Source organism: Pinus tabuliformis, chromosome 7 (genome assembly GCF_031772625.1).
Source record: "Pinus tabuliformis cultivar Carrire ecotype Pingquan chromosome 7, CPIR1, whole genome shotgun sequence".
Taxonomy (NCBI): domain Eukaryota; kingdom Viridiplantae; phylum Streptophyta; class Pinopsida; order Pinales; family Pinaceae; genus Pinus; species Pinus tabuliformis.
Genome location: NC_142293.1, coordinates 1,311,015,897 through 1,311,087,985, shown reverse-complemented (window position 1 = coordinate 1,311,087,985; position 72,089 = coordinate 1,311,015,897).

Below are 72,089 nucleotides of genomic sequence, written 5' to 3'. Positions count from 1 at the left end.
GGAATCAGAAGAGAAATGTTGGAGTCTTGAAGTAGAGGCTTCTTCTCTAAAAATTGATCTCGAGGGAATAAAGATCGAGAATGGTTTAAATGAAAATTTTGCAGAAGGCATAAGGAAACTAGATTAGATTCTAAATAGTCAGAGGCCCTCAGGAATCAAAACATGTATGGGATACTAAAAAACAAAGGAATATTCCATGGAGAAGAGAAGCCTTAGGCTTGCAAGAATCAAGGAACCATAGAGCTATGTGAAGAAGCATCAAGGGAGAATCAATGAAGACAAAAGAGCAGTAGGGCTAAGGGGAGACCACCAATTGAGAATAAATCAATCAGGTAGACAACCAAGATACCTTCATGCTGTTGAAGGAACTGTAACTAGGGTCAGTCTTCATAAATGTATTTTTCATACATGTACTTATTCAAGAAAAGAAATATTAAATGATATAGGTGAGTCAAATAGTCAAAAGGAAATGTTGAAGGCCTTAAGGGCATGTTAAACCATGTATAGGGTCAAGAGAATGCCTCCAATCAAAGTCAAGTCCCCTCCTATGCAATGGAACCATCAAAGAAGCTCCTTCAAGCATGTTACACCACCAAGGAAGATATCTGAAGTAAGAACAACAAGTCGGCCGGAAAACTGTCCTCAAGTCAACCTTCTAGTCAACATAAAAGGAGGGACAATCCTTTATATATAGAGGTTGTCCACTCCACCAAAATGCACTCACTTTTCTCTGAAATAAGCACAACAAATGAGAAAGTAAAAGGTGAAAAAGAGATGAGAAAGGGAGCCTCTAGTGCAGCATCAAAGGAAGGAAGACAACTGGATATTAAAGGATGATTTCTATGGAAATCTATAGACACACATACAAGGACAGGGAAGGCTGTCTGAAGTCATAACAACAGAAACCCACAGTTGGAATATATCTCTAACTAGGCTAGGAAACTAGACCTATAAGGTCTCCAAATGAAGTGAAGGAGAAGTACACTCAAGAGAAGGAAGAAAAAGCTTGTCATATCAAGGAAATCCTCAGATGTACAGAAATCTAGGGCAGCAGGATAGTCACATGAAATTTGTGCCTACACGTTTTAGAAAGAGCTCATTTGGTTGGGTAGAAGAGATGGATCATCAAAAGAAAAGGGACTTATCAAAAGGTGTCTCTTATAAAGCAAGTGAAACAAGGTCTATCAACAATTCAGTGAAGAACGAAGTGCCGAAAGAAGGAGGTCGAAGTGCTAGAAGGAGGAAGTGTCGAAGAAATAAAGTTTCAGAAGGACTTGGATTTTTCTTGGAGGATATTCAATCCAAGGTTCTATGGTTTGGCATTGATCAATAAGAATCTTCAATGAGAGAAACTTACTAAAGGATTTTCCTCTCAAGAGAAGAGAGGTTTTGGCTATGGCAGAGAGCCAACATCTTGGGTTCTTGTTCTTATCTTTTGATAGCAATTTGATGAAGTACAAACACATGCATTAATATGAAGAAGAGGAATAAGATTAACCTAACAAGAAAAAGTAAAAAAGACTCTACAAATTGTTATCAAGTAATTAAGAATTACATTACACTTGTTTTCCCTAGATTCTTCAACATGGTTTCAGAGCTAAGGTGACACATCAAGGAAAGGGAAACTCAACAATGCTCATCAAGGAAAGACATCTACAAGGTTGATGCATCAAGAAAAATCTACTCGAGGAAAATAAGGCCTCTCAGCTATCATTCAACAAGGAAGACTACATACTAAGAAGAACAACCTTACATAAAATCACCTACAAAGAAGAGCAGATCGAAGTAGAACCTACATCAAGCAATAAGTCATCAAGAAAATGACATCAGCAAGCAAGTCCACATGGAGAAGGCAACTTGAAGAACATCAAGATCCTAGGAAGGAAATCCATCAACTCTTCAAGGAGAAAGAAAATCCACTAAATCTCAAAATCTATCAAGTATATATCCCCTTCTAAATATACATCAATGTTCTTTTGCAAGGAAAGAAACAAATTGGTAGGTACTAATAGCTTTCTTGCATGGGAGAAGAGGATTGATTTACTTCTCAAGTAGAATGAACTCCTAGAACATGTCAAAGATAATATCATTATCCCTGCTAAGTAACAAACTCAAGCCTTAGCTATGTACAATAAGGATACGACAAGAGCTCAAAGGATTGTAATAGAATCAACCAAAGACTCTCTCATTCCTAATGTCTCCAAATTTGAAACATCAATTTTTTTTATGATAAGCTAGTAGAGCTATTCTCGGTATCCACAACCATAGAAGTAATATCTCTAAGGAACGAATTATACAAGATGAAGATAAAAAAGCAAGGAATAGCTCCCTACTTCATGAAAATATCTAAAATAAGAGATCAACTTCAAGATCTTGGGGAAGTCATGTCTGACAGAGAGATGACAACTGTAGTACTCAATTCTCTACCTAAGGATTGGCGCAACTTCACATCAAACATATATGACAAGAAGGAAGCATCCACACTTAGTGAAATGTGGTCTCTATGCAACATAAAGGAAGGAAGACTTAAGGAAAAGGAAGATGCGAGATCAAAGAAGCAAGAATTTTCTACTATGGCCAAGAGAAAGGGTAAATTTGGCAAATTTGGTCAACGAAGATCAAACAACAATGACATTTCCAAAATCCAATGCTATGGATGTCAAGGATATGGACACTACAAAAGGAATTTTCCTAAGCTTAAGAAGGAAAACAACAACAAAAGGAGGGAAGAAGCTCACATGACTTGAGAGGTGAAAGAAGATGAAAAGAAGAAAAAGAAGGAATATCCTCTGGATCTTTACTATGAATAATTCAAGCTCTTTACTTCAAGTCTTCTTTCGAGGATTTGAGTAGTATAGGAGCATGTAAGAATAAACCAAAATTGCATAGCCAAAAACATCTTGTATAATCTAGAAACATGGAGTACATATAATTCTAGATACTCATGTAGAAGTAACATTTATAATGAGAACAAAATGCATGGTTAGAAATATCTTCTAGAATATAGGAGCATGATATGTATAGCTCAAGATATTCATGTAGAAGGAGCATAGCTAAAATAGGACCTTATCCACTATGAAATAAAATTGATCATGAATAAGAATATTAGAAGACATCCATCATCAAAAGGAAAGAAACATTTGCAGGGTAATGTTCTTCAAGATCCTATGATGGAATCTTCAAAAGAAGATTCATGAATAAGAAGTAAAATGTCTCATTGTGAATCCCATTCATGGGATTCAAGAAAGGGATGATATGCAGGCAAGCTGAGATGAAGCAAGAAGGACCACACCAAAGACAACCAAATGAAGCCAAGACGATCAAAGGAGAATCAAGATAAGGTATGTATGCATCAAGGTTTAGTCATATTATAATTTGTATATTATTCAGTCATGGGAATAGTTCTATAACATGATCAAGTATGAAAGAATCTCGTTCACCAAGGACATGCTCCAAGGCATGTACTACAATGAAATGAAGGTCAACAAAAGAATAACATAGCTACCGATCAAATGGGAACTATTACCTCAAAACAGCTACTCGAGCCCAAAAATCCCAAAAAAAACATGAAAAAACAACCCAAAAATAAAAAGTGTTGATTTTGCATCACCATTTTTTTCAGAGTAAAGTTTCAATATTTTTTAAAAATAACAGTAAAAATAATAAAATCCATTTTGTTGGGTGCAAAAAACACCTTGAAATCAAAAAATGTTGATGCCGGAATAACACCTTTTTTTCACGGTACATTTTCAACATTTTTTAATAATGATGTTAAAAATAAAATATCGTGACTCTGAAGAAATTTAAATTTCCAATGATTTGTAAGCATGAATTTAACGATAAAATATCACTTCTTTGAAAAGCCTTAACATTCAATGATTATTAAGCATGACATTAAATTTAAAATATCACTTTCTTGAAAAACCTTAAAATTCCAACAAACCTTGCTAAGGAAAAATATTTATAAATGTTTTAAACCATAAAATTAAAGATAAAATATGACAACCTAGAAAACATTAAAATCTTGACAATTTTTCAACCGTGGAACTAAAACCAAATATTATGGCTACAAAACAATCTTAAAGTTTCAAAATATTTCAAGCATGACATTATGGAAAAATTTTATGACTGGAAAAACTTTAAAAATGAACTCCTGAATGAAAGAGTTGTTATACCAAGAGTAATTTTTTTTAAATGCTAAATGTATAGCAATTTTGAAATCTTGGCCTAAGACAACTTGATACATTGCAAAAAAAAATAGAAATCAACTATCAGATTGACACACAATGTAGTTGAGCTCAACCCATTGTAATGAAAACTTAAAGACCAACCATTAAATTAACACATTGTGGGGTAGACTTGATTCATTATAACGAAAAATTTAAAATCGAATATCAAATTGCACATAATGGGATCAGGTTGGTAGACAAGCATTGACACAGACCGTACAAAAGATATATAATGACAGATACATAAGAAATCAAAAACTCAAATATTGAAAAAAAATAAAGTAATAACAAGTAATAAAGCATAAAAACATGACAAAAAAATCAAATATATAAAATATATAAAAATGCAAAAATTAAAATATTGAAAAAAACAATAAAAAAAAATACAAAAGAAAATAAAAATTGAGATATTGAAAAAAAATAGCAATAAAAAATAATAACAAGTAATAAAACATCACAAAAAAAATCAAATATAAAAAATATATAGTAAAGAGAATAGAATATGTAAAATTTTAAAAAATAAAAAAAGAAAAAGAAAAAAAGAAACAAAAGAGAATAGAATAAAATAAAAACCAAATAAAAAATAAAAACTAAAAATTAAAAATAAAAATAAAATACAACATTAAAAAAAAAATTAAAACTTGAAAAAAATCCCCAGCCAGCCCAAAGCCCAACCGACCAGGGTGGCAAGGGGATGATTCATGACAAAAATTAAATTAAATTACATAAAATATATTAAAATAATAATAATAATTAGAAATCATAACTAAGAAATTAAAAATCAGAATTAACTTGTAAAAAGGAAATATTTAAATAAAAATAAAATAAATAAAACAAAAAATAAATATAAAAATATAAAAAATAAACAAAAAAAAATAAAAATATATATAATTTAAGAAAAATTAAAAAATAAAAATAAAATTTAAGTGAAAAAAAAAAAACAAAAAACAAAAAATCAAAACAAAACAGAAAAAAAAAAAAAAAAAAACCAAAAACAAAAACAAACAAACAAAAACAAAAAACAAAAAAAAAAACAATTAAAAAAAAGAAAAAAAAAACAAATTAAAGAAAATTAATAAAAAAGCAAATAACCATACCTGGCCCCCCTCCACCTCCCTCACCCCCTCCCCTCCCCTCTCCCCTTCCACCACATGACCCTCACCCCCCCTCCCTCCCTCACCGCCCTTGCTCCTCCCCTCCCCCCTACCCCCCTGTAGACCCCCGAGCCCCACTCAACCTCCTCCCCTCCCCGCACAGGCCCTCAATTAGTGACCAAGAGGTCGCAGGTCGATTTAAATCATCTTGCGACCTCTTCGTTGCTAGCTGGGGGACTGGGTCGGGACGCGGTGGGGGTTGGGGAGGGGAGGGGAGAGGGGAAGGCTGAGGGTTGGGAGGAGAGGGGAGGAGCGTGAGGGAGGGGATAGGGGCGAGCCCAGGGGAGGGTGGGTAGGGGCAGGTGGGGAGAGAGGGGAGAGGGGAGGGGGTGGGAGAGGGACCTGGAGGGATGAGCATTGGGAGGAGAGCAGGAGGGTTAGGCTAATTGATTTTTTTTTTTTTCAAATTTTTGGTTTTTTTTTTATTTTTTATTTTTTTTAATTTTTTTTTATGTTTTTTTTTAATGCTTTTTTTAGTTTCTTTGTAAATTTTTAATTTTTTTTTTTTTAATTATAATTTCTTTTTTGTTCTTTTGATTTTTTTTTTAAATTTGTTTTCATTTTTTTTTTGTAATATGTTTTTATTTTTTTTATTTAATTTTTATAATTTAAGTTTTTTTTAATTTATTTTGGATTTTTTTTTAATGTTTTTTTTTTTTGTTTTTTAATTTTTGTTATTTTTTTAAATTTTATTTTATGTTATTTCTTTATTTTTATAATTTTAATTTAATAAATGATTCTTAATTCTTATTTTATTTCATCTTTTATTTTTAATTTTGTTTTCTTAAATTATTTAATTCAAATATTTTTTTTATTATTTTTTATTTTTTATTTTTATTTTGATTTCCTTTGGTAATTATTTTAAGTTTTTTGATTTTTTTTTTCTTTTTTTTTCTAATGAAGTTCTTCTTTTTTATTTGTTCTTTAAAAAAGAAAAAAAATTGTGGTTCAATTTGTTTTTCTTTAAATTATATATATATACATATATACATATACTTATTTCTACTAGTTAATTTTGGTTTTTTTTACATTTTTAAAGGTTTTTTTTGTTTTTTCCTTTTTTATATACTTTTTGTATTTGATTTTTTTGTCATGTTTTTTTTTTATTCTTTATTACTAACATGTTTTTATTATTTTTATTTTTTCATGATTTATGTTTTATTTTTATATTTTATGTTTTTTTTACATTTTTATGGGTTTATATATATGTATATATGTTTTTGCATTTGATTTTTTTTGTTATGTTTTTTTATTTTTAATTTTATGTTTTATTTTTATTTTATTGTTTTATTTCTAACATGAAAATCCCCAACATTTAAAAAAATTATCCACACTTAATTCATTAGAAAATTTAAAGTGTAAAAATTAAGCCCTTTAAACAAAAGGGGTTGATGCTCATCAGCGCTTTTCAAAATCTAGATGAAAATCACTAACAAAAAAAATGTTCACACGATATATAAAAAAATAATTAAAGTGTAAAAAGTAAGCCCTCTAAAAAAATGTGTTGACGCTGCATCAACACTTTTCAAAATCAGCATGAAAATCACTAACATTTAAAAAAATTGTTCATACTTGATACATAAAAAAAAAAAAAAAAAAAAAAAATCAAAGTGTCAAAAATATGCTCCAAAAGAAAAAGGTGTATTCTAAATCACCATTTTTCAGAAACGAGTGATTTTTTGTTCCCTCAAAAAAATGGGTACTAGGTCATTTTCTCATTTGATTGGTAACTATGTTGAATATGCTCGCATAAGGAAGTATAAGAATGTTGATAGTCCAGGGAGCAAGCAATGAAGTTCTCTCACAAGAAGCATAAGATGGATGACCTATGTATCTGAGAAGAAGAAAATGAGGAAAGAGATCAAGCATGTGAAGAACACCATGATATCACCGAGAATCACTATCTGACAAGATACTTTGAAGATATCTCCTGAAAGAAGAGAGGACAACTCTGACAACGGAAGGAAGGACCCTTGACACTTATGAAGGCCTCGGAGATATGAAAGATGCAGATAGCTAATTCTACTCTACGAAAATGTCCTGATGAAGAAGCCACCTAGAAAAACCACCATTTAATGTTGAAGCAATATCAGGATGATGTCATGATGGGCTACTAAGTCGAAGAATTTAAACAAGCAGGTACAACATTGTATCCATGAGAAGTGTATTCCAAAGCACAGATGGATGAAAAAGGAGTAGCCAGATGGCAAGAAATACACTTTCTAGGAAGGAATAAAAGACATGACAAAGCAGGAAGGAAAGATGATCGATGGATGGTTCCCTACCTAGAATAAGTTCAAACAAAGAATTCATGACATCGAAGAAAGGAAAGAGGTCAAGTTGTTGAAGGACCCATGAAGAAGAAGTTGATGATGAATGAAGGAGTCCCTACTTAAGAGGGATCATTGATAAGTCCATGGTCAAGAGCGTGTTTTGGATCACCCATGATTAGAAATGAGTGAAATCATGTTGTTCCATTTCATGGGTCATGCACTAGACCAGGACTAACAAACATAAGTCTAGATGAAGGCCATGAATGGAAATAGAAACATAAGATAGACACAACATTCTTGTCTTCACTTAGGAAGAAAGTATGGGAACATTGGGTAATCATGTGGCATCTGATACTCTTTGAGGATTTGTAGGGCATCTAAGACAAGAGTAGATAAGAGGACCGATATTCTTTGAGGGCTGGGAACCCAAGATAAGAATAGCCCTAGAATGTCATAATCAGAGAACACCTATGTGGGTATGTACCTTGAGATACAATGATGAAGGTGTCTGTAAATCATTCATCTCACCAACATTGTAGCTCATGATCTCACGAAGAGATGGAGTTTTTAGTCAAGGGCTTGCACTATCACAATGCTAATGGATATGATGTTATAACAGATGGGTTCCAAATCCAGTTTCTCTTATGTCAATTCTTGAGAAATTGATAATAGCCAAACACCTTGTAATATTGTATGAATACCTCCCTAGTTAAGAGGGAGTGTTTAAGCAAATGTAACTAGGTTCAGTCTTCATAAATGTACTTTTGATATTTGTACATATCTAAGAAAAGAAATATTATTTTTATAATATATATGAATTCTTTCTCATTGAAATAGGTCTAGCACATGTTAAGTGCTATAGGTGAGTCAAATAGTCAAAAGGAAATGTTGAAGGCCTTAAGGGCATGTTACACCATGTATTAGTGTCAAGAGAATACCTCCAATCAAATTCAAGTCCCCTCCTATGCAAAGGCACCATCAAAGAAGCTCCTTCAAGCATGTTACACCACCAAAGAAGCCATTTGAGGTAAGCACAACAAGTCAGCCTGCAAACTGTCCTCAACAAGGCATTCTAGTCGGCCTAAAAGGAGGGATAATCCTCTATATCTAGAGGTTGTCCACTCCACCAAAACGCACTCACTTACCTTTGAAGTCAGTGTATAAAATGAGCAAGTAAAAGGTGAAAAAGAGACGAGAAAGGGAGCCTCTAGTGCACCATCGAACGAAGGAAAAACACACTGTCTTAAAGGATTGTTTCTAGTGCAATCTATAGTCACACATGTGAGGATAGGGAAGGCTTCCTACAGTCATAAAAAAAAAACCCATAGTTGGGATATATCTCTAACTGGGTTATGAAACTAGACCTATAAGGTCTCCCAATCAAGCAAAGGAGAAGGACACTCAAGCGAAGGAAGAAAATAGCTTTCCATATTAAGGAAATCATCACACGTGCAGAAATCTAGGGTAGTAGGATGGTCATCCTATACCTTGGAGAAAGAGGTAATTTGGTTCAGTAGAAGACATATATCATCACAAGAAAAGGGACTTATCAAAAGGTGTCTCTTCTAGAGCAAGTGCAACAAGGTCTATCGAAAATTGAGTGAAGAACGATGAGCCGAAAGAAGGAGGTCGAAGTGTCCGAAGAAGTGCCAAAGAAATAGTGTCGAAACGAATTGAATTATTCTTAAAGGATATTCAAATGAGGAGTCTAGGGTTTGGCATTGATCAATAAGAAGCTTCAATAATGGAAAAATACTAAAGGGTTTTCCTTCGAAGAGAAGAGAGGTTTTGGCCCTAGCAGAGAGCCAAGATCTTGTGCTCTTGTTCTTATGTTTCGGTAGCAGTTTGATGAGGTACACACACGTTCATTAATAATAAGAAGAAGAAGATTAAGCTAGCAAGAAAAAGTATGAAAAACTCCTCAAATTGTTATCTAGGAATGAAGAATCACACTACACTTATTTTCTCTAGATTCTTCAACACATGCACGGTCTCATAAGACCTCCAATAATAGGTATGCCTATTTATTTTATGTTCATTGTTATAAGTGTCATATATTTGGACATAAATTTGTTGATTTTAGAAGGATCAAATTTGAAAGAGATGAAAACCCTAGATATAGTATTTATCACGATTTTAGATCTCAAAAATATTCTCTCAGAGATCGAAATGTCTTGTCACCCTTCTTAAGCAAAGCAGAATGCTTCAAATTTAATAATGTTGGGCACAAAGAAAGTGATTGCAGAAGTGGGTTTTAATACCAATCTAATTCCAATATTTTACATAAACATCGATCCAAGAGGACAAAGGGAGTTGGAAACAAAAGAGTAAAAGGAGAATGCAATGTGGACTTGCGTTATCAGCTCATAATCAAGAAAACAAATTGTATGTGGATAGTGGTTGTTCCAAACATGTGGTTGGAAATAAAATAAATTTTTTATTGCTAAAATAAAAGGATAGAGGAAAAAATGTCAAGTTTGGAAAAAGTGCTCCAACAAGAATCAAGGTTAAAGGCATAGTATTGATTAAAAAACATAAGCACAAAATGCAATGTATGTGGAAGGTATCAATCACAATCTGCTTAGTGTTAGCCAAATTTGTGGTAATATCTATGATGTGATCTTTCGATCAAAATACTGTCAGACCTGAAACATGAAGAATGGAAAGCTATTGGGAAAAACAATCAGTACCCACAATAATGCATATATGTTTGATGAATGTAGGGTTAACTGATATTTAATCAAAACAAATGAAGCACAGTTGTGGCACAAGAGGCTTGGGCATATGAATTTTGATAGTTTGATCAAATTTATCAAGATGGGATCCTTGAGAGAATTACCAAGGCTCTCAAGGCTCGATAACTCAATATGCAAGTCATGTCAGTTTGGTAAGAAGACTAGGACTGATTTCAAGTCAAGAGAGTTCTCCTCATGTAGACCTCTAGAGCTCATTCACACATATATTTGTGGCCTAACTAGAGAAAAAAATAAAAAAGGAGAATGGTATTTTACGTTTCTCATTGATAACTTTACCAGGGCCACTTGTATTGTTCTCTTAATAGAAAATTTGGAAGCATTCAAAAATTTTAAGAAATTTAAAGCTCAAGTAGAAAATGAGAAAGACTTAAAGATACATTTCTTAAGATCAGACAGAGGAGGAGAGTACATGTTAAGAGAGTTTGAGGGATTCTGTGAAGAGCATGACATCAGGAGGAAATAATTAGTGGCTAGAACTACATAGTAAAATGGAGTAGTTGACAGGAAGAATAGAACAATCCACAAAATGGCTATAGAAATGTTGGATGAAGCAGTTGTGTCTCACATATTCTAGGGAGAAGAAGCATAGGAAACATTGTATATGTCAAAAAAAACTCAAATCAGGCCTAATGGTAATAAAACTCTCTATGAGTTGTGGAAGGGAAGTCCTGTATCAATTAAACATATCAAGGTGTTTGGAAGCAAGTGCTTCATCAAAAGGAATGATAAGACTCCTGGAAAGTTTAACTCTCAGGCTGATGAAGGATTATTGCTCAGGTACTCTCCTCGAAGTAAATGATATAAGTGTTACAACAAGTGGGAAAGGAAGATTGAGGATTACATTGATGTGATAGTAGGTGAGATAACTTTACAACCTGAGTCCTCTAAAATAAATATGAACTTAGATGATGATGAAAATTCAGATATGAAGTCTACAGATCTATAGGAAACATATTTAGATAGTGAAGGTGAGGAAGCAGGCATAACTACATGGTCAAAGACACCTTCTAGGTATGTATAGAAAGAACATCCTGAGAGTCAGATACTTATAGATTAAAGATATGGTGTCCAAACTAAGAGAAAACAAGTTGGCAATACAAGTTACGCAATTTTGGCTCTATTATCATTGGTTGAACCCAAGATTCTCACCCAAGCAAGTGAAGACAAGTTCTGGGTGAGAGCTATGAATGAAGAACTTGACCAGATTGAAAATAATGAAACTTGAGAGCTCGTTCCAAGGACTGGAGATAAGTTTTATTGGAACCAAATGGGTTTTCAAAAACAAGTTGAATGAGCAGGGTCAAGTAACCAAGAAAAAATATACATTGGTCTGCAAAGGGTATGACCAAATAGGAGTATATTTTGAGGAAATTTTTGAACTAGTAGCACGTCTGGAAGCCATCAAAAATTTTCTTGCTCTTACCTCCCATAAAAACATCAAGGTATATCACATGGGTATGAAGTCTACATTTCTCAATGGAGATTCAGAAGAAATTTTTTACATCAATCATCTAGAATGATTTATACTCACCACAGATGAAAGGTTTGTATGCAAATTGAAGAAGCCTCTATATGGACTTAAAATAGGCTCCTAGAGCTTGCTACGAAAGGCTAGATAAATACCTTCAGCAATAAGGATTTAAGAAAGGCACAATTGACAACAACTTATATGTAAAGTCTAAAGGTGACCATCTAATAATCGTAGCTGTGTATGTGTATGATATAATATTTGGCAGCGACATGGCACAATTGGGGCATCAATTTGAAAAATGTATGTAGGCAGATTTTGAAATTTTCATGATTGAAGGGTTGTCCTTCTTTCTGGGGTTTCAAACTGCTCAGTCTTCAAAAGGAGTGTTTATATCCCAATCAAAATATCTCAACAAAACTCTAAAGAAATTTAGGTTGAAAGATTATAAGCTAGCAAGTACACCTATGACTACAGACTCAAAGTTCTAGAAAGAAGATGGGACTCCGCTGGTAAATCAGACTTCATGCAGATCAATGATAGGAATCCTGATGTATCTTTCATCTTCAAGGCCAGACATCATGCAAGAAGTGGGTATTGTGGCCATATTTTAGGTTTTCCCACATGAAATTCATGTTGTTGTTGTCCAAATAATTTTCAAATAACTTCAGGGAACAAAAAAATGTGGATTGTGGTATGCTAAGAGAAAATAATTCAAGTTGAAGGCCTACAATGGTGTTGATTGTGCTGGAAATCTTGATGATAGGAAAGCACCTATGGTGCAACTTTCTTCCTGGGAAAATGCTTAGTGTCGTGGGTGAGCAAGAAACAAACCTCCATTTCCTTATTGATTTTTGAAGCAGAGTATATTGTTGCTACTACCTTTTGTACACAGATTCTATGGATGAAGAAGACTTTAAAATATATTTGAGTAGAGTTGATTGATCCTATTATAATCATATGTGACAACACAGGTGTGATCAACATCTTCAAAAATATAATCATGTATTCAAAGACTAAGCATATTCCTATCAAGTTCAATTTCTTGAGGGAACAAGTTGCACCCAATATTGTCAGACTTGAATATATGACCACTAAAGAGAAACTTCCATATATATTTACAAAGCCACTGGAAAGAGAGCCATTTGAATATCTCAGTAAACAGATAGAAGTTGTGACTCCTACTTTGAAATTAATTCATTTTGGTAGATGGTGGAAACTACTCATCATCTGGGATCCATGGAAGAGTACGCTCCAATTATTCATAGGGAGTATTCAAGAAGTATACTTTTCCATTGATTCCAAAGGGGGAGAAGATTTATTGGGGCATTGGAGAAGACAATGCCTAGCATGAGGGAGAGATTATGGTGTTGCCATCAATGCCAAAGTGGGATATTATTATGAAATTGGTGGTATTTGTATGGCTAGTTATTGTGTTAGTGTTAGCATTGATTTCAACTAGATTGGAATGGATGTTTGTCACAAGAAGTTGCTAGAAATAATGGCCCACAAAGACTCCCATGGTTGTTGCAGTATTGTGTAGAGAATCATCAAAGTAGATCGCTTATTCGAAAAACCATAAAATCATGATTGTATTAATCGTCTAGATGGAATCCCACAGTAGCCTGTAGGCTTCATTTTGAGAATCATCATAGTGGTACGCTTACTAGAGAATCCATAAAATTATGACAATGGGGGTTGTGAGTTCAACATTCCATGCACAAGAATAAGAGTCAAGGTGAAAAGAGTGCAGAGAATTTGTATCCATTTTAGTAGTATAAGATGGCATCAAACACTATGTCTAACCATCTTCATTGAAAAGTGCTCAAGAAAAGATTTCCAACGGTGTGTGGAAGTCTAAAAATGGACTCTTGAATCAAAAAATATGCTTTGCCGAAGTTTAGGGAATTGAAGTCCTAAGAAGGATGAAATATTGGAGGTCAGAGCCCATTGACACCCAATATTAAAATGCTAGAGACTAGAATATCAAAGAATTATAGCAAGCCACATCGAATTGAATTATATCAGAGGTCATTAGAATATCGAAGGTCCAGGACATCAGAATATGGGAATTTCTTAACAATAGTATCTTAAGAATTTACGATATCTAGTGGGGTTGATAGTGCTTAAAACATTGAGGAAAGCCAAGCCAAATTAACAATGGATTTGTGAAAAACTGAGGTTGATCAGGACTCTTTCTCTCTGATCATGTAGGAAACTTGGTGGCATGTCAGTGGGCTTTTTAAAGTTAAATGCCAAGTGATGTCAGCATATCAGAGGATGGAATATCAAAGGATAGTGATATCATAACTCTTGTAAAAATGGTCATAAGGAAGTTATAATATGGGGGGGCTCTCATATTTCCAGGCACATGGTCATATGGAGCTTAAAGGGACAAAGGGTTGAACAAAGGGAGTATAGGACATTGGAAGAGTGCAATATTGTAACATTTCAATTATGTGAGCTACGATACAGAGGGGCTCTGGTATAGTGCTAAGCCATCAGTCACAAGTCCGGTCCTATGAGAAAGGAATTACTCAAGGAGCTAAAGGTAAAGGGGGCCAAGGGTATCATAGAATGCAATATCATAACATTTCGCCTCTATAAGTTATGATATGATATGTTCCGATGAGGTAGTATAGTGAGTTTAATATATGTATGAGGCGGTAACTGAAGAATTCAATACAGGAATGAAGAAGTTGGTTGTTGAATTTGGATAGACATACAGAAGACACTAAAACAAGGAAATGAGGACAACATTTGACAGAGATAGATGTCTGGGAATGAAGGAAGAAATGAGATGCTTCATGTGCACTTATGGGAGAGTTAAGTGAGGAACATAGTAGCCATCCCTGGGGACTGTCAAAATCTGTGTAGCAATAATTAAGGATGGGTCTTAGAGGAGTGTGCAGGCCACCTAAGAATTAAACTATCAACATGGAAATTTATTGAGTCAGTCATTAAAGAAATCCAAGGTCCATCCATGTGTTTAATGTTGTGATAGGGTTCAACAAGATGATACAATAGTAGCACGGAGATCCATCCCAAAGCACATTTAGGAAGTAAGGGTACAACAAGATGCTTAAATAACTTTTATCTTTCTGATAAAAATGAACGAATGAGGCCAAGTAAAATCTATATCCATATACTTCAAAGAAAATAGTTTTACTAAACGATGTGCTTAAAAATAAATTTCTTGGAAATATAAGTTATTTATCTATAAGACTTGCGAAGGAAGATAGTCCAATCCAAAAATAGTATAACCGACTATAGAGTAGGAGGATAGGGAGGAGTCTTCCAAATGGAAGGATTCAAACAACATGGATGAAGCAGATATGTTGAACTAAATATGTAGAGGAAAATAACTCAGATAAAGTTCTTCTAGTAGTATTTAGTTAAGAGATGAAACAAACAGTGGAACTACAAGGGCAATTTCAGAAATTTATACATTTAACCTTTGATGGAGAGTCAGAATAACCATTAGAAGCATGACTACATAAAATGAATCAATTTTTTCAAGTGCATGAGTATCCTAGTAGTTTGAGGGCTAAACTAGACACTTAACATCTACAAGGTAAGATATTTTTATGGTGGGAACACATCATGATTGTACACAATATAGAGGAAAAGATTGTGAGTTGTGAAGAATTTCAATTCTTTTCCAAATAAAATTATCTAACAGTGAGATACAATGATGATAAAGTAAAGGAATCTCATGAATTAAGGATTGGTTATATGACCATGGATGAAATGGTTACAAAACATACCCACCTATTTTGATATGTACCTTACATTTTCTATGAAAATCTAAAGTATAGTGATTTATTAGTTGTCTTCCCCTCTCATTTAAGGAAAAAATTGAATACGATAATCGTAAAACTATGAATGAAGCAATTTGAAAGGCTATAATTTTATATTATAAATAAAAGAAAATAAGATAAAATATAAAATATTGGCCAAACAAGAAAAAGGAAAGATTTATGCAAGGAGGAAAAGGGTCTAAATTCTCCTCTTTTAAAAATTTTGGTAAGCGTAGTGAGAATCAAAATATTAATAAGTTTCGTAGTCAACAACAATGAACCCAATCTCAAACTAGGTCTAGACTGATAGATCTAAATAGTAAGTGGGTCAATGATAAATAAAGGGAACCAACAAAATGTTGGAGTAGTGGAGAACCTCATCTCCTATGAAATTTCCGCTATAATATAAAAGTAGTTCAAGCCCTACAAAATGTTCAACAAGCCTCCACCATGAATGGCATGGCTACAAACATCTATATAATTAATGCATCCCTAGAGAAGCATCAACATGAGCATTTTTGCACCATCATTGAGACAGAAGGTAATATATTAAAGAAAGCTCAGTCCAATTTAAAAGATCTAGGTTCCATTTTGAGTTATATTAGTACACAAATAGTGGACACATGTAAACTAAACGCTGAAAAATGTAAATATTCTTATCCAATACAACTAGCCATTGGTTCCAAAAGGAAGGTTCCTAGTTGGATTAATTATTGTTCTATTGATTTAAATGGATGTAAAATAATAGTAAACTTGAATGTTTAACTGTGAGGATCTTATGATGTATTGATGGTAATGGACTAGTTAGAAAGACATATATCAATTGTTAATTGTTTAGAGAAGAATGTGACATGCAAAAAAAATGAATGAGAGGTACAAATTATTGAGGGTACACCCGAAGCAATTTATACCATAAAAATATTAGACCTACAACTAAAAGGTTGTGCTAGAAAGAGATGTAAATTATTTTCTATACAAATAGAAAATCACTCATAGGAAACTAAAGAAATAAATTTAGATGATTTGAAGGTAGTGTAGGAGTTCATGGATGTGTTTCCATATGAAATTATTTGGTTACCACCCAAAAGAGATATTGACTTCACTATTTTATTGATACTTGGGGCCACACTGATATCTAGGAAACCTATAGAATGTGTGTAATAGAGTTAATGGAATTGAAAATGAAACTTGCAAAATTATTGTATAAGGGATATATTAGATCAAGTATGTCACCATTGGGGGTGCTAGTACTATTTTTGAATAAGAAAGATGGCACATTTAATTTTTTCATTGATTGTAGGCATCTAAATAAGTTAACAATAAAAAACAAATGTCCATTTCTTAGAACTGATAACATGCTTGATCAGGTTAGAGGAGCCAATGTAGTTTCTAAAATATATTTAAGGCCTGATAATCATCAATTAAGGATTAATTACGAAGATATACGTAAGACTACTTTTAAAAAATAGATATGGGAATTATGAGTTTATTGTTCTTGTATTTAGTCTCACAAATTCTCCAACTACATTCATGTGTCTAATGAATATTGTTTTCAACCAATATATCGATAAATTTGTGCTGATTTTTATTGATGATATTTTTATTTATTCTAAGACTCTATAAGAACATGAAAAACACTCAGGAATAGTGTTTCAAAGTCTTAGAGAATATCACCTTTATGTCAAATTTGGTAAGTTTTAGTTCAAATAGGATCCGATCGAAAATTTGGAACATATAATCTCTAAAGAAGGGATACAATACACCTACAGACACTTAATGCAATCCTTAATTGGAATGTCCCTAAATATGTAGTAGACATCTGATCTTTTATGGGTATTACAAAATATTATGATATATTTATCAATGGATTTTCTAATTTGGTATATCCCATAACCTCATTAGAAAAAAGGGGCCACGTTTATGTGGACTTGGAAGTTATAAGAAAGGTTTGATGAGTTGAAATGTTTATTAACCGTAGCGTAGATAATTATTATTGTTGATCCTAACAAGGATTATACAGTACACACAAATACTTCCCTTGATGGATTAGGAAGGGTAATAATGAGGGATTAATATGTAATAGCCTATGAGTTTAGGAAGTTCAAATATCCTGAGAAAAATTATGTTGTGTATAATTTAGAATTGGTCATGGTAATTCATGCTTTAGAAATGTGGCATCATTACTTAATAGGCTGGAAATTCTTTGATTACTAACCATATTAGTTTGAAGTACTTTTTTAGCCGACTAGATTTAAATACTAGTGAGGCCAAATGGATTACTTTTCTAAGTGTGTGTTATTTTTACATAAATCATATTAAATATAAAGAAAATAAAGTGGTTGATGCATTGAGCCATAGTATAAAATAGATTTGTATAATTTTAGTAAGTTGCATTAGAAAATATTTTCAGTTTAAAATTATATATAGGAAAAATTCATAAGATAAGTTGGGAAATCAAGGGAATGAGAATATTCTTTAAATAAAGATAATTTTTTAGCCATAAAAAGATAATCTACATTCTTGATGTGCATAGACTCAAACAATTAATTCTAGATGAGCATCATAAAAAAAATTTCTTTATTTCATACCTGATATTAGAACATTATTATAGTCCTTAAGAAGGAACTATTTTGGCTTCCAATGAAAAGAGAGGTAGTTCAATATTGACTATGTGTCAAGAATCCCAAAGAGTGAAAGCATAACATCGACATCCTATTGGATTATTGAATCCCCTACCTATACTATAATGAAGAATGGAAATTATCTCATTATATTTTATTAAAGGGCTACATAAAACTAGAAGACAACATAACTCAATCATGGTTATGGTGGATAAATTAACTAAAGTTTCTCACATTTTACGAGTTCAATCAACATATAAAGTTTTCCTTGTGGCTAAAATTTTGATGAAAGAGAATTTTAGATTATATGGAATATAAAAAATGATTATATCTAATAGAAATGAAAAATTTACTTCCAATTTATGGAAATATCTCTTTGAAATTATTGGTACATAGTTGAATTCCAACACTTCATATCATCCTTGAATAGATGAAGAGACTAAGAAAGCAATCAAAATTTTGAAAACATGCTTCACATGTACATGATGGATCAACCAACTAAGTGGGATGATTATTTATGCTTGGCTGATTTTTCCTAGGATAATAGTTATTAGACATCCCTCAATATGAGTCTCTTTGAAGCACTTTATGAGAAAAAGTGCCATACTCCATTGAGTTGGATTCAATAAGAGAAAAGGCTTGTTTGGTCACCTAATCTCTCAAATGAAATGCAACAGATAGCAAAAAATGAAAAACAGTTCGTAAAGGTAGCCCAAGACAGACATAAGAGCTATATATATTTGAAAAGGGATCATAAATAACTTACAGTGGGAGAACATGTTTACATTAATGTTAGACATAAGAAGAGCACTTTGAAACTAGGAAGTTGTGCTAAGCTAGCACCTCAATTTTGTGGACCATTTTAAGTATTAGATAGAGTAAGACCAGTGGCCTAATTTCTAGAATTACCATTTCATATCACAATACAAAATGTATTCCATGTATAAATTTTAAGGAAATGTATTAATGATCAAACTCATGTTATTGATTGGAATTTTGTAGACATCGAACTAGAATGTGAGTTCCACGTTGAGCCTCTGTAAATTTTAGACATGAGGGAAAATATACTCTAGAATTGAGCCATCATTAGGGGTAAAGTGTTATGGAAGCACTTTAGTCCAGAGGAGGCCTCCTGGGAAATGAAAGGGAAAATAAGAAAAGCATTCCCTTTGTTTAAAAAAGAGTTATAAGTATAGAGGAAAACACCAATAACAGGGTTCATTTAAGGGGAGAGGAAATGTAGTATCCCTTATGTAATTAATTTCCCCTTAGAATTTATGGTTTTATTTTCTTGGAAACATTTAATTTTTAATTCTATCCAAAGTTGGATTTCTTGATGATATCTATAAATATTAAATATATTGCTATGAATGGAATATTATTTATTCCACTTATTGTTTATTATAAAATATAAGAGAATCGAACACGTGAGTATTCAGGCCATGAACTATTAGGAAATTAGTTAAAAATATGTTGTAGTCCGAGAAAGGAAAATTTTGGAAGTGACATTTGTCACAATCTAAATCCTCCATATTTTCCAAATATTCTTGACCGCCAGAGACAATATGGTGGGAAAAAAGGGTCATGAGGTGGAAAAAGGAAGAAAAAGGAGATTGCTGAAAAAAATCAAATCAGAGAAAAGGATTTCCAGAAAAGAAGATTATACAAGACCTAAAATAAAAACAAGAAATTTAGACATTGATCTAGGGGGGCATTGTTAACATCTAAGGAGGAATTTTATGAAAGAATATTGAGCAAGATTTCTAAGAAAAGGATATTTTGAGGTTTAGGGGAAATTTCCATTATAGCAGTTCATTGGCTAGGAGGAGTGTGTTTGTATTTGTTAAATTTGAAAATACCTAGATATATAAATTTTTTGTTGTGCTTAGATTTTTAAAATTTATTTCATAGAAGATATTGTAATTGTATGTAGAAGGGAAAATTATAAGAGGTTGAATCTATAATTTATTTAATTTGTTTTTGTTAGGTGGCTAATTTCAGACTTGGATCCTTATATGTTTATTTTTCCTATGTAGAGTAACAATTTTTTTTCTAGGTTACTACCGAATAAGGAAAGAGTAGGATTAGCATAAGAAGTAGGTCGATACAAAGGATAAAGATGTGCATGACCTTAACCAATGTAGTTCCTTCTCAAAGTGAAAAGGGAAAAATCTTGGTGAAGAGTAGATGCAGAAAACCAATTCCAAGAGTCCTACACCTAACTGACTATTTATGGATGATATTCCTTAGGGATAGTTGAATGTAACAGGCCGAGATCTAGCATAGAAGGTTTGGGCCAATATTTATACTTCTGAATAAGTCAGATGATAAGCTTTGAGTACAAGGGCTTTGTAATAATTCTCTAATACAAATTTCGGAATTAGACATTTTTTGTAGAGTAATCATACAAAGCCAAATAATAAGAGAAAATGTAAAGTATATCAAAGAACACGAAAATGTATAGATTACACATATATAAGGCCAAGAAATTATTGTAACACCATCCTCCAACATTTACCCAAACTAAATGGTCCACCGAGGTAAAAGTGTGATGAAGAGTTACTATGATATGATTCAACCTCCTAGATCACCTTAAGGAAGAAGAACCAATTGACCAACACTTAATGTAACATACTACACTCCTCATCATAATTGTTTTTTAATAAATAGTGAATTTCATATACAATATATGGATAAACATCGCTTGCACACTTGTACCTTTCTATATGATTTTGTTTTCCACTTTAATCTATCTTTAAAGGCTTACCCACTCCTTTGAGTTCCACAAAAGGAAACAATTTGGATTAATTTCTATGTTTAGGTTATTAAGGTCCTATGGAATTTTTTTAAATGTGTACCCTTTATATACACCTTACCCTCTTCTAATCCAAAATAATTTAAATCCGTGTTACCCAAATCTTATGTTTTGTGGTAGTAAGGTGTGCATTATTCTCGCTATACTAGGGTGGGTGGAAATTTACTATACCAATGGGCATAAAACAAAGTTTTCAATATAAATGTTTATCTTTCCATATTATATGGGTTTACAGGAGCAATGAAAAGATGTTATTTGTGGGGATAATAAATTAGTACTTTATTTCGTGGCTCACATGGTACATCTTCCCTTGATGAGATGAGATGTGGAATCTTCTCACGAATAATCTCTCCCTCTATCACGTGATCGCCATGTGCATTTCCATATGGTATTCATTAGATGGTAAATGTGAAGGGTTTCTCATCTAATGACTAAATTCGTGATCGAGATTGATCCCCAAACCCTAACTTAGATTGATGGCATACTCCATCCATTCCACCCTTCCATTTCCAATGCGCTATTGCAATGTGGATGAAGGTCTCTGCATTTGGGGAAAAATTTGTGATGCTCTAGTTTGAGTCTTCTAAGTGCAACCACTCTATGAAAAAATTGATAATTATTGGTTCACTTGCATTGCTTATCCTCAGGTATCATTGGAAATTTCTTTTGTTTTTGTTTTTTTCTTCCCTATGAATTTATAGATATATTGTCTCTCTAAAAGATTTAATATTCACGCTTATGGTGGGCCAATATAACCAATCTTCCAATTCTCTTTTCTTTCTAGGGCTCTAGTTGTGACCTATTCCTAACCTTGGTGGAAATATCATGGTCATAATGGACATATGGAAGCTCATAGACCTGTGTTCACAAGGTATAATTGTTTTTTGGAGGGTTTATTGGTATTGGAAGAAAAACCCACCTTCCAAAGGTGTTATATTATGGTTTTTCTATTTATTCCTCTAGTTTATAGGCACTTGAGTAAGCTTAAGTTTCAGGGAAACACATTGAGGGCCATCAATACTTATTAAAATTTCTAGGTAATATTTTGTTTCCTTTTCTTGTCTTTTTTGTTTAATCATCTTTACATCGCTCAATTTCATGGTTTCTCCTCACTGGAGTTTTTTGAATGACCTCGGCTCACTTTACACTTCATTCATAGGGAAATGGGTTGCAGATCCACTGACTCAACAAAGAGCCTTCGAGGAGCATTCCACTAGAGATTGGGGCCTCCCCCATCAGGTACTATATCTCTCTATCTTTTTTCCTTCGCTCTCCACCGCACCCGAAATTTGGGTATCATGCTTGAGCATACTGCAATTAAACTAACCATTTCTATTGTGTCCTTATTTTTTCCAGGCTCCAAAAGGTTTCAACATGGTTTTCTTCTAGGTGAGAAGATATATATATATATATATCTGAGTGATAATGGCTAGTTTCGCTTACTTCCCACATTTGAGTTTGTCTGTGAAAATTTTCTCTCTTTTGAGTTATCTCATGATCTCTTCCAGGTACTCTTACTACCATATTTCACTACCTTCAGATGGAATTTTTCGTCCTTTCCACTCTTGCTTGACGTAATTCGCTCTTTCGTTCCTTTCAGGCCAATAATTTGTGGTATGGGATTCCTTTTTTTTTCAAGTGGTGTCAATGTCACATACTCCACCTCCAAGTTCTATAAAAGGTGCAAATGTTTAGTTTAATTTTTTGAGTGTTACTATAGCCATGGTTTCATACTATAGGGTCTTGGAACTCCAAGTACAGAGTCTACTCTTGATTTTTCTATTTACGTATCTTATGGAAAATTGTAATTGATATATACTAGAGCTTTGGTAACAATATTTAGATAGAATATTCGTATAATACCTCAAGCCACTCCATATGATGACTTGTCAGTTTTTATGTGTTTTCTAAACTCTCTTTCTTAGCAACAATGTTTGGTTTATCAAAATTTGACTCTATAATTTGTTTATGCTATAAAACTTTCATATAATTAATTAAAAGCTAATTGATTTATATCAAGAATCTATATTATCTAATTGTATACTATTTCAGTTTGACTGGTATGGTAACTTGTTGGGTTTAGTTTGTCTAAATTCTATTTTTTCTCAATTTTGGCCCTTAAATGATATTTATAATTTTATTTTTATTTTAGTTTCTAATATTTCATTATTCATGGATATAATGTGGATCCCTTTAAGGATTTCACATTGGTTTATTTTCCAATACTTCTGAAATGTTCGTTGTATTATGGTTGGTATAATATTTCTCCCCTTCTATGAACATTTTCCATTAACAATTCATTGTCTTTTTCCTACTAGAAAATCTTCGATTTGAAAACAGCCACCTCTGGTGACTAAATAGTCTAACCCATATAAAAACATTTGATTTCTATACATATGGTTATTTTAATATTATTATTACCTACAATAGTCTTCCTAATATAGTTTTAGACTTTGCACAATCTAAAGAATCATACTCTCGAGTCGAACACTATTATATTTCTATGTTCCTAATCGGTTTCAGGATTTGTTTTTGTTTAGAAAGCAAGTGTCAATGCTACACAACTTCAACAGTTATGGATCTTAATTGAGCAACTATCCAATAGTACTTGAAATTTCCTACCCTTAAGAAGAAAAATCATATCTCATACTTTTTTCACTAAGTATAAAAGTTAGGGTCATCCTTTCACCTCTTAATTTATTGTTCTTTTTACCTGATAGATTTATGTATGCCTTTTTGAACATTTCATTACCTAATGGAGTTCGATTTTGTTTTTTGATTTCATATATTTCATGAGAAAATTAAAAACTACTATGATAAAAAGTAGCCCATATTCCTTCACCATGATCTTCATATTTCAAAAACCTTTATGCCATGAGATAATTATAAACGAATAATATAAAAACTAGTTCCTATTCCTACATGTTTTTCTCTTCTTATATAGCAAAAACTGTAACCCAAATAAATAACTAATAACTCCTATGTCCAGTGAATGCAATTATTCTAACCATTTAACAACCCAATTAATTCACCATGAATAATCAGTGTACCATACTTTCAAATTATGTTTGCTGCTGGGAAATCTGCTTGGGAATCCACACCTTCCTCTTGACCATGAACTGCAATCTCTAGTTCCCCTCAAGTTGAGATAGGATTTCCAAAGGATCAATATTTTGATTCCAAGATAATGTATTTTATACATTTACTTCCCTAGAAACTTGTTCCTTAGTAGTGTCCCACATTTCTTGGCTCTACCAACCCACTTTCCTAGGCTTTCATTCCTTTCTTTTCCAAAAAATTTGTTTCTTCCTTTTTCTTTAAAGCCCACCTTTCTCTCCTAGAGCACTTTAATCCACCCATACTTAGCATATTTATCCAGCTAAGTGAGTTAATATACTTTTCTCTCCCATATCATTAAATCTTGTTTGTTACCTCCTAGGGATTTTTAGGATTCCTTTTTAGGGAAGATTTATTATTCTCTTATCCATCAAGGATGATTTTCCAAATTTGATATGAATCTCTTTACTCTAGTGATTTTTTCCCAAGTACTTTCTAGTTATTTTTCGTTTATTAATAAAAATTATTTAATAAATCATAATACTTTATTGTTCATATTCATTCCAAGTAATCATGGCTTTCCCACCATCAACTCTACAAATAATTCAGTCTAAATATAGCACTACATTGGCCTAAAGATAGAGGGGTATTACATCTTCCCCCCCTTTTTATTCAACATTATCCTAGGTGTTCATTGTTCAATAGTTTCATTTTTGAAACATTGTCGGATAGGCCTCTTGTTTTTTTATCTTCTAGCTCCCAAATAGCTTTCTCAGTTGTAAATTTCTTACATTTCACTTTAACCTAAGTGATGACTCTATTATTAAGTAGGATCTCTTTCCGATCTAAGATGCGAAATGGGTCTGCCAAGAAATCGCCTTCTCGTTCCACTTATACCAAATTCCCATCAATTCTGTGAGAATTATCATGGATGTATTTGTTTATAAAAGACATATTAAAAACATTGTGTACTTTAATATGGTTGGGCAATGCCAATTGATATGCTACTGGTCCAACTATGTCGAAAATATCAAAGAGCCCATAAGATCGTGGTGCCAGTTTTGTATAGGTTCCGGTTCTCAAGGAATTTTCTATTGGTTTCTATATTAAATAAACATGGTCTCCAATATTGAATTTCTTATCAGTTCTCTTCTTATTAGCATAATTTTTATTCATGTCTTGTGCAATTTTTATGTTTTCTCTATGTTCCTACACCGCCTATTCCATTTCATGTAATGAATATGGACCTAATATTATCTTGTCCTTGGAATGACACCATCTGAGAGGTGTGTGGCATTTTATTCCATACAAATATTTGAAGGGTCTCATTTTTATTATGGTTTGGTGACTGTTGTTGTAATCAAATTCTACTAAGTGCGTAAAATGCCCCCACTTTGTAGGAATGTCCATGATGTCATCCTTAACATCTCTTTCTGAATATTATTAGTTCTGTATGTCTATCCATTAGTCTAGGGATGGTATGTAGTGCTAAAGTTAATTGTGTCCTTGTGCCTCAAAATAAGGCTCTCCAAAATTTGGAAGTGAATATGGCATCCCTTTCAAACACTATCATCTTCAATACTCCATGTACTTAGAAAATCTCTTTCATAAAAATGTTGGGAATTTTTATTGTTCCATAAGTATATTGTACCAGTATGAAATGTGCTTACTTTCTTAAACTATCCACCACCACCATAATGAAATCATTTTGTCATTTATCCTTTGGTAATATTGTAATAAAATCCACTGAAATTACTTCCCATTTCCATTAAGGAATGGGAAGTGGATTTAACAACCCAACAGGGTTTTGGTGCTCCACCTTCACTTGCCGACATTCTAAACATTTTGATAAGTACTCGGCCACCTCCTTTTTCATGCTTGGCTAGAAAAATTATTTCCTTAATGTTGTTATCATATTTTCATATCCATCATGTCCCATATGGTTTCTTATGATCTTCATCTAATATCATTTATTCTAAAGAACTCACATTAGGGGAATTCAATCTATTTCTGTAAACTAAAAGTTTTTTAGAATTTTCTGCATAACCAGGAATTTTTGTTTGTTGGAATTTCTATTGAATTTCTAGGTATTTATGGTCTTCCTATATGGATTTTTTAATCTTCTCTAGAAAATATGTACTAATACTGCTAACAGATACCCTTGTCATGACATGTTTTTTAGGTCCCTATTGGGAAATCCCTAGGAAAGATAATGAGCTCTAACAGTATGACAAAGCTTCTAAAAAAGGAACAAAGAGGTGTAATTTCACTATTACATTCGCTAGATGTTTCCACATCAGAATCATTTATTTCTCCAGATCTCCAGAAAGTCTTGGACAATCATTCCAAGGTATTTGAGACTCCCAAAGGTCTCCCACCTATTCCTGATCATGATCATGCTATTCATCTGATTCCAGGAATTGTTTCTCCAAACATCAGGCTGTACAGATATCCCTATGCCCAAAAGAGTGAAATTGAATGTATGGTTGCAGAAATGCTAGAGGCTGGTATAATTCAACCTAGTCAAAGTTCTTTCTCTACTATATTAGTATTGGTACACAAGAAGGATGGATCATGGCACATGTGTCCGGATTATAGGGAGCTCAACAAGCTCACTATTAAAGATAAGTTTCCCATTCCTATCATTCATGAATTATTGGATGAATTTCATGGATCAATTTACTTCACCAAGTTGGATCTTCATTCAGGATATCATCAAATCAGAATGAAGACTGAAGACATTCCAAAAACAAAATTTAGAACTCATGAGGGTCATTATGAATTTTTGGTCATGCCTTTCGGCCTTACCAATGCACCTTCTACATTTCAAGGTTTGATGAATTCCATTTTCAAACCCTTCCTTAGAAAATTTGTGTTAGTATTTTTTCATGGTATACTAATCTACAGCAAGTCTTGGAAGGATCATGTTGAACATGTTGACAGGGTGCTACAACTATTGGAGGAGAAACAATTATATGCAAAAAGATCCAAATGTTTCTTTTGAGTACAAGAGGTGGAATATCTGGGTCATATTGTATCTCATGAAGGAGTTAAGGTAGACCCTATCAAAACTACAACCATTAAGGAATGGAAAATCCCCACATCCATAAAGCATCTGCGAGGATTTCTCAGGTTGACAGGGTATTATCGCAAGTTTGTTAAGAATTATGGGAGAATAGTAGTGCCTCTAACAACATTATTGAAGAAAGATGCATTTTCATGGACTCTAGAAGAAACAAAGGCCTTCGAACATCTTAAAGAGGCAATGTGCCAAGAACTAGTCTTAGCTACACCGGACTTCACAAAAACCTTTATTGTGGAATGTGATGCTTCAGGAAATGGAATTGGTGTCGTTTTAATGCAAGATGAAAGACCCATTGCTTTTGAAAGTCATACAATCAAGGGAAATTCTTTACACAAATCTATTTATGAGAAGGAAATGTTGGCAATACTACATGCACTTAAGAAATGGCAACCCTACCTAATGGGAAGACACTTCAAGGTAAAAGTGGATCATGATAGCCTTAAATACTTTTTAGAACAAAAGATTATCCTCTAAAGAGAAACAAAAGTGGGTCACAAAGATGTTGGGTTATGACTTTGAAATTATCTACAAAAAAGGGAAGCAAGATGTGGTGGCAGATGCACTCTCAAGAAAGGATGAGAATGTGGAAGCATTGTTGTGCATCATTTCTATTATCCAACCAGATTGGATAAATGAAGCAAGGGAGGAATGGAAGAATGATGAAGAAGTATAGACACTTATTTGAAAGTTACAACAAGATTCCAATACATATGATACATTTGGCTGGAAAAATGATTCATTATGGTAGAAAGATCGCTTATACCTCTGTAAGAATTCGCAACTCAAACAAAATATTCTTATGGAATTGCACTCTTCTCCCTTAGGTGGGTACTCAGGATTTTTAAAAGCTAACCACAGGGTTAAGAAGGAATTTTTTTGGCATGGCCTTAAATCAGATATTCAAAAGTTTGTGGCGGAATGTTTGATTTGCCAACAAAATAAAGTTGAAATAATTAAGACCCCAGGTATATTACAACCTTTATCCATTCCAAGCCAATGTTGATAGGAGGTTTCAATGGATTTTATGACAGGTTTACCCAAGTGCGAGGAAAAGAGTGTCATCATGGTGGTAGTTGACAGACTTACCAAGTATGCACACTTTTGTGCATTATCACATCCATTTAAAGTCAATACAGTTTCTACTACATTTATGGAAACAATTCAAAATCTACATGGAAACCCAAAGATTATTGTAAGTGACAGAGATCCCATTTTCACTAGAAATTTTTGGACAGAATTATTTTCTTGTCTTAGTACTCAATTAGCTCATAGCTCATATTATCGTCCTCAATCTGATGGGAAAACTATGATAGTAAACAAATGTTTGGAAGGATATCTTTGTTGCTTTATATCTGATAAACAAACACAATGGGTCAAATGGTTGCCTCTGGTTGAATGTTGGTATAACACTTCCTTCCATTCAACAACAAAAATGACCCCATTTATGGTACATTATGGATTTCAGCCACCATCCATCACATCATATTTAAGACAAAATTCTAAGGTTAAGGTAGTAGAACATCACGTAGAACATCAACAACAAGTCCTCCAACTCTTAAAGGATAACCTCGAGTTGGCACAAAATAGAATGAAACAATAGGTAGATCAACATTGCAGTGAAAGAAGTTTTGATGTAGGTGATTGGGTATTCCTACGGCTACAACCATATAAACAAATGTCCCTCAAGCAAGCTAAGTATTATGGTCCATACAAGGTGTTGCAAAAGACTGGTACAATGGCATACAAATTGGAGCGTCTTGCAGCATCTCGAGTGCATCCAGTTTTCCATGTTTCACGTTTAAAGAAGGTTATAGGTGACAAGCTCCCAATTCAAACAATATTGCCAGAACTTGATGAGGAAGGAAAAATTATATTGAAACCGGAAGCAGTCACAGAAACAAGAACTCAACAGCTACATAATCGATTAATTTCAGAGTATCTCATCAAGTGGAAGAACTTATCTGTTGAAGATTCCACATGGGAGGATGAGAATTTTATACAGAAGCATACAAAACTGCTCAAGTGTTGAGGACAACACTTTTTTGGAGGAGAGGGGCATGTTAGGTCCCTATAATACTAGTGATTACCCCATTACTATTGCAGTTGTATCCCTTATTAATATTGTTGTGCCCCTATTCTCCCCATATTTTTATTATTGTGCCCCATAGAATCCCTCTGTTGATATTTTTATGGCTTTATATTATTATTTTTAGGTCGGCTAGGTTATATTGTGACTCCTTAGACTTCTATATATAGAAAGGAGGTTTTTTCATTTGAATGATCCAAGAATTGCTCATTTGTGTAATGTAAAGGAGGTTGCCCCCTCGAAGAGGCTGAATTCTAAGGCATTGATCTCTCTTTTTTATCATTTTGTGAGCTGGTTTCATAACAATGTTCATGTCTTCTTAATGCATCTACAATTTAATTTTATTTTTATTTTATGTGTTTGTTATAGACATTTTTGTGCCTTGCATAACTGAGCATGAAATGTCAATAATTAAGGGATCCAAACTCCCTAAACATGTTGTTCCTACCCCTAGAGGAACAAGGCCAGCAAACCACAACAGTTTATAAAAGTTCTCCACCTGAAAACACTCAAAAACGAGCAATTTCTGGATCATGTCAACTGCTCCACTGAGCATCTGCGCCGAATGTCAAGTGCTCCACTCTGTACCTGCGCTGAATGTCAACTGCAAAGAAGGCCACCTGCGCTGAGCGTACTTGGACAACTGGCAGACTCATTCCTCAAGGTGTCAATGCCCAGGAAGCTTCCAAAATGACACTTGGATCAGGGAATTCGACTGGTGATGAGTAAGAGGTTCCAAATCTCCAAGTGGAAGTAAGAATCTCCAAGTGGACTCAAGAACTGAAGTGGGAGAGGACACTAGTCAGCTTCATGCCAGCCTCAAGCTGACTCATCCTTTCTCCAAAACTCCCATATATAGAGCTTTCTCATGAGGTCTATGGAGGTTGGATTGTATTGTAAAGAATTGTTGTTGGATTGTGGTTGGATCATTGGGTGTTTATGCTTTTGAAAGGGGCTAAAGAAGGAATTCCTTGCTGCTGGGAAGGAGATGCTGGGTTAGAACCCTATGGGTTGTATCTCTTCCTGAACCCTGTTTATCAATCAATAAAGCTTCTCAGTTCTTTCCTATATGCTGGTGTTTATTGTATGATTTTCATTAGTGTATTTGATTTACTTCTAATCCTGAATCATTTATGAATATGTATATTTGCCTTTGTATTGTGTCCTTCTCTTGTTGCATGTAGCTGCTCTCTTGTCATAGGTAGCTGTTCTCTTGTGATCTAGTGGGTGCAAAAGCGAGGAGGCAAGTAGCTGTGGACACACAAAGCGGAGAGGATCTAGATAGAGGGACAACCGAAAGATAACGGTAAGTCTACCAATCTCCTCTCTTTCATATTTCATAAAGGAAGAAACTGAAGTAGCTGCATTCGTTTGTTGCTATGGCATTATCACGCCTTAGGTGGATAGGATCGTCCTGCATAGGCATTTTTCCCCACAACAAATTGGTGACTCCGCTGGGGAAGAACTTTGTTTTAAGTCATTTTGTTTGAGCTTGCATCATTGTTTACTTCATAGACTCAATGGCAACAATCAAACTGCTTTGCAAAGTAGAATGTTGCTGCTTTGATCCTTTACTGGGTTTTTGTCTATGATCTTAACAATGGACTCATAAATGACTTAATGATCCTTTGTGATAGTCTTTAGTACCCTTTCAAAGTATCCCTCTGTTTATACCTTGCTTGTGTTTCTGATTTGGCCTGAAACAGTTGATTTTTGAACATTTTATGACCCGGAAACCAAGAGAAACAAGAGTTTCTCCTTTCAGCGCAGGCACTGTGAAGGCAGTCTGCATTTCAACGCAGGTCCCGTGAAGGCTACCTGCGTTGAATGTCAAACTGACAGTGTTCTACCTGCGCTGAACCAGTGTGGCCTTGTGCAGCTGGGGTTCCTTGCTGTCTTTTGCCCTGTTTTGATCTCTGTTTTGCTGCCTTTAACCAGCATAGGTACCACATCTGTAAGCCCTTTTCTTTGCTTGTATTCAACCTCATTTTTGTACAAAAAGACTGTAAGTGTTTTTATGTGTTTGTGGCGTCGTTTACAGTTTTCCTTTGCATGAGCGAAATAGTCATCCTGTAGCCTTGATTCAGATCTGATTGAGTGATTGATTGTGATCTTAGAAGAGAGTTCATTGGTTGTTTGCAGTTTGATCTATCATTTGCTTTTGCTTATTGGTTTGAATTTGTCATTTTTAAGTGTCGAAACAAGTATTTCTTTCGAAAAATCGCAAAGTGATTGTAATCTCTTCTACCCTTGCTGATTTGGGAAAAAGTAAACTTGTTTATTTTCAGTCATTTAAAAGCAAATTCGAAGTTGTGCAAAAAGCTTTCTTTGTAGGCATTTATACTAAGAAAGTGAAAACAAACACTTGCATTGTGCATTTTGCATTTTGATAAGTTTGCATGTTGGATTTAGGAAGAATGCATTAGAGTGTGCTGATTGCTCTTTGAGAAAAGATAGTCGCTCTCGTTTCCCTTAGTAGCTAGGATTTTCAAAGTTGAAAGATTATAAAGCTTGCTTATCATCTTAGACTGCATTTAGGAATTTGTACCAATACATCTCGTGGTGATCCTGAAAGACAAACTTTGAAAAAGATCAACTTAAAATATATTGAATGAACCTAACAACGCTTTGCAACATAACGCTCACAGTAGAGGTCTAGGTAGAGACGTGTTCCAGCGTCATTAAACGTAGTGACTGTCGATCTCTAAGAAGGTGGGTGATTCCTCCTGAGGGACGATTTCACTAATACGGACTTGTGCTCCCACGTACCATCGCGTATATATTGGGAGACCCCTATAGGCATATATCCTTTATCCTTAGGAAGTCGTGTCGGTCGCCCTACTGATCGCAATGCAGTGAACACAGCATTCACGAAGATCGACCATCCGTACCGTAAAAAGTATTCTGTGGTTTTGCGAAAAGTTTGGCACACCCTCTGCCTAGATCTCCAGAGCAGTTTCTTTTGGCCTTTTTCAGACTCTATAACAGAAAAAGTCCAACCGAGCATTTGTCACTTCGGGCTCATTAAAACATCGAAGGAGACTAGAGTCATCTTTAGCTTTTTCTCGACTCTTTAAAACTGAAAAAGCAAGTTGTGTCTAAAAGCGTCGTTAACAATTTATTTTAAACGGAACAATCACCCTTATTCCCGCGTTGATCTTTAGGTTGAAAAGATGGAGCACACCAACCAAGGAGTTCCCCTTGGAGGGAATCCTAGTCCCTTCTCCTCTTGGGGAGATGTTGGTGCGCCCCACATGGCCACATTGTCGCTTCCAGGATTGACAATTGGCCTACCTGTTTGGCTCTTTTCAACCAATGTCGTTCAGAATGCCACCATTCCTGAGCAGTCAAGTCGACAGTTAGATCAGACAAGAGTTGCCTCCCAGCCTTCTACTTCATCTTCCTCTCTTCCTTCCTCTTCGCTTGACAGAACTGGTCGGTCAAAGAACTGAGTTCCTAAGGAGAAAAAGGAGAAGAAGAAGAAAGAAAAGAAGCAGAAGGAGCCTAAGGCGACTGGGGGCAAACAATCGTCATCTAACAAAAATCCACACACCGCACTCGTAAGGCCTAGATCGCCATGCATCATATGCAGGGGAGACCACTTCCATAGAGATTGTCCATGTATCCCTCGAATACTAAGAGACTGGTCTCCCCGTCTGCACAATTCGGTAGCATCGACCTCTGATAGCCATGTCGATTGTTTACTGTCAACTAGTGGGAGTGAAGCTCCAGGACAGAGCGGGAAAGCTAAATTTCCCTGCAGACTGTGTGAAGGCGATCACGCCATCCACCGTTGTCCCTTCTTAGACGAGGCAAAAAGAGTTCTGGAAGATCGCCCGATATTACGAGCAAATCCTCCTCCTGGATATCAAAAACTCTTGCCATGTCCCTCGCTAGTTGAGAATCTGGTTGACCCGCCCAGGTGGTCAGCCGAAGCACCTGTCATTGAAGATGAACCGTCTGGATCCATGCCTGACGAAAGTCAAAAGGTTGATATGGCAGTTGACCCGGTTTTGCCTTCAGAGGCTCCATCTTCGAATGACACCATCACAGAGGAGAATCAAGACGACACCGTCCAGATTCTCTTCATCAGCACTGACTCTGATGATCAAGGGGGCAATGCCGCCATTCCTTTATCACAGAAAGGAAGTTCATTAGAGCGCTATCCGGCCGTTTACTCGGTCCCACCACCAAGCAACCTGGTTGTGTCCTTTGATTGGAACCAACTAGGCAGACCCCGGTTGCCAGCCAGTGTACCATTCCGAATTATTTGTCAAATATACAGAATGGTAATGGCTGGCACTATCATTGATGAGGGGGCATCTGTGAGTATCCTTTCCTCTATTGCTTGGAAAGCGCTTGGTTCGCCTGCGCTTTTGCCTGAGATGAGAAATCTATCAGGCTTTGATAAAGGAACCAATCGCCCTTTAGGAATCCTCCCCAATGTGCCAATAACACTGAAGGGGAAGACCGTTCAAATGAACGTGATGGTCGTTCAAGGACCCTTGGATTATAACCTACTCCTTGGACGAGACTATATATATTGGATAGGAGCAGTAGTCTCCTCACTCTTTAAAGTAATGTGTTTTCCACATGGAGGAAGAATGGTCAAGCTCGTGGACCAACTTTCGTTTCCCGGATCACACATCGCAAATAGTCGCTTACCATCCCTAAATGGTCTATTCATGCAAGAAGTGTCTCAACCCACGGTCCGTCCTCCTGATGAGCGCGAGTAATTCGGGAGGACATGACTGGAACCCAGGGGGCATGCGTCCTGGTCTGCTTCGGCGGAGAACTTTGGGTATAAGGTAGGATTTCTGCGAAAGAATATGACTAGTCCGTACCCCGTCCATGAAGGAAAGAGGGTTGTTCTAGAATAGGATTCTTTTGTCAAGGTACTTGGGAGAGACGGGGCCCGTCTCCCATCTTTGTCTATTTCGGTAGGCATTGCCGAGGAAGAGTTTTGTTTAACGAAACAATCTTTAGGTAACCTGAAAAAGGTAGGCCAAGGAAGGGTTTTGTCTAACGAGACAATCTTCGGGTAACCAGAAAGAGGTAAGACTCCCTCAATAACACCAATGTTTTGTCTTTTAAGTAGTGTTCTTCTCTTGCAATGACAAGTAGCTGTGAACACCCAAAGAAAAACAGAAGTGAGAAGGAGGAGGGGCAACCTTGAAATCATATTTTATACCTGGGGGCATGCAAACCCTTTTGGAGTGCAACAAAAGAGCGGCTATTTACCTGCTTTTTGGGTTAGCTGTGTCGGAACCGGTTATTTATCTGTTTTTTTGGGGTTAGCCGTTTCCGAACCTGCATAAAGGAAGGATGTGGAGCAGAGCGTAGCGAGATGAAGCTCCATAAACAATAGGGATCTCACAATGAGACAATCTTATCATATGACTGGTATATCGAGCAGTTTTAGCAGCATAGTTCATGCTCGTTAAAAAATAAACATAAGCTTTCGAGCAGTTTTAGTAGCATAGTTCATGCTCGTTAAAAATTAAACATAAGCTTTCGAGCAGTTTTAGCAGCATAGTTCATGCTCGTTAAAAAACAAACATAAGCTTTGAGCAAGTTTAAGCTCGTTAAAAAATGAACTTCCCGGTAAATAACCATTAAGAATGTAACCTGATCAACCATAAAAAAGACCTTGGTCGTGTTTTGTGCACCTTCACCTCCACCGTTCATTTGGCCGATCGTTTATCTCCATATGATTGTTTACCCATTTTGAGGAACAGCTGCGAAGAGTGATTTCACCTAACCATCCATGTGACACTGCCGTGATTGGAAAATTCTAACCTGTACCTGGAATCTGCTGCTATCCCTGTTCATCAGTCGTTCCTCAAAAGACGAGTCTTCTTTAAGCTCTTTTCAATTGACTCGTAAAATATGAAAAGATTGCCGAGTTTTGGCCTTCCAGCTCATTAAAGGACAGGAAGAGCTATCCCTCCTCTAGATTTTAATCTTTTTGGACCTGAGGGATTATTGCACAAAAAGATCGAGCGCTTGTTTTGTTCGGCTCGTTAAAAGTACCGAAAACTCATCCCTTCTGTATTCTTTTATACTTTTTCGGACTTAAGGGATTAGATGACGAAAAAGGAATTTTGCAGTTGACTTTATGTACCTTTTCAGACTCTCTAAAAATGAAAAGGGCCGAGTTTTCCTTGTCGTTAGACTCGTTAAAATTATTAAATAGCGACAAACTTGTCTTTAGACGAGAACGAGTTTCCCTATCGCTAGGCTCGTTAAAACATAGCGATGGGCTTGCCCGAAGGGCAGGTTATAGAACAAGCATATGTTATCCTCCTCAAGCTTGACAAAAATAAAGAGGTACTGGTCAGAAATGACTGGGGAAAAATTGGGAAAAAATCGAGAAGTCTTTGATGGTAGCAGGTCGCTCTTGAACATGACACTTTTCTTCCGTATCACATCGGGTTGGGTTGTTTCATTCACCGATCACATCACCATAGTCTTTGCCACACCATCCATATTTGGGGTAATGCTACCGATCCATCGCATCAGTGTCGCCATATGATCAAGAGAAGTCGTTCAGAAAGAGTCAACCAGGTCCCATCCACTGCCATACATTATCCTTCATCCATTTCATGACCGCCACCCTGAATCATATGTCACAGATTGTTTTCACCTCCATTAAAATCATTAGCTCCGTTCCGTGTCACTGATGTGGGATCCATTAAGGCCCTCTTGTGATGAATCGCTTCTTGTCAACATCAGCTCATTATCCAAGAAGTTGATCTAGGAACAACCCCTTCAGTACTTTGAAGCTTGCATGCCTCAATGGCAAGTTTCTCACTTCCGGCGACAGGTATACATCAATGACCTTCGACCAGAAGATTTCGCGTGGTGTTCGACACCAAGTCCTTTATTCACACCACGTGAATTGTACTGCAGTACCTTGAGGGTCATTATCATTATCGGTGATTCCTCTCGCGCTTGTTAACGGTTTACATCATTGACCGGTAATCAAGCGATGTCTTTCCATGTTCGACTTCAGCGCAATTCTCACATGGATCGACTTGTAATTAGAGTGAAGATCGAACGAGTTTGAAGACCCTGGATCTAGTTTCATCCATCCGGGCTGCGATAATATATTCAGGAAAATAAAGACAATTGTTATGTACATCATTGCAGCAGATGATCATCCTCCTCAAAGGATGATAGTTTCGCCAGAACTATCAGTCTACCATCAGACAATCGTCTGTTCTATGTACCAAAATGTATTTATAAAGCTGAGCATGGGAATGCCCGCCTCAGCTAGATCATGAAAGCAGAATGAATCATAATGTATTGTATTGTATCTTATTACAGGTCTCCTCCCAGCAAATGGATGAACTTCGGACTCCCCTGGATAAAGCATTTCACCCGATAAACGGCCTCATACTTTAGGGGGCAACTGTTATAGACATTTTTGTGCCTTGCATAACTGAGCATGAAATGTCAATAATTAAGGGATCCAAAGTCCCTAAACATGTTGTTCCTACCCCTAGAGGAACAAGGCCAGCAAACCACAATAGTTTATAAAAGTTCTCCACCTGAAAACACTCAAAAACAAGCAATTTCTGGATCATGTCAACTGCTCCACTGAGCATCTGCGCTAAATGTCAAGTGCTCCACTCTGTACCTGCGCTGAATGTCAACTGCATAGAAGGCCACCTGCGCTGAGCGTACTTGGACAAGTTGCAGACTCATTCCTCAAGGTGTCAATGCCCAGGAAGCTTCCAAAATGACACTTGGATCAGGGAATTCGACTGGTGATGAGTAAATGGTTCCAAATCTCCAAGTGGAAGTAAGAATCTCCAAGTGGACTCAAGAACTGAAGTGGGAGAGGACACTAGTCACCTTCATGCCAGCCTCAAGCTGACTCATCCTTTCTCCAAAACTCCTATATATAGAGCTCTCTCATGAGGTCTATGGAGGTTGGATTGTATTGTAAAGAATTGCTGTTGGATTGTGGTTGGATCATTGGGTGTTTATGCTTTTGAAAGGGGCTGAAGAAGGAATTCCTTGCTGCTGGGAAGGAGATGCTGGGTTGGAACCCTATGGGTTGTATCTCTTCCTGAACCCTGTTTATCAATCAATAAAGCTTCTCGGTTCTTTCCTATATGCTGGTGTTTATTGTATGATTTGCATTAGTGTATTTGATTTACTTCTAATCCTGAATCATTTATGAATATGTATATTTGCCTTTGTATTGTGTCCTTCTCTTGTTGCATGTAGCTGCTTTCTTGTCACAGGTAGCTGTTCTCTTGTGATCTAGTGGGTGCAAAAGCGAGGAGGCAAGTAGCTGTGGACACACAAAGTGGAGAGGATCTAGATCGAGGGACAACCGAAAGATAACGGTAAGTCTACCAATCTCCTCTCTTTCATATTTCATAAAGGAAGAAACCGAAGTAGCTGCATTCGTTTGTTGCTAAGGCACTATCACGCCTTAGGTGGATAGGATCGTCCTGCATAGGCATTTTTCCCCACAACAGTGTTTAATGTCAAACTCGAATTCACTAAGAAAAGATAGCCACCTAGACTCTCTAGCATTTAGACCTCATTGACTGAAAAAATATTTCAAGATAATATGATATGTTATTAGAGTAATTTTGGTTTTTGTAATAGGTAGTTCCTCAACATATTTAAAGCATGTACGACAACAACCAACTCTAGATCATTCACTGCATAGTTATTTTCATGAGTTTTCATCTTCCTAGACTCGTAAGCTACTGAATTTTCCTACATTAAAAATCCCCCTTACCCTTCCAAGAAAGCATTTGTGCAAACAATAAATTCTTTATTCAGATCTACAATCTATAGAATAAATTCCACTGTAAGTAAGCATTTCAATCTTTCAAAGCTTTCCTGACATTCGGTTTTCCACTAAAATTTTATTCCCTTCTTTGTAAGGATGTAATATGGTAGGACAGTTTAGAGAATCCTTCTATAAATATTTGGTAATATCCTATGACTACCATGAATGAGGAGATAGCTAACACATCCTTAGGTATGGGCTAATTCAAAATATCCCTAACCTTCTCAGGATCAACAGACTATCCCTCCTTTGAAATAACATGACCCAAATATTGCATTTCATCCTTATAAAACCCACATTTTCTAAGTTTAGCATATAGTCGATTTTCCCATAAATTTTGCAGCACTAATCTCATATGTTTCTTGTGTTCTTCAACATTCCTAGAATACACAAAAATATCATTTATAAATACCTGCACAAATTTATAAAGGTACTTGCTAAGGACATTACACATTAAGCACTTAACGTTTGTTGGTGCATTAGTAAGACAAAATGGTAACACTACAAATTCTTAGTGACCATATTTGTTCTGAACAGTTGTCTTATGAATGATTTCATCCTTTATTCTCAACTTGTGATACCCGATCCTTAAATCAATTTTTGAAAATACGGTTTCCCCCCTCACTTGATCAAACAGATAATTAATACGTGGCAGTGGGTATTTATTTTTTATGGTTAAATTATTTAATTATCAATAATTGATGCACATTTTGAATGTGCCATATTTTTTCTTGACAAATAACACAGGAGCCCCCCATGGTGAGACATTGGGTCTAATATAGCCCTTATCTAGTAATTGTTGTAACTGCATATTCAATTCTAATAAGTACGATATACTCATTATATAAGGAGTGGTAGATATTGGGGTTTCACTTGGTACTAGATCAATGGAGAAATCTATGTCTCTTATGGGAGCTAAACCTTCGATTTTCTTTGGATAAACATCCTAAAGTTCCTTAATGATTGGCTGTGTTTCTAAATTTTGATTTATTGTTTGTTTTTTCTTTGTTTCTACATGCACCATATATAAATGACACCCTTTTCTTGCACTCATTTTTAGCTGTAAAGTTGATATTTGTCTAACTAATATTGATTTTGGTATACCTTTAATTAAGTAGGTTTTCCCATCTTGACTGACATAACTTACTATTTTTTCTAAATAGTTTAGAATAGCTCCTTATTTCTCCAACCAGTCCATGCATATTAATATATCATAAGAACCTAAAGGAAGGATATTTAAATTTACTTTTGTGTAACAATCATTTAATTCGATGGGACATTGTCTTAATTGGCCGGTTACCTTTCTTTTTGTGCCTGTTGCTAACTGTACCAACCAAGCATTCTTAAAATTTTCATATTTTAATTAACCTTTTTCCACTAGTTGGGGACTAATGTAAATTAAAATAACCCCTATATCAATTAAAATAGAAACAAATTGGTTTAAAATGGTACCCTCAATCTTGATCATCGTAGATTGGTGCATATCATGTCTGTCTTCTAGTGCGACACTTTTCCGAGGAATGCTTCTGGCTATGTCATTCACATTTATTTCTTTATGGAAAGCCTGAATATTCCATATGGATCTAATATTATGTGGGTAGTCTCTCAATATGTGTGGTTCACCACACCCCCAACTCTTTGATGGTTCTCTCTCGTTGACCCCACTACTCTTTTTACTGTTTATATCCATGGGTTTGGAACTAGTTTTAGATTCTGCTAGCTGATTTAAACTTCCCTCACTGAATTCCTTCCACTAATGGTACTTCAAAAAATTATTAAGATACGTAGGTTCATGTGTTTTTGACCCCATTGTAGTTTGTTTTTTGTCCTTACCTTGCCAAGGTTTTAAGCCTTCAACCCTATCCTTGAGCTATTGATAGCATAATCTTTCTTTCCTTACTACCTCATCCATTGTCTTAGGATTGTCAAATTCACTTCCTTCTTTGTAACGAGATTGTAGGCAGTTCAAAAATCATTGTATCTTACTTATCTCCTCTTAGATATAAGGGACATACCACAACAAATTGGTAAATTTAGCCACCGAATATTCCATTGTTAACTGCCCCAACCTTAATTCGTGAAACTCCTTTGCTCTATCATCATAATACTATCCATTCCGATATCAAGACTTGAAATGTATTTTGGAATTCCTCTAAGGACATTGTCTTCTCCTCCAAGGTATTTATTGTCTTTTCCTCCAAGGTGTTTATTGTCTTTTCCTCTTCCCACTAGAGGGAAAATTTACCTTGCAGTTGGTAAATGGCCAATCTACCTTTTAAATTTCCCTCATACTCATAAAATTGGAAATACTTGGTAATGTTGATGAGCCAAGCCTTTCCATACTCTTCCTTCTCCCCATAAAAATTAGGGGGATTTTATTTTCCTAAACTCCCCTTGTAGATCCACCCTCTTCTCTCTTTTATGGTTTTTTTGGATAAGTTCTATCTGAATCACCTCCACTTTTAGACTTCTCTAATTCCATCTCCACACTCTTTCTTTTCGGTGCTTCTCACTCTATTATTCTATGACTAAAATTTTTAGTTAACTCTCTTATCTTTCTTTCCTGCTTCTCGCTATCCTTCAGCATGTGTTCATTGTTGTTTCTGAGATCAGCCAATTCTTCCTGCAAATTTCTGATAGTATCCATAAAATGGGATGTTCGTGGGGTATTATCATTCCCCAACTCTATATTTAATTCATCTCCTTCTGCTACAGGTGGAGAGGGATTCTCTGCGATTTTATGATGGTTTTCTTCACTTGAATGCATTATAGTCAACACAAACTAGTATTAGAACATCAATATTTAATTCATCCTTTCATTTCTACCCATCTCCAGTTATTACTATAGTGATTCCTTTCAGGCCCAATTTTTAACTGGTGCATTTGATACCATATGTCACATATCATACTCCTAATCATATTTTATTTAAGTAAATAATGAATATCATATACAATATATGCATAAACCTCTCATGGACATTGGTACCTTGATATATTATTTGGTTGTATACTTTAATCTATATTTAAAGTCTTATTCATTCCCTAGAGTTCCACACAACAATAAAATTTGATTAATTCCTATGTCTAGGTTATTAAGGCCCTAAGTCAATTTTTAAAATGTGTATCCTTTATATGCACCTTACCCTCTTCTAGTCCCTAATAATTGAAATCAGCTTTATCCAAATCTTATTTTTTTTTGTGCTAAGGTGCACATTATTTTTGTCATACGAGGGTGGGTGAACATTTACTATCCCACTCCATATAGAACTAAGGTTGTTATATCAATGTTTATGTCACCATATTATAAGGGTTCTTTGGAACAATGAAAATATTTTCTTCATAGGGATAATAGCTTATCCATTTATTTCATGGCCCACATGGTACATCTACCCTTACTGAGATAAGACATGGAAACTTCTCACTTGCAGTCACTCCCTCTATAACGTGATCACCATGTGAAATGCCATACAATCCCCATTCGATGGTATATGTGAAAGGTTTCTAATATGATGGTTGAATTATTCCTTTGGATTGATCCCCAAACCCTAACCTTGATTGATGGCATACTCCCCTCATTCCACCTTTCCATTTGCAATTTGTTCCTCTGATAGGTGTGAGTGTCTCTCCATCTAAGGAAAAAATCATGATGCTCCATTTCGAGTCTTCTGAAGGTAGCTAGTATATGATAATAGTGATAATTACCCCATTTGCATTTCTTATCACTCGAGTATCATTGGACTTTTCTTTTATTTTGTGTTTTTTACTTCCCTCTGATTTTATAAATAGATCATCTCTCTAAAATATTTAATATTCACGCTCATGATTGGCTAGTATTATGAGTGTTTCAATTTTATTTTCTTTCCAGGGCTCTAGTTATGACCTATTCGAGACTTTGGTGGAAATATCACGGTCATATTGGACATCTGGATGCTCATAGACCTAGGTTCACAAGGAATAATTGTTTGTTCAAGGGTTTATTGGTACTAGAAGAAAAACCACCTTCTACAGGCATTCCGTTACGATTTTATTTTTATTCCTCTATTTTACAGGCACATGAGTAAGTTTGAGTTTCTGGGAAAATAAAATTAGGGCCTTTTGTCCTTATAAAATTGTTACGTAATTTTTAATTTCATTTTATTGTTTTTTTTTCTTTATCCATCTTTATATCGCTCGATTTCAAGGTGTCTCCTCACTGGAGTTTTCTAAATGAACTGGGCTTCCTTTACACTTCATTTCTAGGGAAATGGGTTTGAGATCCACTGACTCAGCGAAGAGCCTTCGAGGAGCATTCAACTAGAGTTTTGGAACTTCCCCGTGAGGTACTATATATCTATATTTTTTTCCTTGTTTCTCTGTCGCACCCAAAATTTAGGTATCGTGCTTGAGCATACTGCAATTAAACTAACCCTTTCTATTCTATTTTTTTTGGCCCCATAGCGTTTCAACATGGATTTCTTCCAAGTAAGAATATATCTATATATATATATATATATATATGATACCACCCACTAATGCTCACTTCCCATGTTTGAGTTTGTCTGTGACAATTTTTTTCTTTTAATATACCTTATCATCTCTTTCGGGTACACTTAATACTAGATTTCGCTACCTTCAGATGGATTTTTTCTTCCTTTCCACTCTTGCTTTGTGTAATTCTCTCCTTCATTCCTTTCAGGTCAACCATTCATGGTCTCAACTTCCTTCAATTTTTTCCTATGGTGTCAGTGTCACATACTCCACCTCTAAGTTCTGTAAAAGCTACAAATGTTTAGTTTAAATTTCTAAGTGTGACTACAGACATGGTTTCATAGGATAGGGTCTTGGAACTCTAAGTACAATTGTCACTACCACAAGTATAGTCTCACTTTTTATATTTATATATCTTAAGGAAGCATTGTAATTGATATATACCAGAATTTTGATAATAATATTTAATTACTGTATTCGTATAATACTTCAAGCCACTCGATATGATGACTTGTTAGTTTTTATGTGTGTTCTAAACTCTCCTTCTTGGCAAGAATGTTCTGGTTATCAAAATTTTACTCTGTAATTTATTTATGCTATAACACATGGCTATAGTTAATTAAGAGCTATCCGTTTTATCTCAAGCATCTACCTTATCTAATTTTATACTATTTTGGTGTGACTAGTATGGTAAGAGGCCAAGTTTCATTTATCTAAATGGCAATTTTTTTCTCTACTTCGACCCTGAAATGATATTTATAATTTTATTTTCAATTATGTTTTTCACATTTCATTATTCATGGATATAATTTGGATCCATCAAAGGATTTCATCTTAGTTTCTTTTCCAATCCTTGTTAAATTCTCATTGTATTATGGTCGGTATAGTATTTCTCCCCTTTTATGAACATTTTCTATTAAAAATTTACTCTCTTTTTCCTACTAGAAAATATTTGTTTTGAAAGCCACCACCTTTGGTGAATACACAGTCTAACCCATATAAAAAGATTTGTTGGCTACCTAGTTAGTTATTTTGATATTATTATTACCCGTAATAGTCTTCCTAATATAGTTGTATACTTGGCAGAATGTAAAGATTCATAATCTTGGGTCAAACCTATTATATTTCTATGTTCCTAATCGATTTCATGATTTGTTTTTATTTAGAAAGACAACATAAATGCTCCACAGCTTCAATCATTGTGTATCTTAATTTAGCTAATATCCAATAGTATTGGAAATTTCCTACCCTTAAGAACAAAAATCCCATATCATATTTGGTTCACTAAGTATAAAAGTTAGGGTCATCCTTTCATCTCTTAATTTATTGTTCTTCGTACTTGATATATTTGTGTATTGCTTTTCAATTTCATATATGTCATGAAAAAATTACAAAATACTAATATAAGAACCAATATGTATTTCTTTATTGTGATAATCATACTTCAAACAACTTTATGCCATGAGATAATTATAAACGAATCATATCAAAATAAGTTCCTATTCCTACATGATTTTCACCTCTTATATAAGAAAAATTGTAACCAAAATTAATAACTAATTACTCTTATGTTGCATGCATGTAATTACTCTAACCATTTAACAACCCACTTAGTTCATGAAGAATAATGAGTTTACCATACTTTCAAACTATGTCCGTTATTTGGAAAAACACTTGGGAATCTGCACCTTCCTCCAGATGATGAACTACAACCTCCATCTCCCCCCGAATTGAGATAGGATTGCCCAGGAATGAACAACCTCTTTTGATTCCAAGATTATGTATTTTATACATTTATTTCCCTCACATATTTGTCCTTAGCAGTGTCATGCTTTTCTTGTGTCTCCCAGCCCACTTTCCTAGGATTTCTTTCTATTATTTTTCAAAAAAGTTGTTTCTTCCCTTTTCTTTAAAACATGCCTTCCTCTGCCAGATGCTTTAATATACCCATACTTGGCATCTTTCTCCAGCTAAGTGATTTAATAGACTTTTATCTCCCATCTCATTAATTCTTGTTTATTACCTCCTAGGAAATTTTCATATTCCTTTTTTGGGAATACTTATTCTTCTCTTATCCATCAAGAATGATTTTTCAAATTTGGCAAGAATCTCTTTACTCTAGTGCTTATTTCTAAAGTATTTTACATATTTTTTCATTTATTAATCAAACTTATTTATTACATCATAATACTTTATTATTCAGATTCATTCAAACAAATCATGGGTTCCCACCATCAAGTCTACAAATAATTTATTCTAAATATAACAACCCATTAACATAAAGAGAGGGGTATTATAGTTAAAGACATCCCTTAGGAGCTACAAAACCTTCAGGAGCCAACCAACCTCTATAGGTGTCTAACCCCTAAGATAAATTTCTTCTTATTTGAACTAGACCCCAATCACTCCCATGACAAGCCTTCCATGCGACTTAGACCCTATAGTAGCTCCCAAAGTAAGGAATCCATGTGATTGTGGTAATTTTCAAGGAGTTCTATGCCCAAAACCACAGATTCTGAGCCACATTCTCAGGGCTAGGACTCAGGCCTCTATTTCCAAACTTGAACAAGGAATTGACCTGACAAGGCCTAACAATGACAAACATTTTGTCAAACACATCATGAACATGTAATCTATAGGTAATATAATAACATCAAATCATAGGGGTCACATACTTATCTAATATTTTCTGAGAAGGTATGATTCTCTCTCACAACAGCTGCATTTTCATCTATTAGGTCTTACATTCATTATTGATTCCTTTACTGATAAAAACATGATGTGAACCATAGCGAAAAAATGTGTCATAAAACATGATTAACCAAGAAATAACCAACAGAATAACAATGATAGAATAACAATTAAAACCATACATTAACAAGTATATTTAGACTTGGAAAACAAGAGAAAAGTGCTCTTATTAACATATGAAAAATCCAACCAAGAAAGCGACTTTCATGTACCAACTGATCATAGATTTGGATGAACCAAATCTTTATTTCATCCAATCACCCTTGTGCCATATTCAAAGCATGAATGTAGGACTTACAGAAAAACAACTACGACTTCCTCAGGCTTTACTACAATCCACCAAGGCATTCCTTGGCCCAAACCCTCATCTATAAAATGAGCCTTTACGACAATCACACCAAAGGATTCCTAGGCACAAACATGCAAAATACATTGACAATATTTACCAAAATTCCACCACATACTGGTTGAGAGATCATTAGAAATATACAAGCATGAATGCATCCATATCACTCCACCTAAACCATGAGGAATTTGTCTGTCTCCACCCTCTAGGTTTTACCGTATAGCTCTCCATTCACTGGTCGAGTATTCCTAGGCCTAATGAGGGAATAGACCTCTAGGATTTACCATGTATCCCTTCATGACTAACAATGGGATTCATAGGCCTAACAAGCATATTCACAATCATGATTTATTGCAATCCCATCCTTACTGGTCCAGGGATTCTTAGGCCTTGTGATTTTTCTAGAGACCACCCCACTCAGTTTTAAAACCATCTGACAATCCATCACAACCAAGTAAGACAAACCCCATCATGCCATGGTTATCCAAAAATGGAAAGAAAAGACTGAAAAATTATCTCACCTAGAAAAACCCATGCCAATGATAGCAGGAGAACCAAAAACACACATGCATGTACCATGCATGAAAAAACGAGCAAGGAAATCACATATACAGCTTGATACCTACAATTAATCCCATTGGAGTTAGTTGATCCCACTATTCCTTGCTTGATGTTTGTTTCCTTTAGCTTTCTTGCTCTAAATTCCAAGTATTCAACACTTCTACAAGAGAACTCCAAGTTTCCAAGAGTATGAGAGAGAGAATAGAGAGAGAGCTCCAAAGTTGAGCTAACAAAAGGTTTTGAATTGATCCTAAAGAACCTTTTTATTAATGACGCATTTTTTTATTCAATTTTCATTATTTTACCTTCATTTTCCTCCTCACATGGAACCTATGACCTTTCACATTCCTTTTCTCCTATTTTCCATTATTCTCATAAATAAAATGCCAATTAATTCCACTTTTCCTTTCCAAATCCTTTACCATTGTATTTTTCATTTTCCTTAGCCATAATAAACCAAATGAACACCCACACTAAGATGTTTTTCCCAACATTCAACTTGGAATAAGTGTCCCATGAACTTTGTCTTATTTTTTCCTTTATTAACTTTATTACATGGATTTTTAACTTAGGGTTATTACAAATCCCTCCCCCCTTAGGGATACACCGTCCTTGGTGTTAAATGACACCTACAACCAGCAAGATTGTTGAAAATAAGAACATACTTCACATGGAGCTTTATAACTTATCCTGCTACAGTATTTACAATGATTAACCTACTCAAAAGAAAACCAACATAACCAACATGAAAAACATAACAACATGACAACCATACCACTTATTGGAGAATTGTAACAAATATAAATGCATTATTTTCATGCATATGTATATATAGACATAACAAAAACACCACACTGAAACATACACCAAAAGACATATGCTCAACCAGTGAATAAATAAGGATACATAATGTGCATCTAATTAGCCATATCCCATGTAGCTTCATCTGGTCCAAATTGCTTCCTCTGCACTTTAACCTACTCAATTTCTTGTTTCCAGAGCATCAAAATATTTCTTTACAAAATACACTAAGGTTCTCACTGAAATTCACCTTCTAACTCCACTTGAAATACAAACCAATAAATAACATGATCAACATCCTTTACATATCTTTTAAGGAATGAAACGTGGAAAACGTCATGGAGTTTCACTGTCAGAGGTAGCAAAATTCTATAGGCCAGTAGTCTAATTCTCTCAAGGATGTTGAAATGCCCACAATACTGTAGTGCTAACTTTGAACATGACCCAATCCTTGAGGGGCTCTTCTTGGGATTGATTGCAAGTACACATATTCCCCAACATGAAACTCATTAAAGAACCTGTGACGATATGCATAACTTTTCTACATCTCCTATATTTCCTTTATATTCTTCTTGATAACCTGCATTTCCTATTCCATCTCTACCAACATGTCTAGTCCTATCAATACCCTATTCACTATATCATTCCAATTGATGGGAGTATTACATTACAGCTCATAAAGTGCCTCAAATGGACTCGTCCTTAGTGACTCGAGATGCCCATTATTGTAATAAAACTAAACCAGAGGTAGATACTCTTCCCACTTTCACTACTGAGGCATGATGTACATTCTCAACATGTCCTCCAAAATCCTATTGACCCTCTTTGTCTTTCCATTTTTCTGCAGATGATATGTTGTGATGAAGGCTAAATTTTTACCTAAACCTACAAAGAACTCCTTCCATAACATAGAAGTAAACTTAGCATCTTTGTCTTACACAATATTATTTCGAACACCATGCAATCGCACTATATCTTTGATGTGGAACTATTCTACCTCACTGGTTGAATACATAGACTTCACTCAAATTAAATGTGCTAACTTTGTCAACCTATCCACCACAACCATGATGGAATGATGTCGCCTAGATGTCCCCATAAAATCTGTAATTAAATCCATGGAAATAACCTCACATTTCCCCTCTAGGATCAAAATCAGCTGTAGTGATCAACATGGATGCCAAAACTCTACTTGTACTTGTTGACAATCCAAATATCTAGCTAGAAACTCTACCACTTCCATCTTCAAATTTCGCCAATAATAAACTTATTCACCATTTTTAATGTCTTCTGATATCTTGGGTTCTTGAATATGGTTTAACATGAAATTACCTCAAAATAATCTTCTTCAACTCACCGTTGTCTCACACATATATCAAACTTCTAAATATTACCAAACAATCTGTTCTATGATGATAGTCTGCCTCCTGTTCACATATACCCTACTCTAATCTATGCCTAAGGTCCATGTACCTATAATCCTATTCCCATTCCTACAGGATGAAATGATGTAAATCTTTGTCATAAGAACTCATAGTTGCTATATGACTCATCTGCACTCTTCTGCTAAGAGCATATGTAACCTTTTTTTCCTTTCCCTTAATATGCCTAATCTTGAAATCAAACTCTGTCATCATGGCCAACCATATAGCTTCCCTGGAATTCATATTTTGTTGGTAAAATAAGTGTCTCAATCACTGTGATCACTCATCAGTATAAACCTCCTTCCAAGAAGATAGTTTCTCAACATATTCAAAGCGTGGATGATCATTGCCAAATCAAGGTCGTGTGTAACATAATTCTACCTTTTCTAATTCATCTTCTTTGGTTGATAACACAACACTCATCCCTCCTACATAAGGAGTCCACCAAGTCCCCTCTTACAAGCATATGTACACACCACAAACTATTTATTCATATATAAAATTTTAAGAATTGGAACATTTGTCAACAATTACTTTAACTATTCAAAATTGGTTGCACATTCCTCTACCCATTCAGACCTCTTACCTTTTCTTTGAAATGATGTAATAGGATAAGAAATCTATGAGAAGTTCCTAATGAACCTCCTCTAGTAACTCCCATGAATGAACTCACCTTATTCAAATTCCTAGGAGCTCCCCACTCCATGATAGCCCTTATCTTTTATGAAATTAATGTTATTCCTTCATTTGAAACCACATGTCCCAAGTAATGTACCTATGTCTAAAGGATAATGCATTTTCTAAGCTTCACATACAACTAATTCTATGTTAGCAAACTTAGTACCAATCGTAAGTGTTCTACATTCTCTTCCTCATTATTAGAATATATCAATATATCAATAATGAGCACAATAACAAACCTTCCCAGATAAGGACACAACACACTATTGATTAAGCACTTAAAAGTAGTTGGAGAATTGGTCAAACCAAATGGAACTACAAAAAACTCATAATGCCAATTCTTGGTCCTGAAATAAGTCTTGTAAATATCCTCTTCTTTGATGCATACCTGATGGTATCCTGATCACAAATCAATATTTCAGAACATTATTTCTCCCTACGACTAGTCAAGCAAATCATCAATCCTTGAGAATGCATACATGTTCTTGATGGTTACCGTGTTCAACTCCTCGTAGTTAATGCACAACCTAAGAATACGATCCTTCTTCTTCACAAAATACACTGACGCACCCTAAGGTGATACACTTGGCCTGATGTGTCTGTTTTCAAGCATTTCCTTCAACTACAATTTCAATTGCACTAACTTTGCGGTGCTTGTCCTATAAGGTGTCTTTGAGGTTTGCCAACTCAATAGAAAACTTCACTTCCCTATGAGGTGGAAACTTTGAGATCGTTGCGGGAAATACATCCTGAAACTTCTACAAAATTTGGTATCTACTCAATACCTTTGCATCCTCAACATCCTTACCTTCATCCCTAAAAATATGCACTGCAAATATCACACACTCATTCTTGTGATTTCTATTTTCCTGGATAGTTGTAACCATTGTAATTGATGTTTCCTTCTTCTTACCCTGCAATATCTTTTGTTCTCCATTGTCATCAAGGAATTCAATATCCTTGTCATAACAATCCGCCTTTGTCCTATGAAGATACAACCATTCCATACCCAAAAACATACTATATGATCCCAAGGGAAGTACATTTTGAGGCATTGATGTAGGCATATTATTCAACTGAAATGCACAAGCTCTTACCCAATGATGAACTCTCTTCCTGGTACGTGTAGTCAACTACACTAACCTGTAATATGTATCCTACCAAACCTATAAACAATGAAACCTAATAACCTGAACACATGAAAACTTGTAAACAACCAATCATGAAATCCTATAAAAACCTGTAAGAAACCAAACTTACAAACCTGCAAACTTGTAAACAACCAAACATAAAAACCTATAAGCAACCAAAACTACAAACCTACAAACATGTAAACCTGCACACCTACAAACAACCTATAAACAACCAAACATGCTTATACTAAGTCTTACACTTCGATTACTAATAACAGTGCTTCAACTTCCCAATGAATTCTTCAAGAAATTTAGGCTCATCATACTCAATGCAATCTATAAATTCTAATGGTAATCCACTTACAAATCTCTGAACTTTGGCTTTCTCATATTTAAGATACAGTACATACCTCAACAACTCTAGGAACTTGGTTGTATACTCCTCATCTATCATTGATCTCATCTTTAGCTCATAAAACTCCTTAGCTCTAGTGTCATAGTACCTCTCTGACAAATATTTCTTCCTAAAATGTCTCTTGAATTCATACCAACTCAACTCTTCTATCCTCATGTCTTTAACCCTCATCACATCTTCCCACCATATGTATTATTTTTGTTTGAGGCCGAAGATAGCCATTTTGGCCTTCATGGTCTCTATGTAATCATGCAACTCAAAGAACTTCTTCATCCTAGGAGAGCATGCTCTACATCTTCTAGTTTATTCAAATATCCATCAAAGGTAGGTAGCTTTTCTTCATTGAACCCATCTGGAAAATGTCCACTTTCATTCATCCTGTAAGAATGATAACGATGATGACCATGATACCTATCAGAATTAAAACTAGAATAGAACCTATTTCCATCACCTCTCTTATTCGATGCATCCAAGAACCTGACATCTATGATCGTGTCATCCCTATCTGATTTGCGCCCCCCATAAGACCCACTACCATGTTCCATTAGTCTTATCCTTCTGCCCATGATTAATACTAAGTGGTCCCTATATTTGTGAATCTAACAAACTATTAGGGATAAAAGCATTAACCTCTACTTGTTTCTCCTATACCTAAATGATTATGTCATTATCTGATTTGCAACTTCTTATTTATGCCTTCAAACTTCTCAATGTGTTTTTTATGTCAGGAGAGTTCCCATCACCATGCAACTCATATGATCTATAAGGAGAATCTCATGAACTATAGTCTACCATCTTGTTATTCATCTTTAATATTATTCCTGCATGTATACCATGTCAACTAAACAAAAATATAAACATAATCAACATACCTCAGTATAGTTCAAGGTAGGATATCTCATCTGCAAGACCAACTAGATTAGCAAAATACATGTATAAACATAGTCATATCATCATATAGACATCATTTCAACCATTATCCAGTTACCATGCATGACTATATGATAACCATGACAATGCATGCCTAACGACATATAGACACTAACATGCATAACATATTTGGAACCGACATGCACTCATGACGACCACATCCAACAACAATGCCATCATCTTACTCATGGAAACACAACTAAAATAGGGACCACCACAATGCATACACAATGAGAACATAAAACACAAACATAAATAACATATATGCAACTGACACGTATGCATGACAAACACACTCCACCCATCTAGTCAAATGGGTGAACCATGCTCTAATAGCACTCGGTAACACCCTTCTCCCATATTTACCCAAACTAACTGGTCCACCAGGGTTAACATGCAAAGAAGAGTTACTATGATATAATTCGACCTCCTGGATCACCTTAAGGAAGTCAAATTGACATACCAACACTTAAAGACCTCCCTCAAGAGCTAAAGAACCTTCAGGAGCCAACCAACCTCTCCAGGTTTCCAAACCCTAAGAGAACTTGCTTCTCGACTGAGCTAGACCCCTAGTCCCTCCCATGAAAATCATTTCATGTGACTAAGATCCTCCCGTCACTCCCATAGGAAGGCATCCATGCGACTATGGCATTTTTTTATGCAGTTATGTGCCAATGATCTCGGATTATGACAGACGTTTTTAGGGCTAGGACTCATTCCTCTTCCGAAAGCTTCATGAAACTCTCATAAATGATAAATAACAAGATAACAAGGCCTCTATTGCAAAACTTGAACACCTACATGACCTGAAAATTCCTAGCCATGACAGACATTCTATCAAACACATCATGAACATGTAATCTACAAGTCATATAAGCACATCAAATCATAGGGGTCACATACTTATCTAAGATTCACCAAAAAGGTTTCATGCCCTCTCACAATAGCTACATTATCATCTATTAGGTCTTACATTCATAATTCAGTCATTCACTAATCAAAACATGATGATATCTGTTGTCCTTTAAGAAACCAATTTCTTGGCTATGTGCTTAAGACATTATGTTTATTATTATTGTCACTTATTTGTATGATGTAGCCTCAAGCAAAGAACCTAAATGGTCTAACTTTTAACCCTTAATACTTAGGTGATATGAAAGTCTCAGAATGCCATTTGATTGCCGAATAAAAATGTTGAGTGAAGAATTATTTGAGAAGTTAGAGACAATATGTTGTTTTTCACAGAAACTATTATCTGTAACACTTTAGGAAGTTAAAGACAATATGTTGTTTTACACAAAACTATTATCTGTAACTTAGAAGAAATGTAGAAGTAGAAACTTTAAGTACATGAGTGTTCTTTTAAGGAATTTTAACTTCATTCACATAAGTAAACAAAGACCTGCAACATCATTACCATACTTAAAGAAAGGAAGATACATGATGACACATAACAGAGAAATCACAAATCATACCCAACAATGTGTGTAAAACTCCTAATTCTTTCATTAATCATCAGTTTTATCAAGAATCCAATTTTCCCTCTTTTTATACATCATGGGACAATTGGTAATCACCAAAATTGTCAAACTCCTTAACTATATCCTAACTATCTAGGGTAAAACTCATTACAAAATATTACATTGGAGGGTAAAAGACAATTCATTCTTCTCAAGAAAACAAAAATAACAAGAAGTAATAGAAATTAGAAGGTAATTGCTACTCGCTATTCGAATTTGTGGCTTGACTGCTGATGAAGTTTCTTTGTAGATGTTTTGATAATAGCTAGATTGTTTTAACACAGCAAACTGCATCTTCACAAAACTCTGTGTGTGGGCTTGTGGTTATGGACCCATGTATATATTAGAAGTGTTATGATTGGCGAAAACACAAAGAAACCCAACCAATCATTGTTCCTTTGAATTTTTGTTCATCAGCCCCTAATTTTAGTTATTCTACTAAAACGGTGGAATTGGTTGATTTACGTGGAACATGGAAAACCTTCAGCTACCACGGAACTGGAAGGAAACAAAACTCCGGTTCATAATCTTATCTCGTCCACCTTTTCCACAAAACTTTACCTTCCCCATGGACCCGATAGGAAACAAATTTGCAGTTTAAAGCTTCTCGGGTCTTAAATTTATAATAAAACACATGCACTTTTTTATGCAATATCCGTCGGATCTTGTCCCTTCATGATGAGTGGCTATGATTGATCCAGAGTTCAACAGATCAAACAACATTCTATAAACCATCACGTCTGTTTTCTAAATTAAACCTCGTCCTTGTTAACCACATGATTACCATTCAATCCATAACCTTCAAGCGGACGACGTTGATTAACTAAGGTTTTAACTCCATTTTATAATTTCTCGCGTCTAATTTTGAATTAAACTTCATTCTTGTTATCCATGTGGTTATCATTAGATCTGTTGCCTGTTAAGTGGATGGCTCAGATATTTTCCTGGGTTTCTCACGTTCACAAGCCATCAATAACCTAAAATAAATCATTTCTTTCAAATTTCTGCATTCTATTTTATTTCCTATTAGAATATAATATTTGATTTTTTTTTCATTTTTGCGATAAAATTGAAAATAAAATTAAAATGACAATGGATGTTACAACATCTGGCTCCACTTGGGGATAGTGATTTTGCCACAGAAGAACTAAGAACCAGAGATCAGTGCCTTCACCTCGAGCATGGAGTCACATATTGCTTAGCCAATTTAAATTCTATGGAATTTTTACAATGAATTCACTCTAGTATCTACAATGACAAGATGCTTGTGCTTCAGAACTAGAAAATGATGTTTGAGGTACTACCCATTGATAGGTAGCTATAAAGTTTCACCATCAAGATTCTCCAAAAGGAATTTATTATTTTCCCTTGTTCTATAATTCTGAATGGGCCATACTAGAGAGGATCAAACTTCCCATGTTTACCCTTATCTTCTCTTCTAGTATCCCATCTTAATACCAGGTCTCCAACCTTAAAATCAATTTCTTTTGCCTTTCTGTAAAAATACGCTTCATATTTGATTGATATATAATCAAAGTATCTCTTACCTTATCCTTTCTTTAACTCAACTCCACTACCTTATGCATTATTCTTATTAGAGCATTGGGCTCCCCTTTTTCCTCTTGAATCATTGCAATTATAGGCTTCACAAGCTGACTTGGGAATAGAGCTTGAGTTACATACACTAACTCAAAAGCTAAGTTGCTGACTTGGGAATAGACCTTCTTGTAGTCACTCGAACAACCCATAGAGCAAACTTTAACTTTGAATCCCAGTCTTTCTCATTCTCTGCAATAGTTTTCTTAAGGATCTTCATCAATGCTTTATTAGTGGATTTAGCCAATCCATTTCCCTATGGATGAGAATTTGTTGAATGAGATAAAATAACATTATACTTCTGATAAAAAGCAATAAACTTACTTGAACTAAACACTTGAGCATTGTCTATTATGATTTTGATAGGGAATCTAAATATGTTGAATATATTTTCCTCTAAGAACTTCAACACCACCTAATCATTTTCCCTTTTAGTAGGTATAGCTTCTATCCACTTGGTGAAATAATCAGTAGTTGTGAGAACCCACTTGTGCCATCCACTTGAAGGTGGGTTAATTTCTCCAACAAAATCTAGTCCCCATTGTCTGAATGGTTCTTCTATGAAGACTGGGATCAAAAGCAAGGGAGAAAACCTTTTCTTCTCGGCAAAAATCTGACACTTCTGACAAAATTGTGTATATCACCAAATAGGGTGGGCCAACAAAACCCTGCCTGGAGGATTTTATGTGCAGTAACTTTCCAACTATAATTTCCACCACATAACTTCTCATGATAATATTTAATGGTCTCTGTAAATTCATCCTCTATTAAACATAACAATAGAATTCCCACATGATCCTTCCAATAGAATCTGCCCTTAACAATCACATATGGTTGTGCTTTGATTTTAATGCTCTATAATTTGTCCTATCCAAAGATTGAGGACAAGAGAGAAAACATAAATAATGGACTATGTTCTTGTACCATTCTGAACAGAAAAATTTATATCTGATCTTCATACATAGATTTGATTTTTCTTCACTTTCTTCAATTATTTCCTCATTTAGAGGTGTTAGCAAGTTGATTCCCAATGCCTGAAAATTTGACTCTATCAAAATCTTTGTGAATCCCTTTCCTTTCACTAGCTTTGTGGGCTTTATGTGCAGATCACGCTCTTGGATCTTGGCTATCCATTTTCCTCTTTTTCCTTCCACATCACTCTGGACTAAGACATCTAATGACTAATGTTTGGGTTTGTTGTATTGCACAATATGGACATAAATTGGAGTATATGATAGTAAAATTGGTTAATATGTGAGGCAATAGATGGAAATTGTTATTGTGTATAATAATGGTATTTACCACATGTAATATATTGTAGTAAATTTAATGAAAAATAGTAAAATAAACATTAAATATAATGGAATAAAAACATAAATTTTTTAAGTAAGCATGAGATGCTCGGATGTATATCACATTCCTTCTCTATCATTCCCACACATAAGTATTCATGCTAGTTCCTCACCAGTTTGATCTCTCTACCTTATAAATTATTTTACCTTCTAGTTTTTGTGTAATGTAGGGATTGCAAGGGCATTTCTTTCTCTAATAAGTTGTCCAATGGTCTCTTACTTTTTTCTATTATCAATTGGTCGGTTGTGTTTTTAAATTTCCTTAAAGAGAATCAAAACCAATTGAGGAAAATACTAAAAGGAAGGTAGGTCTTACTAGCCAAACAGGTTGGCCTTGAATGGATGGAGCCCTTACCTCTACATGTCCACTTTATCATCCATCATTGGAAAATTTTTTTTTTTGTGTTTAGATATACTAAAATGGGGGTTACTACCTTTTCTTTTAGCACTCGATCTCACTTTCACACACTCATTGGAACATCTGCTCAAATGTATCCTTTGAAAGGAAGGAACTGATAATTCGTGGAATATAATGAATTTTTATGCAATTGTGTGATGTTAGAAAATGTATGTAAAACATACTAGAATACCTTTTAAGATAGTATTTCAAAAACTATTTTTATCTATAAAACATGCCAGTGAAAGGTCGTAGAATAAGCCACACTAACTCCTCAAGAAGAGGTCCCTTCAAGGATGGTGACAATTGGGAGGTCTTCTCATGTAATAGTTTTCAGCTCAACCTATGTCTTAACCTTTACATTTTCCTTTTTTCCAACTCTATGTATTTTCTCCCCTATTGGTTCTAATTTGATAAGGAATAAAGGAAAGAATAAGGGACTGTGATACAAGAATGCATCTAAGAATTTGTTTCTCTTATTCCTTTACTCCATTCTTTGAATTTTTTTTTGATCAGGTGATCAATTTTTTTCTCAAAAATGAAAGTGCCCCAAAATTCTTGAAACTAGAGACAAATTGAAGTCCTCGTTGTTCTAAACCCAAGGACATATGTTTCACCTCAATCTAACACCATATTCTCAATTTATCGCGTGCTGGTCATTTGGCCCAATAACTAAAATTTGAGGAGGTTTGTCGACTAGGCAGTTGATTGGGTTGACTGTACTATCGAAACAAGAGGGTGATTGTGTACAGTACGAGCCAATGATAGCCTTCCAACTGTCATCGTTCAGTTTGTTTTTTTAATTTCGGTGCATTTGATTGTTTTGTGGTCATTTGAGGTGGACCAGTAATATGGTGCCACGTGGCCCGGTCATGGGCTTCCACATGGAACCCAGTGTCATGTAAAATTTTCGTTATGGTCAAGTAGGCCTCTACAAGATTCGAACCCCCGAACTCACATCAAACAACACTGCACTCTACCGATCTGCTTATGGTGGGACTTAACATACAAAGGTCCCAAGTGCTATTTAAATTTTTGGCAAATTTCATTTATGCGTTGGGGGTGGGGCTAAGACCCTAGCCCCCAGTCCCCTTACACCCATGAGACTATAGGTGAAAGGGAGTTGAGGGCTCGGGCTTAGTCTTGTCCCAAGGTTGTAAAAATTACCATATGGCTGAAGGCATGGAGGAAAGCAGTTAACAGAAGAGGTTACTAACCCTTAGCCCAAGCCCAGGTCATGTGGCAGTTGATAGAACCACGGGCGCAGAAGGAGGATCCAAGAGGCACTAAGGCAAGGGGGTAGACCCAGGTCTTATGGACGATGCATTTGACTACGGCGCCAACATCTAAGGGCCCAACGGGAACAATGGGCGATTAGCCCGACCCTTGGACCTGTGACATCCACATAACCACATGCCCATGTTTTAAGGGCTAGGCTAGTTAGGGCAGGCATTAAGGCCCATCCCATGGCATTATGTGCCAGTGTCACCATATTTTTTTGACATAAGGGTTATTGGTGAAATTAAAATTCCAACAAATTGCACCAATAGAGGGCAAATTTGTAGGAGAGTTAGACTATTGGTCCAGTTTGTAGGACAATTAACAATAAAATTCAAATGAGAGCTTGGGGAGCCATATCTTTCTCAGTTTTTGGCCAAATTGATCTCAGAAAGAGTCCACTTAAGTTTTTTGGATGTTTTGAATCCATTGGTGACCTCTAGTTTCTTATTTTAGTACATATAAGTAGCATTTTTGAATGTTTGATACTAAGGGTGTATGGATCAATCAGAGTTTGGAAGAAGTTTTGGAAGGTGTTTGAGCACCGAGAATGCCTTGTAGGGGTTTTCTCACCTTCAAAAGTCTACTGCAGTAGTTTTTACTTGCAGAGTTTGGCTCAGGTTTACTTTTCTCATTATGTTATGTTGAGGGAAGTTTTGTTTATGTGCTTCAATGTGGAATGGAAGTGTTCACATGCTCATTTTAGCTCATTTCAATTGGAGTATGGAATATTTGTAGGAGATTTCTTGTGTTGTTGTATGTGAGAGTTCTTTGCAGGAGAACATTACCCTGTATGGGTAATAACCACATGTTTGGATCAACAAACATTTATGTAATTCCTTCTTCTATTGAATATATGAGTGGTCTAGCTATGTTGGCAGGTCCGAAGATGTAGCCCAGGAGGTGTGAACTCTATCAACAAATATTTTTTTATGATCTTCATTATACCTATATGATTTATGTGCTGATATGTTTCTTATGTTAATTTTACATGTGAAGACTAACTCATGACTTGAAGAGACACTAGAAAAATTGGTTTTATGAAAAGACCCATTTTACCTTGCAAAGCGTCAAAATGGTCATATTTTTATTTTGCTTGATTGTGGACAAGAGAAGGAAGACACCTACTGCATTTTCAAATTAGGTTGGTATCAAAGCACTAGTTGACCAAGTTGCAAGAATGGGGAGTGAAAAGATTGTCCAAGAGCTATAGGAGAAGAATTTCGCTCTTCGTATGGAGAACATAGAGTTGAGAATGATGCTAGAGATGGATGAAGAGGAGAAGAGGCACATGCAACTTCACTTGTAGCATGTGTTAGAAGAACAGGTTTTTGAAATCTATACTCCTATGCAAACAAGAGAAACCTTCAGAATGAAACCAGTATGTGGCCATGGTTCAAACAACAATTATGGACAATATGATGAAGATGATGTATGTGGATTTTTCAAGCATCTTCAAGAATCACACCATATTCCAGCTGATAAGAGTGGGTGTCTGAAGTCATATGAAATATCATTATCATCATCATCAGAAGTTGAAAATATGAATGGAAATTTTAAGGAGGTAATTAGCATTCCAAGTACAATTCCTTCTACTTATCTGCATAACACCTCTTTTGCAATATTTGAGAAACATACCAAAGGCATAGGTATGAATTTTCTTTCCAAGGTGGGTTATGAAGATGGAGGCCAAAACATAAATTGCCAAGGTATTACCAATCCAATCATGGTTGAGGAGAGACTGAAGTATCAAGGATTGGGATATGGTCGAAGGGAGTTTGGAGAAGGCTCTAAATGGCTTAAGGTACATCAACAATCTGGGGATGAGATGTCACCACCCTGTGACAATGTTCATTCATGTTACAGGGAAAAGTGTCTATATAGAACTGCTCTATCCCACTAAGGTGTGACGGCTGCCTTAGAAACAAATAGATAAAAGCTACTTTCATTTTTCCTTTATGAATTATAGATAGAGAGGAACAGAAAGACCAACCTCTGTCTTGCGCTAATCTCCTGATTTGATTCCTCTCTTCTTTGATAGTCTTTAGATACCTGTTCCCTTGCACGCCCAGCTTCACAAAGTACCTGTAAGATCACAGTAGCATAGCACTATACAAAGACATGGATCTATAATCATAAACAATCTAGGATCAGATGTAAATTGACCATAAAAATGTAGCAAACATCAATGACACAAGAGCATGGAGGAAAACTTGAATAGATTTTATTGATAAACAAGAAAGAGCCAAGAGGAGTTACAACCATTTGTTCTGACCCAGCATCAACCTCCCAGCAAGGAAGCCCCTCTTCACCTCATACAAAGCTTAGATCACCCAACAATCTGATTTTTTGTCTCAAGGAACCAACAACAATTCCTTAAAATATGCAAAATTCCAACCTCCAGATCTCTGGGATGAGGGATCCATATATAGATATCTGTAATGGAGATGAGTCAGCTTATGATTTGATTAGTGTCTTCCCTCTGATAGTTCTTGCTTCCACTTGGAGATTGATGATCTCTTACTCATCCTTGGTCGAATTTAGAGAGGCAAGTGTCACAGGAGAAGATTCTGGAAGCTTCCATTGCCTCTCCACCTCGCGGAATGACACTGTCATTTGTCATTTCTCGCCCATCGCACCCCATAGAAGGGCTTTTTGAAATGAAATGCACCCACACAGTGTATTTATGTGAGATGCAACACACTTGGCCAGTGGAGCAGCTGAAATGATCCTGTTTTGACCAATTTTGAGCAGTTTTTCATGGAGAACTTCTCGGAGAAGCTGTAATCTGTTGACCTTGTTCCTTTAGGGGTTAGAACAACACTTTTAGGTACTTAGGAGCCCTTGGTTTATGGACATTTCATGCTTGGGGTTGTAGTGCCCAAAAATGTCTATAACAGTTGCCCCCTAAAGCATGAGGTCATTAATCTTTTGATGTCGGCTGAAATGCTTTATTATGAGGATCCGAAGTTCTTTCAAGCTGGGAGGAGACCTGTAATAAGATACAATATAATACATTTTCTTCATAATATTTTCATGATCTAGCTGAGGTGGGCATTCCCATGCTCAGCTCTATAAATTCATTTTCATGTACATAGGACAGACAATCGTCTGAGTGTAGACTGATGATTCTAATAGAGCCATCATCCTTTTGATTGGATGATTATCTGTGCAGCAATGATGTACATTTGATGTCTTTATTTCCCTGAATATATATCGCAGCCCGGATGGATGAAACTAGATCCGGGGTCTTCAATCTCATTCGATCTTCACTCGAAGTACAAGTCGATCCATGTGAAAGCTGTTCTGGAGTCGAACATGGAAAGACATCGCCTGATTACCAGCCAATGATGTAAGCTGTTAACAGGTGCGAGAGGAATCACCGATAATGATAATGACCCTCAAGGTACTACAGTACAATTCACGTGGTGTGAATAAAGGACTTGGCGTCGAGCACCACGCAAAATCTTTCGGTCAAAGGCCATTGATGTGAACCTATCGTCGGAAGTGAGAAACTTGCCATTGGGGCATGCAAGCTTCAAAGTACTGAATGGGGTGTTCCTAGATCAACTTCTTGGATAATGAGCTGATGTCGACAAGAAGTGATCCGTCACACGAGGGCCTTAATGAATCCCACATCAATGACATGGAACAGAGCAAATGATTTTAATGGAGGTGAAAACGATTTGGTGATATAAGGTTCAGGGTGGCGGTCATGAAAGAATGGAGTATAAATGTATGGTAGTGGGTGAGACACAGGTGAATTCTCTGAATGACTTCTCTTGAACATATCGGCGACACTGATGTGATGGATTGGTAGCATTAACCCCAAATGTGGATGGTATGGTGGGACCATGGTGATGTGACCGGTGAATGAAACAACCCAACCCGACTCGGACGCGGAGTGGAAGTGTCATGTTCAAGAGCGACTTGCTACCAACAAAGTTTCTTCAAGTTTTCTTCCCAATTTTCCCCAGTCATTGCTGACCAGTACCTCTTTATTTTTTTCAAGCTTGAGGATAACATATGCTTGTTCTATAATTTTCCCTTCGGGCAAACCCATCACTATGTTTTAACAAGCCTAGCGATAGTGAAACTCGTTCTCGTCTATAGACAAGTTTGTCGCTATTACACTTTTAACGAGTTTAACGACAAAGATAACTCGGTCCTTTTCAATTTTAGAGAGTCTGAAAAGGAACATAAAGGTAACTCCAAAATTCCTTTTTCGTCATCTAATCCCTTAAGTCCGAAAAAGTATAAAACACTACAGAAGGGATGAATTTTCGATACTTTTAACGAGCCAAACAAAACAAGCGCTCGATCTTTTTGTGTAATAATCCCTCAAGTCCAAAAAGATTAAAATTTAGAGGAGGGATAGCACTTCCTGTCCCTTTAACAAGCTGGAGAGGCCAATGGCTTGGCAATCTTTTCATATTTTACGAGTCAGTTGAAAAGAGCTTAAAGGAGACTCGTCTTTTGAGGAACGAGTCATAAAATGGGTAGCAACTGATTCCAGGTAAGGTTTGGAATTTTCCAATCATGGCAGTGTTACAAGGATGGCTAATGAGATCACTCTTCGTAGCTGTTCCTCAAAATGGGTAAACAATCAAATGGAGGTGAATGATCGGCCAATGCAAAAGTGGAGGTGATGGTGCAAACACGACCAAGGCTTTAATGGCTGAAGTATTACATTCACGATGGTTATTTACCGGTGAATAGTTCATTTTTTAATGAGCTTAAACGCGGGGGGAAACATTTTCTCATGTCTTATGTTTATTTTTTAACGATCTTGAACTATGTGCTAAAACTTCTCGATTGAATGGTCTCTTTTTGACTTTACCATAAATAGCTTCGTTCTTTCCAAGATTGTACTGTATTTTCAAATGCTTCATCAAACTAGTCAGAAATGAACAATATATGCTTGAAAAACGAGTTAGAACACTAATATTTTACTTTGAACTATGTAAAAAGTAATGAAAAAGTGTTTTTACCTCTCATTTTACCATTTCATTTGAACTTTGGTTTGTTGGAGCTTTGGAGGTGCTTTCCCCCTTTGATTTTCATCAGCTGATTTCGGGAGATTCTGTGGACGATTCTCGGCGCCGTCTGGACCAGGTAGGAGCTAAACTTGAGCTCTTTCATTTCATGCTTTCCATTTTACATTCTGAGCTTGATTCTTGGTTTTTCTGAGCCTCTGGGGTTTGAAAAACTCGTTCTGCCTTCAGCGCACCCTCTGTGTATCGAAAGGTGCATTGGATGTTGGCCTGTCTAATGGCCATCTAACATGCAACGCACCTAGAGCACCACTATAGGTGCGATGGGTGCAGAGAAGGAATTTTATGCACAGTTTTTGATGGAAATTTTTCCTGTTTCTTACAAAAATCAGGATCTAACTCTTCTCTTGTTTTTTTTTCAGAGATCTTTGGAGTAAGATGACCATTACATGGCGATAACGTGAGCATGAAGAAGAGGACATGCTTGCCCTACATGATCCGGTTACAGTAAACGCACTGCGGAACTGTGGCTTGCTAAAGTTTTTCTGCATTTCTAGCATGAGACAACAAATCAACTTACTGTAGTATTTGCTCGATGCTTGGGATCCTACCAACCAGGTTTTCCAGATCAGGGGAAAATCCATCCCCTTGACTGTAGTAGACATCTATTTCTTCACTGGCTTGTAGAGGCGGGGTGCCCCCATCTCTTTATCAGGTTCGGCCCGAGGAGGTGAATCTGTGAGAGATTATGTTCGCCGGTATTGCAGAGAGGGATCTCAGCCGAGTAAAGACGGCAAGATCATCATCCGTGATGTCACTGATAGGTCCCTCAGGACTATTCTGTTTACTTTTGGTAGGATGGCTGGTGGTGCGGCTCTTCATGTAGCCAACCGATCTTATATGCAGTATGCCTTGGAATGCCTCCAACCGAAGGTGTTCAACTGGTGCAACGCGGTACTTCTTGTGATGAAAGAACAGTTGTCCAAGGTAAAGAGTGGGAGGTTGAAGAACTTTGGGTATGGTTCTATTTTGACCACCTTTGCTTTGGAAAAGATACCACTGATGCAACCGCAGTATATTACACTCGATTTACCTTCACCTACTGAACCACGTATGTAGAGATGGGTTGACCATATGTATAGGCACACTGGTCAGTCTCAGATTTCATTTTCTGATACCTTCTTCAGGTGGTTCGATCATCAGGAGATGGTTTATTCCGAGTATCCATATGCTGGCATGGACTTCCGGGGTGATCCAGATTTAGTACTGCCGGATGGCGAATAGTGGGGCGCCATTGGTAAATTCTTTGACCATATTCTTGTTTATCGTTTTTCATTTATAATGTCCTCGTGCTTTATTCTATCAAGACTTTAATCAAACTCATGTCTACATGCAGATGTTGGTCCTGTTCGGCCCGTAGCGCGCCTGAGAGTGCCAGCTATCGTCCCACCAGGAGAGGCCGTGGGAAGGGCTATCCTTCGCGACCTCAATGTGGCCGAGACTCTCACAGCATTACAGGAGCAGGCTGAGGGCCTCACTCTTGGTATTCCAGATGTGAGGACTGACGAGCTGCCCTTGAGGCTGCAACGACATACTACTGGTGTGCCAAGACGATGGACTCGTCTCTTACGCATGATCGCACAGGCTGTGACTTGCTATCACGAGCATCATTAGACTAGGGTGCCCCCTAGCATTTTGAGTTTTTTGGTAATTTGACCAATTTTGTCTTGGTTACAAAACTTTATGTGTAAACCATAAACAGTTATATATATTTTTTATTTTTGGAGTTTTATTTTGGTTAAGTTACATGATCCAAATGCAAACATTGATGGTATGTTTCTTTTTATAAGTGTTGCAAATGTCTATCTAACACATAATTTGCCAATGAGTCAGTTAATGTGTTTACGTTTCTGGAAATATGTTGATATTGAATAAAATCAAATTGTCTTTCCAAAATCTTAACCCTTAGGAACATGCGATAAATAGCTGGATTTCGGACAAAATAGATACCAGTGAGTTGTAGTATTACGAGTTGTGAGTCTAGCTTAACAATCAGTCGGCGTATACCATGTGTGATGGCATCATAGAGAAGTTATATCAACGCGCTATATTCAGTGATGTTATTTGTTGATCGACCAATACATACCCCTCTGAAACTTACTAACTCGCCGCTTGGATCAAAAATGGCCCAGGCTGTGGAAGATAGGTTCCGCGAACTATGACTCGATCCGTCGGCATATCCAACACATGACTCCAATAGGTTTGACATCTGCAACAAATGTAAAAAGTGGATTACTTGACCAAAATAAACACTTTAGCGAAAACAAAAACATAACAAAAGCATACAGGTTACCATTATGCATAGTAATGCTTGAGGTACAACCCGTTACGAGGTTGCGTCAGTGGAATTCCGTCATAATCCATTAATTCGTAGGCTCCTTTTTCTAACACTCGTTTAACAATATAGGGGCCCATCCATAAAGACTTAAATTTACCTGCTCCCAATTTATCGGATTCTTGGTCATAAAGCAAGACCAAGTCACCTTCTGAGAAGACACGGGGTTTGACATTTTTGTCGAACTGTGCTTTGACTCATTTCTTATGGGCTTCGTTAGCCAAAGCGGCATCACGACGGGTTTCATCCAATTGGATTAGTTCCAAGAAACAAGCTTCTTCTTCTGAAGTTCCGGGGAGGAGATCAATTGCGAGTTTGAGAGACGAGATTTCGCACTGGATTGGTAAGACTGCTTCCAGGCCATATACCAGTTGGAAAGGTGTAAACCCAGTTGCATTCCTTACCGATGTTCGGTAAGCCCACAAAGCTGAGTACAGGATTAGGTGCCATCTTCTTTTGTGAACTCCAATCATCCTTTGCAGCATGCGCTTCAGGACTTTGTTGATTGCTTCAACTTGTCCGTTGGCTTACGGATAATATGGAGTAGAGCTGTTGTGAGACAACCCTAGTTTGGAAGCTAATTCAACCATCATGTGATTGCGAAAATGTGATCCATGATCTGTGACTATAGCTTGTGGTACGCTGAATCTGGCGACTACATGATTGAAAAAGAAGAGGGCAGCTGTTTCACCAGTATTATCTAATGTAGGCATCGCCTTGGCCCATTTGGTAAAATAGTCAACTGCGACTATGATATACCCATGCCCCCCGGTCGAGGTGGAGTTACATGTCATGAAATCGATGCCCCATTTGGTGAATGGCCCAACAGAAACTATTGGCTGCAGAGGTGCGAGTGGTCTTCTGGTTTTGCTATCGAAAATTTGACAAGCATGGCAACTTCTGACTGCGGTTATGCAATCTTTGAAAATTGCTGGCCAGAAGTATCCTGCTCGTAAGATTTTTTGCGTTGTAGCATAACCGGATTGATTCCCCCCACACGCGCCCGAATGGCAATCATTCAGGACTTTTTTGGCCTCCTCATGGGTGAGGCACCTTCTCAGAACTGTATCGATACCGCGACGGTAAAGTGTATCACCGACGATCATGTAGTCTTTTGCTTGGTATCGAATACGTTTTTGTTCAGAGCGAGAGGTATTTGGCTTATATTTTTGGGTTTGGAGATAAATTATTATATCCCCATACCACTGATCACTTGAAGATATCAAAAACAAACTTTCGTCCACGATTGTTTCATCGGATGTTTCATCGTTGGATGACGATGGGAGATCACATAATAATTCTGCGAAAACCAGAGCTTTCTTTGACTTGGATTTTACAAATTCCAGATCAAACTCTTGTAGGATTTATAACCATTTTGAATATTTGCCCCCCAGCAACTGTCGCGACAATATATAAGTCATGGGGTTGCAATCTGATAGAATGGTAGTTTTTCGAAAGAGGACATAGCGTCGAAATCTCTGTATCGCTTGAACAGCTACGAGCATTAGCTTTTCAACATAAGAATATTTTCTTTCTGTATCATTTAAGTTTTTACTTAAATAATATATAGGATGCTCAATTCCATTGACTTCTCGAACTAAAACCATTGCGATGGTTGTATCCGCTGCAGCCAGATACAGGTTAAAATCTTTTTGATAATCGGGAGTGTACATTAATGATGCTTTCATTAGGGATTCTTTTAAAGCATCAAAGGAAGTTTGCGCAACCTGATCCCAAACAAAGGGTACTCCCTTTTTCAAAAGACGCGTATAACCTTTAGCAAGTTCGGCGTAATTTGGAATGAACCTCCTCAAAAAGTTTGCTTTCCCTTGGAGTTTTTGAATTTGAAGCAAATTCGAAGGTGGAGGAAAATTTATGATTGCCTGGACCTTACATGGGTCGAGACGAATCCTGTCCTTTGAGACTACAAATCCAAGAAAGCGACCATAACTGACGCAAAATACACATTTGTGTGGATTGAGTCATATGTTGTAGTTTCAGCAACATAGAAATATCGCTCTTAAATGCTGCTGGTGATCAGTCCGCTTTCGCGAATGAGCCGGAAGGTCGTCGAGGTATGGTTGAACGATGTTTTTGATGTCATGGAAAGCATAATTCATTGCCCTCTGAAACGTTGCCCCTGCATTCTTTAAACCAAAGGGTAATTTTCGATATGCGAATGTGCCCCATGGACAAATAAATGTAGTCTTTGACTGATCCTGTGGGTAGATATTTATTTGATTATACCCGGAGAATCCATCCATGAATGAAAAGATTTCGCATCTGGGGCATTCATCAATTATCTGGTCGATGAAGGGTGTAGGGTAGTTGTCTTTTGGACAAGCTTGATTTACATCCCTATAATCGACGCACACTCTAATTGTTCCTTGTTTTTTCATAACAGGGACAATATTTGATACCCAATCGGTTAGAGGAACTGGGTAGATGAAACCAGCATGGAGAAGTTTCTCAACTTCTGCCTTAATGGCAGCGGCTTTCTTGGGGTGCACCTGCCGTAGCCGTTGTCGTACTAGTTTGACATCTGGATACATCTTAATTTCGTGTTCAACGATACTCGAGTCAATGCTTGGCATTTCACTATATGACCAAGCAAAGACACCTCTGAATTCTCGACAAAGAGCGTCATATATTTCCAGTTCTGAAGGAGAACAACATTTGCCAACATAAATGTTCTCTACAACATCTATTTTGGTCGAGATATTTATGGCTATAGTCTCTTCAATGTTGGACAAGTTTCGCTCAGAATCCACCGTGTTTACAGTATTTGATAGAAAATCAAAAACTGAAGGATGATAAAGGTCATCAGGGGTATCTTCTCCACAGTCCGGAAGAAGGGAACGATGGTAGGAACCATTCCATGGTGCTCCTTCAATTACCATTGATTGAACAATTCCTTCGTCGGTGACATGCACTCGCAACCAAGGATCTAAAGGGGTACCATTTTCCTTATACATATCTATCCAAACGCTTGATGAGCATTGATTTGGGTTTGCCATTCAGGCTAGGAATATTGATTGCTACAATATTTCCGTTGGGCTTGGGGGCAAAACCATTGCATGATCCATGTTGATATCGTTTTCTGAGATCTTTTTAGAAGATATCATATTGTAGGTTCCTATCGACGCTACTTCCGCCAGATTGATTGGAGGTGGAAGGGCGAAAGATCCCATTAATATAGGGTCTTTTAGTAGGCCTACTCCGATATTTTGAAGCGAATGGGGGCTTCCATGGATCATAGGAATGCTTCCTGTAACTTGAGAACCGTTGGGGAGGAAGTTTTGTTGATCGATGATTGTAATCCCTCCTTGAAAAGGAAATGAAATCTTCCTAAAATAGGTCGACACAATAGCAGCCATAGCATATATCCATGGTATTCCTAGTAGGATGTTGTAATCAAGATTTCCATCGATTACTTCAACATCTATTTCTACTATTTTCCCTCCTAGTTCAACTTTCAAGTTACTTAGAATACCATATGGGGTATATGTCCTTCCGTCGAATGCTTTTAATGTCATCGAAGATCGCGACAAGGTTGGAGATCCTAAAGTTTTCCAGCAACCTATCGACATAATGCATGTAGATGCCCCCTCATCAATAATTGTTCGATGAACAGTTTTGTTGAGGGCTTTCACTTGAACAAGGAAAGCTAGTTGAGCTGGTAATTGAGGATCATATCCTTTATGATCGAAGGATACAAGATTGGAATCCTTTGGGTCTATCCCACCAATGGCTGATAATAAAGCCTGCTTTTGGGATGGGCAATTTTGTAGTAGTTCAAGAGTCGACATAGCGGATGGCGATTGGGCCAAATCTTCCACTATATTATAATGTTGTACCGCTCTAGCGCGAGGATTAAACGTCGACTTGTGTACTACTCCCTTCGGCGGTTTTATTGTTAATTCAGGAATGATGGGCAGTGTGACTTCTGTCGAAGTTGTTGTTGAACTACTAGGTTGCTCTTTATCCTTGTTGTTCGATGGCTGTGGATTCCCATAATCTTTGTTCCTTGTCGATATCAAAGCATCATTTTGTTGTTTTGAAACCGACAACATTAGCAGTTGAGACGGGGAAGCATTTCCACTTTCAACCAGATTTGTTCCTAGATTTGGAAACAGATCAGTTAACACTGCAGAGGTTTTTGAATTCTTGAATAATTTTTTAAGCTCATCTTTGTGTGGACAATTTGTAGTCCAATGATCCTCATCACATATAAAGCATGGATTTTTTGGTTTCCTATCTCCAGGAGGGTTTGCAGAAGATTTTTCAGGTGATGATTCCTCCTGTTTCTTCTTCTTCCCTTTGCCTTTCTTCTTGCCCCCTGGTTGTTTGGTTTCTTTGCATTTATCTGTCGATACGGCATTTAGTTCCGAAGCAAGAAGTCCATCTTTTGCATTTTGACCTGAAATCTTACGGGCCTTTTTGGATGTAGCCTTTGTCGATTTCGTGTCTGTTGTCCCAATCATGCCATCGCCGACATGAGAGTCATTGTTTGATTTAGGAGGAGGAGGAACTGAGAATTCCGATCTAGGGGAGTCAGGTATTTTATCGTAGAGCGTGCCAGACTAAGTGTAAATCAAGTCCAAATATTGCGCACGAGCGATAACTTTCTCTTCTGTTATGACTCCCCCCTTTGCCACATCTTCCATGATGGAAGGCAGTAATGACTTGATAAACCATGCAGCTAAGCGCTGATCGGGAACATACGTTTTTACCATTCTACAACGACGTCGCCACTCATGTATATGATCAGATATGTGAGTGGCCGTCGTTTGTTTGAATTTGGTAAGGAGTTTCGTTCCCGTTTCATACCTTATTGGTAATTGAAAATGGGTTAATAAGGTTGTGGCTAAGGTGCTGAAGTTGTCGAACGAAGCTCTAGGCAATTCGATGTACCATTTTGTCGTTGGACCTGTTAACGTCCTTTGAAAAAGGCGAAGCCTTATCGAATCATCCTTTAGGGTGTTTGATGAACACCACAGATGAAAGGTCATCACATGATTCGATGGATCTTCACCCGGATTTCTATTAAATTTAGGAATATCTGATGGAAGTTTATGCGGAATCGTTGGCCACCAAGGGGCGTAAGCGATTGGATCGTTTGTTAACCAATTTAAATCATGTAACTCTAAAGTTGCCACAAAGGGTAACCGTTGATTCAGGTTAGGTGAAGCATACCCAGGATAATATGGGATTGCCTGAGCAGTTGGTCTTTGCATACCGGCATAATGAATTTGATGCTGGTAACTTTGGTAAGGTTGGTGGGCATGACCACTGTAAAATGGTTGATTTTGACCATTTTGAATATACGGCTGTCCACTATTTGCAAAGATTTGTTGCTCAGAAGCTTGGTATACTTGTTGGAATTGCGGTTGTTGGTATTGTACTAGCCATGGTTGTGAAGCCATGTGTTGTTGCCCAATACTAACTGTTTGACCAAGATGAGGGGTAATTGTATCCATCTGAACCTGTGTCATTCCACCAGTCGGCGATCATGGTTGAGTCGTAGGGTCAAGGGGTTGTTGCATTACAACCTGAGAAACCTAAGGTTGACATACAACAGGCAACGCTTGAACTTGCGACACCGTCACAATAGCTGGCATAGTTGGTATATTTGACATAGGTAAGCATTGTTTCATCGAATACACAACTCTTGGTTGTTGAGGTAGTATCGGTACCCAACCGCTTGAAGTAATTCCAGCATAACCCGAATTTTGTTGTGAACTCCCGTATGGTTGTCCTCCCGAAGGGGATAATGAAAGGGCATACTGCCCCCCGTACGGTGGTAATCCAGAACTTAAGGAAATGGTTTGCCCTTGAGGGCCGGACTGCCCAAATTGACCTCCAAATGGATCAATTTGTTGAGACTTAACATAAGAGTTTCCGGATGAACAAACAGGAACAGACCATATTGTCAAAATGGCCCCTGAGTGGGCTCCTTCTAGCGATTGAGAGCTAGTTGGGACAGATGGTAGACCGGTGAACATTGTTGGAGTGATAGCAGGGGGTTCTGCCGTCGCTGTGTCAGACGACACAGCCCTAGATGTTGACGGTTGTTCAGACATTTCTAGTCTATCCAAAAGATTACCTAGCGATTCTACAGGAGCTTCCGCTGGCGGTAGACTAACTTCTGATGAAGAAGGATACAGAGTGATCCCGACTCCAAATTGCGATGGAGTACTAATTGGAGGATCTTCCACAATCTCTTCTATGGAAATCAGACCAGGTGGAAGGGGTAGACCGTCAGGTCCGTAGAATATTTCTGGTGCCGAAGAAGGTATGGAATCGGCAGTGACAGATGTTTGAGGAGAAAGACTCTCCGAACCGGTTGTAAATGGAACTGGTTCGGTAACACAAGTGTTTACTCTCAGACTAGGATCAATACTACTGTCCTTCTGTGGCTGCTGAACTTCTTCTGTAGAGGCAGGGATTCCAGAAATGTTTGGAGTAACCGGAGTCTCTGATGTCGTTGGAACTCTTGTTCTAACTTTAACAGGAGATTTGGAACCGGTTAAACGAGTTCGCTTTGTCCATACTATCTTCGATTCTGGAGACAAAGACGATTGACTCGTAAGCCTCCGCGAACGACGGGGTTTCAATTGACTTTCTTCCACGATTGTGGATTACTCGATCAACTAAAATAAAGGGGAAGTATGTTTCCGAATTAAATTAATTTTAGACACTTTGACACAACTTGTTTTTTCAATTTTTAAGAGTCGAGAAAAAACAAAAGATGACTCTAGTCTCCTTCGATTTTTAATGAGCTTGAAGTGACAAGTGCTCAGATGGACCTTTTCTATTAAAGAGTGTGAAAAGGAATGAAAGGGACTGCTCTGGAAATCTAGGTAGGGGGATTACCAAACCAATC